The sequence below is a fragment of the Magallana gigas genome, chromosome 3 (assembly GCF_963853765.1).
Source record: "Magallana gigas chromosome 3, xbMagGiga1.1, whole genome shotgun sequence".
Taxonomy (NCBI): Eukaryota; Metazoa; Mollusca; class Bivalvia; order Ostreida; family Ostreidae; genus Magallana; species Magallana gigas.
In genome coordinates, this window is record NC_088855.1 from 135,473 (window position 1) to 204,320 (window position 68,848).

The 68,848-nt window shown below is 35.3% G+C and overlaps 7 protein-coding genes across 8 annotated transcripts; 4 read left to right on the forward strand and 3 right to left on the reverse strand.

Annotated features, from left to right (window-relative positions):
* Positions 1 to 6,720: 6,720 nt before the first annotated feature.
* LOC105321305 (selenocysteine-specific elongation factor) lies at positions 6,721 to 10,313 on the forward strand. Its single transcript, XM_011419569.4, has 7 exons — positions 6,721 to 7,011; positions 7,188 to 7,357; positions 7,690 to 7,779; positions 8,004 to 8,186; positions 8,848 to 8,931; positions 9,142 to 9,847; positions 10,103 to 10,313. The coding sequence occupies exons 1-7, from the start codon at positions 6,735 to 6,737 to the stop codon at positions 10,258 to 10,260; spliced, it is 1,668 nt and encodes a 555-aa protein (XP_011417871.3). The 5' UTR covers positions 6,721 to 6,734; the 3' UTR covers positions 10,261 to 10,313.
* Positions 10,314 to 12,058: 1,745 nt separating this feature from the next.
* On the reverse strand, positions 12,059 to 14,510 carry LOC105321302 (deubiquitinase OTUD6B). The gene is made up of 4 exons (XM_034482170.2): positions 14,376 to 14,510; positions 13,905 to 14,164; positions 13,235 to 13,592; positions 12,059 to 12,990 (listed from the first exon to the last, which is right to left on the reverse strand). The coding sequence occupies exons 2-4, from the start codon at positions 14,127 to 14,129 to the stop codon at positions 12,686 to 12,688; spliced, it is 888 nt and encodes a 295-aa protein (XP_034338061.2). The 5' UTR covers positions 14,130 to 14,164; positions 14,376 to 14,510; the 3' UTR covers positions 12,059 to 12,685.
* Positions 14,511 to 14,543: 33 nt separating this feature from the next.
* LOC105321303 (transmembrane protein 192) lies at positions 14,544 to 20,549 on the forward strand. Its single transcript, XM_034482174.2, has 6 exons — positions 14,544 to 14,680; positions 15,034 to 15,180; positions 18,322 to 18,553; positions 18,680 to 18,814; positions 18,905 to 19,010; positions 19,927 to 20,549. The coding sequence occupies exons 1-6, from the start codon at positions 14,645 to 14,647 to the stop codon at positions 20,060 to 20,062; spliced, it is 792 nt and encodes a 263-aa protein (XP_034338065.1). The 5' UTR covers positions 14,544 to 14,644; the 3' UTR covers positions 20,063 to 20,549.
* On the reverse strand, positions 18,322 to 34,436 carry LOC105321301 (inositol monophosphatase 1). The gene is made up of 8 exons (XM_011419564.4): positions 34,323 to 34,436; positions 33,046 to 33,111; positions 29,370 to 29,503; positions 28,957 to 29,107; positions 27,371 to 27,479; positions 27,116 to 27,221; positions 21,218 to 21,369; positions 18,322 to 20,997 (listed from the first exon to the last, which is right to left on the reverse strand). The coding sequence occupies exons 2-8, from the start codon at positions 33,106 to 33,108 to the stop codon at positions 20,891 to 20,893; spliced, it is 822 nt and encodes a 273-aa protein (XP_011417866.2). The 5' UTR covers positions 33,109 to 33,111; positions 34,323 to 34,436; the 3' UTR covers positions 18,322 to 20,890.
* Positions 34,437 to 34,579: 143 nt separating this feature from the next.
* On the forward strand, positions 34,580 to 52,182 carry LOC105321300 (ribosome biogenesis protein bop1-A). Its single transcript, XM_011419563.4, has 20 exons — positions 34,580 to 34,727; positions 36,556 to 36,666; positions 39,176 to 39,436; positions 39,532 to 39,683; positions 40,100 to 40,217; positions 42,221 to 42,322; positions 42,803 to 42,913; positions 43,068 to 43,178; positions 45,911 to 46,072; positions 46,198 to 46,278; positions 46,494 to 46,563; positions 46,752 to 46,902; positions 47,063 to 47,169; positions 47,810 to 47,898; positions 48,008 to 48,118; positions 48,257 to 48,331; positions 48,511 to 48,613; positions 48,994 to 49,078; positions 51,212 to 51,319; positions 51,825 to 52,182. The coding sequence occupies exons 1-20, from the start codon at positions 34,623 to 34,625 to the stop codon at positions 51,976 to 51,978; spliced, it is 2,367 nt and encodes a 788-aa protein (XP_011417865.3). The 5' UTR covers positions 34,580 to 34,622; the 3' UTR covers positions 51,979 to 52,182.
* Positions 52,183 to 52,908: 726 nt separating this feature from the next.
* On the forward strand, positions 52,909 to 58,394 carry LOC105321299 (uncharacterized). Of its 2 annotated transcripts, none has more exons than XM_011419561.4 (6): positions 52,909 to 53,009; positions 53,852 to 53,897; positions 56,259 to 56,396; positions 57,397 to 57,503; positions 57,811 to 57,946; positions 58,029 to 58,394. In XM_011419561.4, the coding sequence occupies exons 1-6, from the start codon at positions 52,973 to 52,975 to the stop codon at positions 58,354 to 58,356; spliced, it is 792 nt and encodes a 263-aa protein (XP_011417863.3). In that variant the 5' UTR covers positions 52,909 to 52,972; the 3' UTR covers positions 58,357 to 58,394. The 2 variants fall into 2 exon arrangements, with proteins under 2 accessions (XP_011417863.3, XP_011417864.3); XM_011419562.4 differs by having other exon boundaries at positions 56,268 to 56,396.
* A 1,533-nt stretch (positions 58,395 to 59,927) lies between these two features.
* Positions 59,928 to 64,344, reverse strand: LOC105321298 (uncharacterized). Its single transcript, XM_011419560.4, has 4 exons — positions 64,187 to 64,344; positions 63,391 to 63,526; positions 62,368 to 63,236; positions 59,928 to 60,225 (listed from the first exon to the last, which is right to left on the reverse strand). The coding sequence occupies exons 1-4, from the start codon at positions 64,265 to 64,267 to the stop codon at positions 60,010 to 60,012; spliced, it is 1,302 nt and encodes a 433-aa protein (XP_011417862.3). The 5' UTR covers positions 64,268 to 64,344; the 3' UTR covers positions 59,928 to 60,009.
* Between the last annotated feature and the right edge of the window lie 4,504 nt (positions 64,345 to 68,848).

The following is a 68,848-nucleotide window of genomic DNA, read 5'->3' on the forward strand; positions in this document are numbered from 1 at the left end:
CTGAATTTTTTCTCTGGGAAACTGTAATGAAGAAAGAAATTTCCATATGTTGTATGTTGTATGCGCAGTTTGATTTTTACAGGCGATGGCTTTGGCGAACCGAGTAAAATGTAGAATGTTCTCGTATCCACCTTTCGACTGTTCCAAAGAAAGTAAATCTATACATACTACATGTAACTCCATAGGTTTGGTTGTGACAATAGGAACAAGTTCCGCTGTAGGTCGAACTGGAGTTTTGCTGCAAATACACCTGCCACAGGATTCCACTTTCTGGTTGATCTCATACTCCATTCCTGGCCAGTAGTATCGTTGCTTAGCAAGCCACAATGTTTTGTCCTTACCTGGATGTCCAACATCATCATGTATGCCACGTAGTGCTACCTCTCTCAGGGACTTTGGCAATACTATCTGTTTTATCTGCTGACAATCATGTGAAGAGGTTTTGTACAAGATTCCGTCAATCAGTTCCAACTTCTTGTACACTCTAAGTAACTTCTGCAAATGCAAGGGTTCCCTCTTGACACTTTCTCCCCTGGTCTTAAACCACTTCTCATGATGTCTATAACTCGCCCAATTGTCTTGTCTTGGGACTGCTCCTGTCTCCAGTCTTTGATAACGAATGTATCATATGAATTCATCGATCTCATCCTCGGCCGATGAAGGAAATACATCCATGGTTACACTCTGGCAATATGCTACAGGTGCCATAACTGACTGACATATAGCGTTCACTCTGTCATTAAAGACTATTGGTTTGCGTGACAATCCGTCAGCATCGCTATTAAGGTGTCCACCCCTGTAAGAAGTTAGCAAGAGAAGCTACGCGTCTTTGGCTTGTAGCATCGAGTTTGGCTTTTGTATATAAAGATATGTACACAGAGGATTATTATCCGTAATGACCTCAAACTGATTCCCATAAAAATAGTCATGGAGCTTATCACACACAGCCCATTTAAGCGCCAAAAACTCGTGCCAGTGCTCTAACACTGAGCTATTGAAATCTGATATATTGACTGACAGTCACACACCTGTTCATCCGGTGACAATCATTATATTAAGTAAAATATACAGAGGTGTTTTATGTTTGGTGTACATGATGTGATTGCCTGTCTGTCATTTTTCTCTTTTTTCTTTCTCTCTCATATATAACTCTCTTGCAAAATATTATGCTATATATTAATTTTTTTGGTACCATGTGAAATTGTAAGAGTTTCAATAAAATGTTTACGTCCCTGGCAAAACAAAACAAAAAAACTGTGTAACATTCGTCTATTGGCACCATACATTAAAAACTGTATAACATTCGTCTATTGCGGATTTTCAATTAATTTAAAGCTTAATTAAGGCCTAAATAAATTGTATTGAGGCATAGAAATATTTCAGCCGGGCTCGAGATCTGCATTATTATTAACGACCCTGAGCATTGCTCCTGCTGTCGGTTTCCACAAAATTAACGAACAATGAAGATATAAAGTGATTTTTTCACGTAAAAGATGAATCGGAGTTTTTGCTTTTGGTTTAGGAGTTCTCATGCAAAGCTTCAGAAGGTTTGTATAACACTGGATTAATTTAGGTTCTTCGACACTTGTTAATCAGACCGAATTTTCTCATCTGCTATGTATATTGGAATATAAAGTTATTTTTGTCGAGAGATATGAGTTATGAAATTGTGACTATGGTACATGTATAATGAAAAGTAATGTTACTATGTGTATAATACTTACCCAAATAGGGAGAGAACATGATACTGTGTCTTGTGTAGAGATGTAATTTCAAAATCAACATACAAAGTCCTGCTTGTGGAACAGTTTGGCATAAGTCATCCAGATGAAATGTACTGACTTTATTGTAAAAACAGGGACATTTAATGTTGCCAGAATATATTTAAACTCCTGTCAACTTAATCTGCATTAAAATACAGAAGATGTGACAACTTTTGGTGAGCAAGTAATAGGTAATTATAGGTTTTTGTAACTCTGATGTTTAAAATATTGATCCTTAACTTCTTGGGGTCCACATACTGTATTTTTACAGAAAAATGCTTACCAAAGGTTGTCGCATTTAACATGTTTAACACAGACCACCTAACTGATGCAACTTGCATTTTAGAGCGCATTTGTTTGCTTTGCACTGTTTGAAGCTACTTTATTAATTATATTGTAAATTTCATGTAAATTATTTTGAATAGGGCATGATACACTCAGTTTAATCTTTGAATTTGTTTTTATTAAAAGGGACTCGTCAGTTTGCCATGGTCCCTATGTGTCAGAACAAATACAATACAACCCTCTAGGAGGCTCTCAGGATGGACGGTGAATGGAAAAGTTTCTCCTGGTCATAATCCATGGCAGAGTCCATGTTGTGCATTTTCATTGCATGGATGTCGGCCTGTATCCACTAAAGCCGAGAAGCATGAAGATTCTGGACTCTTACTAAATGATCCTAAGAAAGGGAAACTGGTGTACTATGGGCCTTTTGGTAGCAGAGTTCGCGGCCTGAAGATACTCTCCATATCCTCCAGTATGACATGCATGAGTTTATTTCCATTCCTGGTCATGCGAGCGGAGAAGCTGCCCCCCTTCTTCCAGGGATTATGCGGTCTGGTTGCTGGCTTCTTCATCTTTCTTCAACCAGTGATCATTCATTGGTTGGTGTATCGCTATGTCATTGCTTTATATTATGATCGACAAACAAAGACATTTACAGCAACGACAATGACTTTTATTGGAACAAAGAAAGACATGAAATTCACCAAGAATGACATAGAAAAAATTGAAGTTCCAACATTGTTTGAACGAGTGCGTGTAAAAGGTCGACCTCTCTACATGGAAAATGACTTTTTTTTAGATATTGATGCTTTTAGAATTATTATGAATTATGATAACAGTGATAAGTATAGATGATTAACTTCCTGTAATATCATATTAAAAGATTCAAATCAGTACCGGTAGTTCATCCTTTGTTAATCAGCAACTTTTGAAATCTAATAAAGTTATTATTAAAAAACTTTGATGCCCATCTTTCCAAATTTTCACAAAAAATATATTTTGGGAGGCAGATTTGTTGTTTCAGAGATATTTTTTGGGGGTAAGCAAACAGATAAGGTTATGTAAGCCATCAGTTGTTACAGTTTTACCAGTTTACTTTGTAGATGTGAGGGTTTGTTACAGGTCTGTCAGTTGACGTCAGAATTTTTGTTATGTGAAATTCACCTTTGATTGATCGGGCGCCTGTAAAGTGCGAAACGAAATCGAAACAAAACGAAACGAAACGAAACGAAACCAATCGAAACCAAACCAAACCAAACGAAACGAAACCAAAAATCGAAACGAAACGAAACGGAATTTAAACAAAACTAATATCAATTTTGACTACATAAAAGTGAAAATAAATTCGTTGAAATAAATTTTTGAACCATAAAATATAACTACATGTATGTTTCAGATTGCCGCTGTAAATTTTTGAGCCGATTACCCGAAATTTGCAAAAATTAATAATTATGTAAATAACTGATGTACATTCCTATACCTTTTAATGCTTCTAATTTGTTTTATTAAGTGATATTCAGACGTTTAGAGAGACAGAGAGAGATAGAGAGAGAGAGAGATGCCTTAAAACTTATCAACGACATCACATTAATATAAACGCAAGTTTGGGAGAGAGAGAGAAAGAGAGAGAGAGAGATATGATGATGATGATGATGATGATGATGATGATACTGAAGGGGACATTCTTTATATAGGGTGTACACTATTTGGCGGAATATAATTTTTCAACAAGTTAGCATGGATTTGATTTAGCGCATTTCTGAATTTACCTTTTTATCTACTTATATATTTAACATTTGGGAATGTTCTTGATTTTGCGGACGCCGTTTTCCGCCAAAAACGCAAAATAGAATACACAGCCAAAGGACTATAAAAGACAGTTTTTTAATACGTTTACAGTATAATCATCATTATATTGCAAGTTAGTTTTGTCAAATTACGACGTCCAAATTCATGCTATACGTATTAAACCAATTCTTAATATATGTTAGAAACTGTTAACCAACCAGTATATTCATACTCTAAATCACATTGTATTCGATCGTTTTATTTTTACAATATTTCAAATCGATAGAAAGAAAATTGTTGTTAGAATGTCCCCTTCAGTATCATCATCATCATCATCATATCTCTATCTCTCTCTCTTTCTTTCTCTCTCTCCCAAACTTGCATATATACTTTGCTATGTGATGTCGTTGATAAGTTTTAAGGCCTCTCTCTCTCTCTCTCTCTCTCTCTTTCTCTCTCTCTCTCTCTCTCTCTCTAGACGTCTGAATATCACTTAATGAAACATTAAAAGGTATAGGAATGTACATCAGTTATTTATGTACATCAGTTTACATAATTATATAATTTTTGCAAATTTCGGATAATCGGCTCAAAAATTTACAGCGGCAATCTGAAACATACATGTAGTTATATTTTATGGTTCAAAAATTTATTTCAATGAATTTATTTTCACTTTTATGTAGTCAAAATTGATATTAGTTTTGTTTAAATTCCGTTTCGTTCTGATTTTTGCTTTGGTTTCGTTTCGATTGGTTTGGTTTCGTTTCGTTCGATTTCGTTTCGTTTCGTTTCGATTTCGTTTCGCACTTTACAGGCGCCCTGATTGATCATTGTGTGCCAAGCACGTGTGGTAGTTACTAGTACTGGGTATGTTTACAATGATCATAGGCGTCGGAACCGGGGGGGCTAGGGGGGGCTAGGGGACACTTTTTGTCGCAGGAAAGATAATTGTTCCTAAATTTACCTTTAAAGATTGAGAAGTTGGATTCAGAAGCTTCTCCCCCCCCCCCCCCCCCCCCCCGGGGATTAGGAATTTCGTGATTTAGATAAAAAAAAAATTTGGGTAAGTAATTTGTTTTTCTTTTGGAAGTATAGGTACTTCCCCCCCCCCCCCCCCCCCCCCCACGGATTAGGATTTCCATGATTTTGGGAATTACTTTTTACTCAATATTTCTGAGGATTAGACTAGCCCCCCCACTTTCAATTTGCTTCCGACGCCAGTGATGATTATGAGTGTGGTCTAACTTTTTGAAATGTGATCGACTTTATTTATACAAGTATCAATGAGAATAAAAGGATGATTATTTTGACTGAAAAAATTGTTATGTATGTAGGAGTGTCATATTGGTTAATAAAGATAATGAAACCAATTTTTAATGTGTTTTCAACATATGGTTCTTAATGCAATAAAAAACAATTTGTGTAGCAAGGTTGATTAACCTTCTATATTAATATTCACATGGATATATATCACTGTCTAGAATTTATTCATTTCCTGGTGGATGTATAAAAGTAGAAAGAATGTATAAGAAAGCTCTCGGAAATTAATTTATTAAATGAAATTATTAATTAATCTACAGGATAGTGTGCAGGCTTTATGCTGTATTCATTAAAGTTTGCGCTTAATTTGTAAAAAAAAAAGTAATAACAGCAGTCACTACCTGTAACTTCAAAGAATGTTTTCCTTATTTTCACTATAAGCATCTGAAATATGGTGTGTACACATTGTAATGAATAATTTAATTAATTCCTTTGCTCTCACTAATTGGAGAATCTGGTGTGTCAAAACTTGATATGTTATTCTTTAATATTTACATTTTTTAGTGTCTGTGATACCTCTATGATTCATTTTGTATTTACAGTCCAATATATTAAAATGACGTATCATTGGGGTGCGCGAGCAGAGTTTACATAATTAAAAGAAATGGAAATCATATAAATGTCACAATATTCTAATATTTAATTTCCAATTGCTAAAAATAATATACGTAAAAAGAAATCATTATTTGAATATTATGAGGTGATAAATTTGGTTGGAGCGTGGTCAAATCTATCATAAAGCCACTTTGTCTTTTTTTTTTTTTTTAGATTTAAGGGGGCTGGGGGGTGGCTGCCATTTTAGACAATATTAATCTCCCTTAAAAGAAGAGCTCCATATAAAGATAATGGAAAAGATAAAATTTTATATTAAAATATATGAAATTTTTCTTTATCAAATAGTAGTTGATAGCTTCAGAAATGGCATATAAAATTTTCAAATAAATCTGATGGTTTTATATTATATTATATTTTGACCCCCCAGCCTCCTTAACCACGCCCCGACCGAAATTATTACCTCATAACACTCAAAGAATAATTCCTTATTCCTTAAACAATTTATGTTGCAAATGTAACATGGACTAAAACAAGCAAGTCATATCATATACTTCGCTCAAAACGGTACACTTAAGATGAACACAAAATTATATAACAGTTCTTGGCTATCCACTGTCCTGAATTGTCATGCAGAGATCCAGAAAAATTTTCCGAGGGGGTCTGAACACTATTTTCTGTAATTTTACTTCGTGAATATAATAAGTTAGAATTTTCCCTCTAGATTTACCAACTGATAAATGTATATTCATAGAATTCTTTTCAAACAGAGCAGCCTATATAGAAATTGTTATGCCGTATTAATTATATACAATTTCTCATTTTTGCATTTCCTAAATTTTTTTTCACATACACAAACCACTCGCCTCTAAAACTGTGTTTACTTTCCCCTGTTCGAAAATTTCTAGTTCCACCCTTGTGAAATACAATTTTCATTGACATCGTTTTACAGTAAAATGATGCAAATTTAATCATTTGATTTTTTTTTTACATTATAGAGTTCGGGCTCGTGGTTCATTTAAATAAATGATGGCTACTTTCAATTTCAATGTAGGTGTGCTTGGTCACGTTGATAGTGGAAAAACTAGTTTATCCAAAGCACTGAGCACGGTTGAGAGCACAGCAAGCTTTGACAAGAATCCCCAGAGCAGGGAGCGCGGCATTACTCTTGATTTAGGCTTTTCTTCATTCTCTGTCGACATCCCTGAGCATCTTCGAGCGGCGGCACCAACATGTCAACGACTTCAGTATACTTTGGTGGATTGTCCTGGGCATGCCTCTTTGATACGAACAATAATTGGAGGTAAATATGATACACACTTACTGTATAATTCTAGAAGAGTTCAATAGTTACCGATCTTACAATGTTTACATACATGTATCCCGTGTATTATCTGATGTATAACATTCTGTATAACAGAACTAATAGCGTGTATACCATGATAAAGCCCGTGATGTGGTACTTGTTTGTCTGTACAGGAGCACAGATAATAGACTTGATGATCCTGGTGGTGGATATCACGAAAGGTGTCCAGACACAGACTGCGGAGTGCCTAGTTATAGGGGAGATCACCTGTGATCACATGATTGTTGTCCTGAATAAAGTAGACCTCGTACCACAAGAAAAACGAGAGGCTCAAGTGGAAAAGGTATATATCCTGTAACTATAAAATGGAATGTTGACCAAATACGAGTAATATTTGTCATGCTAGCTTGATTTATACCCAAGGTCTGAAGGAAAGTTTGGAAGGCACCAGCATTTATTGTGTAAGTCTTAGATTGAGTGAATCCATAAAAGTATGAGACTGAAAAGTAAGCATGGTTCAACAAAATATTTATAAGTCTTCATGCATTCAGTTTCCACCATTTTAAGGGCTCTCTGTACAGGTATATTTTATGTTATACTCAAGTAAGTGTATTATTTACAGATTATGAAATACAAATAGTTCTCAGTTTATTCATTTTCCATTTTGATTTCTAGATGAAGAAAAGAATGCACAAAACCTTAGAATCTACAAAGTTCAAGGGATGTCCAATTTGCGCTGTAGCAGCCAAACCAGGCGGGTCTGAGGTATAACAGAACATCATATGAATCAATGATTGGTTTGTTTTCAATCTCATCAGAAAGTATACTTATATAATCAAACTTTATTTGCAACAGCTTTATTTTGTGACTGATTTACCAGAGATAAAATGGTTCGGAGAGACAAATTTTCTTTGAGTTGAGATATAAAGGTTATCTTAAATAATATACTAGAGAAATTTGAGAACCTTGCACTCTTGCCATTATTCTAGGGGGATGGATCTGAAAGTTTTGGTCTCACTGAGTTAATATCCATTCTGAGTGACAATACTTACCTCCCTAAGCGAGAGAGCTCTGGTCCATTCATCTTCTCAGTGGATCATTGCTTCTCCATCCGAGGCCAGGGCACCGTGATGACTGGCACCACCTTGAGTGGCTCTGTGGTCATCAATGATGTAAGCATCCCCTATTTATCTTACTACTGTGGTCTCACCAATATTCGTTGAATACCAATTTTTGTGGATTTTGTTGTTAAGTTGATCTACATAATTATAACTATTCATTGAAGTGCAGTTTCTAATAACGTATTGTATATTGATAGAATCATTGGTTGTGAAATAACTTATCCTTGAAACTGTAATTTTTATACAATTCAGGAAAATTGATAACCATGAATACTGATGAAACCACAGTATGTATTAAAGGGACTTGGACTTGATTTGAGCTCAAATTTTTCATTTTTAATGTCTAGAATGGTCAATATGAATGTTACTAATGCTTTGGTAAAATTTGAAAGTCAAATATCGAGTTACTTAAAGCGGGTTACAGAGGTTAGATGTCTTTGTTTTTTAAACAAAGCATCAGTCCTGTTATTGAGTATGTTGTATTGGTATTATGTTCGGTCTAATGTTGCTTTTTGTTGTTGATAAAATTATTTATGAACATATTGAATCAGTTAATCTTGTTTGCCACAAGTATTTTGTCCAAGAAATGGAAATTTCTTTACTTTACTTTAAATTTGAAAATGTTAATTATTGGATCTGTTCATGCAATTAATATAAATTAAGGTGAAGTATTCTGACCCTGGCATTAGATAAATATTTTGTTGCTTTACAGACCATTGAAATCCCATCTATGAAAGTCACTAAAAAAGTCAAGTCTATTCAGATGTTTAAAAAGCCAGTGGATTCCATTATTCAGGTAAAAAAATTTTTATCATTAACAGTTACTATTTTATCATCCCAGGTGCACATCATTTGGCCAATAATATTTCATGCTCACAATGCTTTACACACATGGTACCTAAAAAACAAGTTCGTAGGATTTTTAACAACTTTAAAACTTTTATGTTTCTAAATCTTAGCACAAGTCATATATTTAGTGGTTTAGAAGTGAAGTTTTTCATTGCAGGGAGACAGAGCAGGGATCTGTGTGACCCAGTTTGATCCCAAGCATCTGGAGAGGGGTCTGGTCTGTACCCCTGGGGCTCTCCCTACAATATATGGGGGAATTATAAGTGTAGAAAAAATAGGATACTACAAAGGACTGGTCAATTCTAAAGCCAAGTTCCACATCACCTCAGGGCATGAAACAGTAATGGGAAAGGTATCATTCTTTGGACTTTATGAACAAGATTCAGCAGGGAATAACTACGAGTTTGATTTTGATAAAGACTACGTGTATCAGGAAGAACTATTTAGAAAATCTAGCAATGGAGAAGGTGAAGACCCCCACCCAGTCAAACAGTTTGCAGTTATCGAGTATGAACGACCAGTCACATGTCCTGAGCGCTGCCTTGTGATTGGCTCTAAGCTGGACACTGACATTCATGCCAACATGTGTCGACTGGCGTTCCATGGCCGTCTGTTGGTGGGGTTCCAAGACTCACAGTACCAACAGGCTGTGCTGCCCAAAGTACGAGTTTACAAAACCAAAGTTCGGGAAGGGTTAGTAGAACGCTGTAATGATGAGTACACTGTGATCGGCAAAAACCTGTTCAAAAAAGAGACCAACATCCAAAACTTTGCAGGCATGAAGGTGGCTCTATCGTCAGGGGAACAGGGAGTCATTGAGGGAGGGTTTGGTCAGAGTGGGAAAGTGAAAATCAGAATTCCAGGTTAGTTACAGAATGTGGACTTTTGTTAAAAATTAAAGTATGTCAAAAATGCATTTATAGATATATGTGAAACTGATGATTAATCGTTATGAGTATGGTATACTGCATATCAGGCTGCTGAAGTTAGATATCATTCTCCTGTAAATAGCAGTGTGGTACTATAACAGAGTAAATTTATTTGAACATTAAAGAACTGGAGTCCTGAATATACGTATACTTTTAGTTGATTAACTTGGTTATTACTTTCTTTCTCAGACGGTGTCAAGCCAGACACCTATCAGAGGTACAGTGGAGGATCCAAGAAAAAAGCACCAAAAGCAGAGGACATGCCATCAGATCATCAGCAAATCAAAATTAGTTTGACATTTAAGCGTTATATGTATGATCCAGAGAGAAAAATGAAGCAAACATAGTTAAACATGTACATGTATTGCAATTTTGATAAAAAAATTCTTGTCTTGAAAAATTTTAAAATATATAAATATACCGGTATATATATACATTCTTTACTGACATATTTATTATTCTTGTATTTTAATTTACTGGCCGAGAAACAGCTGAAGGCAAGATTTTATGTACAATTGTACCGATATATTATTTAATACTACAGTCAAACTTCGTTATCTCGAACAAGATTTAACTGTTTAAAAAACATCAAAATAACCGAGTATTCGAGATACAAATGCATTAAGCTTAAGGTATAATACTTAAGAAATAAGTGGTTTGGACTTACAAATCATTTCGACATATCCATTGTATTCAAGATATCATACAGAGAAACAGCTGTTGGCCAGATTCTTTCTACCTGGGTATTCTTACTTTTAAATATGCTTTACTGGCAGGGAATCAGTTTTTGGCAAAATTCCTTCGCATTACAATTTTCAAATCGTGGGTACTGTTTTATATTGATATATATATATAACTGATTTGTTATTAATTCAAAAAATGAATATATAGAACTGTGAATATAGTCGGATGAATTACTTCCTGCAAAATGCAATATGTCTATGCAATGCATCCAAGTGAATATGAAGATTATTTTACATTGGATGTGCTAATGCTGAAAATTATACAAGTGGATTTTGTGGGATCGAAACAGCAGTTTTAATACATGTTATTTAAAACTTTCTATTCCTACAATGTTTTATGTTGAAAGAAAAAAATGAATTAACCAGTGCTTCTTGAGTGAATTATTTAATTGCTAAATAATGACAGCAAATAAAAACACAGGCATTACCACAGGGCGACACCACACTTGTCTTTTCAACAAAATATATACATGTTATAGCATATTTATGTAGCTATATATTACATGGATGTTTAAGAAATTCAATGTATTAAAAAACTTTTTTTAAACCAAACAGCTAGGACTCTAAATTTCTCTCAATAAGGCAATGTATGGGAAGAGAGATATATACCCCATCTATATATATTAAATACACAGATAGGATTTAAAGTGTGTGTATGTGTGTGTGCATGCGTGTATATCCTATACAGGCCTGTGATCCAGGTTGATTAAATGTAATAGTGTACTATAATATCTGTCGAGCAAATATTTTTGAATCTAATTTCTTTGGTTTAATATAAAGTGGTTTAATAAGCTTAACCTTTTGCATACTATTTTTCTATTTATGAAGATTCATGTCAAGTAAGAGAGTTAAGACTATCTTAACTGTAAATACATGATTGTATTTAAAATATCAGATTTTTGCAAAAACGCCATATTGAAGGTGAAATCATATAATCGGGCCATACTTCTTTATATTGAAATTTGTAAATGTTTACCAGGTGCTTTTTCTTAAATTTACAATATTATGGTAGATTCTCAGCAAACTATTTTATACTAGTATTTGAATCATCATGTCTGTTGGTTCGTTTGTAGGTTCATTTAATATTGTGGTTATTATAAACTTTACAAAAAAGGAAAAAATCTAAGGCTTCTTGTAGTCTGCCCGTAGCCCTGACCTGCGCTTATTTGTGAAAGTGAAGGTTATACAATGTAACCAATACAGGCAACTGACCTGCTGGGGTTTCTTGGATAGGCTCTAGTCTTTTGATGCTAAAGACATTCCTGTTTCAATAGTCTGCATAATGTTAATTTCTTATATGGTTAATATACCTGTAATTTGTATGGTTAATATACCTGTAATTTGTATGGTTAATATACCTGTAATTTGTACATAAACACCTGTTCAATTATAACAATAGAGCTCTTATCCTTAATAATTTATTTTTAGAATTGATGTCCAGGGTGAACATTTAAAGAAGACAATTTTCCCACCATTTAAGATAAAAAAGAATTTAAGGCAATTTTACAAAGTTATACAAACAAGTGTAAATGAAGTTCTCAAAAATTTAAATGAAGCCAACAACTGATATCTTAGGTCCTCTACCATTTCATAGCTCAATGTGAAAATTCTGTTCATAAACAGTTAACAGCAGTAAAGGTTGGCTACACTCTACTCAGTGATAAATTCACAGGAAACTTCACCTCCAATTCAATGAAGGTGGGGTCTACTCATGGTCAACTGACTGTTCATTGGCTAATATCAGTAGATATGAACACACTGAATGCAATTACATGTACTTTATCCAGGGCTGTAAATTTCAGTTGAAACAGCGTCAATTTCATTTACCTGGTAAGTACTGAATATCTAAATTCATAACTTGTATTTATGATCGTAAATATCTTACATGTATTTGTCATTAAACACAATTACACTGGTGTACTACAAATGAAATAAAAAGCTCCATCTTCTAAGTCATATGGTTCTTGTAAATGTTCTATGTTATGTTCTCTCTGACGAAAAGCAAGTCTATGTATGATAGAGCTGCAGATTACATGTCTGATTGTTCTTGTAAAAGTTCTACGGAGTTGTAATGTTCCCCCAGACCAAAAGCATGCCTGTGATAGACAACTGTCACTGGGTCACCATGACAACCCTCGCCCACAGTAATCACAGGTCCATTGCTTTGCATCACAATGATTGGTTGATTTAGAACATGTGACAAAGCTTTGATCTCCAAGTGACCTCCCCAAGTTGTTGTTTTCTCTAAATCGCAGCAGTACTTGTCAAAGTCCGACTGGGTAAACAGGTCTCCACTCTCTGTCGTCAGGAAGGGCAGGAAGTCATCAGCATTTTCTATAACAAAGTAACTCACATGTCAATCATTCCATGAATATGCTTGATCATGCTTATTAGTATAGTGACCATTGAACATAATTTTACTATTCATCCTTGATGAAATTGAATCATGTATATATATATATAGTTTTTTTAACCTTTCATTGGTAGAAAAAGAAATTCTCTATAGTGTAAAATGATAGATTTTAAATTTACTTAGTACAATTGACCAATTCATTACTGTGTACACTAAATTCTTTACCTCTCATGTACTCAGCAGCCTGTTTTCTCAATTGTTTACAGTCTGCTATGGTTTTCCTGTGATTGACTTGGTGGGCTACAGCATTATACAAACAGTTTCCATCAGAAGGAATCTCAAAGATTTGTAGGCCTTGCTTCTTTAACATTTCTTTTAGCTTCTGAAACTCTACATTTCTGGCCCCTGTCTCATTTTCAATTTCCTGCTTAGATATTTCCTCCTGTCTTTGTCTAGAAGCCTCCTCCTTTTTATTTCGCCGTTTCTGTGCTTTTGATACTCTCTTTTGTTCCTGGGTTTGCTGTGATAATTCTTGAGGGCCCTCCGCAGTTTCAAGATTTAAATCTTTGACCTTGTCAGAGACCTGATAAAAAAATTGATTTTTTGGTAAATATTTTTTGTACAGTGGTGATTTTAATAATCTGTAGTATATTAAATCCATTGTTAACCCACTGTCATTTCATTCAGTTTGCCTTTGAGTCACAAAATAACAAAGATAATGGTGTTGCTTGGACATGTTGGAGATTATTTAAAATAAGCACCAATCAATAAAAGTTCATGCAATAAATACTGGGCTTCATAACCAAGTCAAAAGATAAAATAGTCACTGATGAATAAAACTAGATGGTAGCATGCATGTGCAATGCTTCTCCATAGTTTTGGTGAGAATGTATACCTTTTCTGGTTCTGTCAGTGAGGCCTCCTCTACTTCTCTAAGCTCCTTGTCATGTCTTTCTTTCAGATCTTCCTCTAATTGGCTTATCTGTTCCTGGACCGCCTTCTTACCCTTTTTATCCCCCTTTGAAACGGTGTGTTTCAGTTTTGTGATTTGACTCTGTAGCTCTTTCTTTTCTTCTTTGTGACGCTGAAGAAGTTCTTCTTTAGGGTCATCGTCATCCATATTTTTTACTTTTAGTCAAACATGTCTCATTGAATCTGTTCGAATCAATCATTACCCTGATGAACTTACTATATAATGAACATGTATTCAAATGAGCAACATGATCAAAAAAATATATTTACTAGCTCCTTTTCAACCCAATTTATCATTGTGTCTGTAAGCAAAGATAACGTATAATCTGACCATATATGTTAAAATTCACAATAAAACATGCGACAATGGTGTAAAAACTCAAAAGCTACATACCGTCAGCAACATTGGGTAGCATGGTTTGATCAATGTGAAAGTAGCATTCCGAACCCGATCATATTTCCGTGAAATTTAGTGGTAGTTAAGTTTAGCTATTAGATAATAGATTTAATTGAATCATAGCATCTATTCCTTCTTGATTCAGTTTGCTTATACTTGAAAATTAAGTTCTCTTTGTAAATTTTGTAAAATTGTGATTCGGATATCCAATTTCCTCATTCAAATTTAGTCTGTTAGGTCGTAATATTTGATTTCCGATTTGAGCAATGGTCAGCTTAGGTTCGGATTCGCGACAAACTGGGGTATTTATGTCTTGTTTTGTCCAAAAATTTCTTAATGCATGTCTGCAGATATCTAACAATTTGTCGATACTTGTGTTTCAATTAACTCTCTGTTTTCAATAACGGAATCAAATTGTCTAATAGGAGCAGGCTCAGCAAGCAGCAGACATTAACACTGATATATGTAATACTAATACATTTTTGTGGGTGCACAGTCCATGACTCAATTGAGTATGAAATGTCAAAGCCAAATCGGTATTTCTCTGTAACATGTTCCGGAAAGAACTGTTCCATGGATAACAGATCTACGTGTATCTTCTGTACTTGATCTCCCCCAACATCCATTATTTTTAATCCAGCTTGTATTTTTTTAGGGTTATTTTTTCCATGACCACAGTAGTGTCCAGGACAGCGACAGAGATGAACTTCTCTCAGAAACACCCTCTCTATCCACCACTCATGATCCACCGTACAGGAAAATCCACACCATTTGGGCAGCAGCTCTGGAGATAACAGTTATTGTAAGATCTTTATTATTAGACACTTCAGATGCAGGTTTAATATTAACTAAATTATTGATGTATTTATGGAGCTAACATCAGGATGAGAGCAGTAATATATACAAAATATAGGACTGTCATCTGTCACAGACTCTTAAAAGCCAAAGACCTTCAGATTTAAAAAAAAAAAAGATATACATGTACCTCTTTTCATCTTGTGAGTTGTCAGGTTGAAGGAATGGCTAAAAAAAAGTGTACAGAGATTTCTGCATTGCAGATGATATGAAAGTAACCCATTTGGAATGTTAATATTTGTGCGAGAAACATGAAAATGATAACAGATTTTCCCATAATAAATTCTGTAATAAATCTGTTTTTGATTCTGTGGATTTTCCAAGTAAAAAAGTGGCATATCCTTTCACATCTTCGCTAGCCAAGGGTTTTTTGATCTGCACCGCTTCTCACGAACCCTTGGAATATCGTCGGGAAAAGTCAGGATTTTTTTCCTGGATTTTGATTGTGGTTTACTGAAACCGTTCGACCAATCAAAGAAATGCAAAACATATCGCAATGTTTTTGTACTGTTTATTTATGTGTGTCTCCAACACGCATAGCTCATAACCCTTATTTTTTCTAGTTTTTTTTCTGTTTTAGCCTTCATGACACATGTTGCTTGCAATGGTGCAATAACATGTGTATCAAGAGAGGCATGCACTCATACATGAAAGATTTACCGCTTCCATGCAGTCTTACAACCTTTGAATGAATTTGATCTATTATATGTAACATTTAACACTATTCCTATTTATTGAATACACTGGGCATTAAAACATTCTGTCAACTTGTCAATATCAATGTCTATGGAGCCTGCCATTACTGCACCAGTGACGTTTAAGTACGGCATCTTTCATCATTTGGCTGATTTATAAATAGTCTGAAAAAAATCCCAACTTTTGATAGCACAATATGCCAAGGGTTAGTGAGGAGCGGTGCGAATCAGAAACCCTTGGCTAGCAAAGATGATCCTTTCATGGATTACAATCGTATTCCTATGACCAGTCAGGGACGAGACTAAATTTCATCATTTCATCATGATACCGATTTTTAGCAATGACTGAAGTTGATCATTTTCATGACTGTTTGGAGTTTATTTTTAAATATAGTGACTTCTAAAAATAAATATGACTATTTTATCATTTTCCATCAGATTGGTAAGTCTGGGCACACTTAATTATTCACCTAGTGCTTCATTTACCTAGTACGTTCATTATGAACGCAGGAGAGCTGCTGCTCCTCTATGTGAAGAAGTACATGTATTTTCGAACATCTAGTTTACATCTCTGTTTTACAACTTTCATACTATGTCCCCTTGTATGTTTATTCAAGGTAAGCATTCTTTCTGTTCTTCTTTCATCATAGATTTCAGCTAATATTTTATATGATTCTAATCTATCATATCTCCATGCAAGCGTCTTAATTTAAGTGTTGGTAATTTCAGTATTTCCAGTCTTTCCTGATAACTTTTCTCTGACAGGTGTTGTAGCATTTACCTATCTCTTTTTTGTATGTTCTCAATAGTATCAATGTCTTTACATTTATAAGGGTTCCATACACTGTTAGCATAATCTAGATGAGGTCACTGTCACACCAATGCCTTGATTAATAAACAGAATGATTTATTATCTAGTGAGCAGAATGTCCGATGAATAATGCCAACTATTTGATATGCCATCTTAATTTGTGCTTGTACATGCTTGTCAAACAATAAGTGACTATTGATGTCGACCCTAATATCCTTTTCCGATTCCACTACTTCTAGAATTGTTGTAGTTCCATGGTGTATTTATAGCTGTCACTCTCTTCTCCTTACGTTTGTCTGGGTGGAATCGTAACGTCTATTCAACATTCCAGTCAAAGTGGTTGTTCAAGTCATGTTGTAAAGTTTCAACGTCATCTTCAGTCCTAATGTCACTAAACAGTTTGGTGTCATTGGTGAAACATAACACTTCTGATAGGATGCATTCAAGTAAATCATTGATAAATTTTACAAACAGAATTAGACCTAGGATGGAGCCCTGCAGAATCCCACTGGTGACTGTGCCATTTCAAGTAATTTCCATGAATGTTTTACTATATAACTAAAATAAGTCTGAAAACCTACAAGAAACTTAAAATTGCAAATCTCTTCAGGTGAAAATATATTTATTCTCTTAAAACTACTTTTTACAATCATTATTTAAGAATGATTTTTTTAACTAATGAATAATCATATCAAAAATCAACGAGTAATAGGTCTAGTCTGAGTGTCCCAGTTGTGGTTTCCATCACATTTTGGTGATTTTTTAAAATTAACATTGAACTGCAACATAGATACCAGTGAAAGTACATGTATTACTGTAGTATCACTGTTAATCTTCATACAAAACAATAAAGTTTGATTATGGATGTACCACAATGTTTGGGGTTTGAATGGGCAAGTTAATTACAAGTTTGTTTGCAATTGGGTCCGAATCAGTTTGGGTATGACTTGACGGTATATAACTTGGAAACAGAAATATGATGAACACAAGTCATATTTACATAAAATTTAATAATTAAGTTGTGTACATTATGTATTATATTTATAGTTAGTAAAACTGACAATTACCAGTTATATTTCAATAAGATATGGATTTCAGTCTTACCCATTAAGTAAGTTACACAGCTATAGAAATTGTTGTTCAGATTAGCAATATTTCTTATTGTTATACTTTCATGTTAAATACTGAAATCTGATTGGTGAAGACGCAGTTCATAATCCATTCTATTACCCTCAGTGTTAGCAACACACTTAGCAACGGGTAACATTAAAAATTGTTACATGCGCAAAAATTATGCGCGTACGGTTCGCTGTAGAATTCACGTTATTCCTATATATAAAAGCAGTAAAATTTTCTTAAAAATTAAGACATTCAGTATAACAAAATAAATAGTGCCTGTTTGGGAGGATAACAGTTGAAATTGACACCCCTTGAAAACCATTGTCAACCTCCGCTTCGCGTCGGTTGACAATGGTTTTCAAGGGGTGTATATTTCAACTGTTACCCTCCCAAACAGGCACTATTTATATATTGGCATCTAAAATTTTTTGTTTCATTATGTACTATTATTCTTTTATATCAGATTGTAGTAGAGATCTGTGTCTTTGTGATTCCGTTGGGAGGAGTTTGTACGGCTTCCGTCTGCTCCAACTTCTCTGTCCTGTGTTACATGCATGGAGGACTGTGGGTTGTGATGCTGATGTTTGACTTCTTCTATCGGATACAACACAACAAGAACAGGAAGCTGGGGTACCTAGAGTTCTACAGGAGAACACGCTACATCAGACGAGTGCCCCTGCTGGTCAGCTCAGGAGGTTCAGTAACAATATCCCATTCACAACTTCCCTCAGATTATAGGATAATCTTTTATTTTTGTCTTGCTTAAAGGTAGTGAGTCTTGTTTGCAACAATAGTTATGTATTGTTTATTTTTGCTTCCAGCCAATGTGTTGCTAGTGATTGTCCTGACTCTTCATTATGATAATGTCATCCATGAGAAGGACCTTGGACTAGTCCTTCAGATCGGAATTTCCATTGAGATGGCAGCCATACTGTTGTTTCTGATATGGTACTTAGGTAGGTGTTCTACACACTCTTTAAAATTACTCAGATACTAGTACAACTACTTCTCATAAAGTCATTAAAATTGGTTGATGTTGATTTCAGTGATGTCCATAAACTTCAACAACAGTCAGGTTGGACCAGATGTGGCAAGGGAGGACCTAATGAACAGTTTTATGCAGACAAGTGTGTCCTCAGAGATAGGTTTCAAGTATGTACCTAATTTTTGTGTCCTCATAGATAGGTTTCAAGTATGTACCTTATTTTTTTGTCCTCAGAGAAAGGTTTCAAGTATGTACCTAATTTTTGTGTCCTCATAGATAGGTTTCAAGTATGTACCTTATTTTTTTGTCCTCAGAGATAGGTTTCAAGTATGTACCTAATTAATGTGTCCTCAGAGATAGGTTTCAAGTATGTACCTAATTAATGTGTCCTCAGAGAAAGGTTTCAAGTATGTACCTAATTAATGTGTCCTCAGAGATAGGTTTTATGTTCTTAATTAATGTGTCCTCAGAAATAGGTCTCTCCAAATATGTATCATGTAAATAAGTAATGTGTCCTCATAATAGGTTGAGGATGTGTCCTCAGAAATTGGTTTCAAGCATGTAACTTTCAATTATGTACCAAATTAATGTGTACTCAGAAATAGATTTCAAGCATCTTCGTAATCAATGAGTCCTCAAAAATAGGTTTCTTTCAGTATGCATCTTATTGATGTGTCCTTAAAGAAAGGTTTCATACATTTTTTGTATGTTACATGAGTTGAAAAACCACAGTGTTCATAAACCATAACAAAGATCATGGAAAAGTCAAAAGATTAACTAAATTTTTTATTTTGACTTCACATATGTTTAGTGCTATGTCATAAGAGAAAATCAAAAATTCACGTTTGCATGTAACTGTTTTAATTGATGGTTTTCACAGTTGAAATGGCTTTTCCATTAATTTGCAGACAAGGCAGGAAGTTAAAAAAAATTGATTTTTTTTAAAAACTGCAGTAGTTTTTGGTAACATTTTTTTGATTCGTATTTCTCATTTTGTTTGCACACACAATCGCAATTATGAGCCTACATCTTTAAAAAAAATTATAGTTTGATGCCTAATATCCATTATTATTCTCTGTGCAGGGACGACAGTTACTCAGACCAAGTTCTGGAGAGACAGGCGGACATGATCCGGTACCTGAAACAGCACAACGTTCAGCTGGGGAAACGTCTGCTGGCCCTCACTGAAGAGAACAGCATGCTGAAAGCCAATCGCTGAGCCCGACACAAAAAACACTGAGCCAATCAGAAGGAATCTTCCATACCAGGGGACTGTGCAATGTGATACTTCTTGGTCAATGCAGTAGCACTAACTGAATGAGTGAACCATGCTTACATTATATACATGTATCAATGTGCTAAGACTCTTGTGTTGTATCATCATATATTACCTTCAAACCGTTTTCTTGGAACCAAGCATTTATTGTATAGTGTGTTGTTATGTAGGCATCAGTATTACATATTGTCACTTGATCATAAGTCCTTGCCGTTTGTTTATTGTATGGACATCATTTATACTTCTGTCCTTTAAATGCACCTAATAGAACTGATTTCTCAACGATTCATACTTCTGTGCACTGGTAAGCTTTACGCCTGTGTGATCACTCAGACAATTGTGTTTTTTAACTTGTATAATTTATTTATTGATAATTAGAAATTGTAACACCATAACAATTTCTTTTTAATAAAACTTACAGAAAAATCAAGTTTCAAGAAATCTGTTATTTGTTTAATACATGATTTAAGATTTTACCAGATATATAACTAATAAACTGTGCTGCTGCCGAGAGGAGAGAGAAAATAGGAGTACATGTATATATAGTAGTATATAGCAGACTGCAGTACATGTATTATATCTACCAACTTAAAGGAATCAAAATACTCTGAAACTGAAACATAGAATTTAATATAATGATGTACAGTGATACATAAATATATAAATAACAATAAAAACATATGGCCCGTAAAAATCTTATAGTAATGACCACCTGAAATGTATACATGGACATGTACAACATATGGATCTATAAATGAGGTTTCATGTATTTCAATCTCGCTCAAATTCAACGTGGTTAAGAAGGGGAGATAACTGGTCAGCAATCTCTTGATTGCAGGCACCCATGACCCGTCTGCTTAAGAAATCTACTTCTCCCCCTAAAAAAAAACAAAATCTCAGTGTTATAAAGCTCACCTTAAGGGTATATGTTAGGTAACACAGCATTAGAATAGATGCATCTCACATTGTCAGAACAAAACCTGTACAATCATTATAAACATAAATATGTCTACCTGGCATGCATGAATGAATCAGAAAGTGAACTATTTGTTAGGTATAATAACAAACTACCTGTTGGGTATGACATTAACAAACTACCTGCTGGGTCCAGAAGCAGTCCGCCAGCTTCTGTGAATATAATCCCTGCTGCAGCAAAGTCCCAGATGTGAATCCCATACTCATAGTAGGCTTCCCCACTCCCAGACGCCACCATGCAGAGATTCACTGCCGCTGACCCAATCATCCTGACCCTGAAGCCAGTCAAAACAATCTTATATCTATATAATACATATACATGAACCACAGGCATCTGACATCTAATTAATATCTCATGATTAAAGAATAAAAACCTTTGCCTAATACTAGGTAGAGGTTATATATTTTTATTAGAACAAAATATATTACATCGGGTGCCTGTGACATGTAGATTATATAAATAGAGCCTGTTTTGGAGGGTAGGAGTTGAAATTGACACCCCGAGAAAACCATTGTCAAACGACGCGAAGCTTATTATATATTATACTGAATGTCTTAATTTCAAAGAAAACTTTATTGCTTTTATATTGGAATGACGTGAATTTTGTGGCGAACTGTACGCGCATAATTTACGCGAATGTAACAATTTGTTGTGTTACCCGTTGCCAAGTGTGTTGCTAATGCCGAGGGAAATAGAATGGATTATCAACTGCCTCTTAACCAATCAGATTTCAGTATTTAACATGAAAGTATAATATTCAACATTGTTCATCAGCACAAGCTTCTATCTGCCACAGACATAATTCAATCAAACATCTACTACAGAAATCATTCAGTCAACAAAAGCTCATATCTACCAAGGAAATCATTCAGTCAACACAAGCCCATATCTACCACAGAAATCATTCAGTCAACACAAGCCCATATCTACCACAGAAATCATTCAGTTGAACAACACCAGGCCTGGTGGCCATAAAAGTTAGACGAACTCATTTTTGATCTAAGTCTCACTTTTATCAAAGGAAGATATAGTGGAAAAGTGAGACTGAGATCGAAAGTGAGCTCGTCTAACATTTATGGCCCCCAGGCAAGCTCATATCTACCACAGAAATCATTCAGTCTACACAAGCCCATATCTATCACAGAAATCATTCAGTCTACACAGGCCCATATCTACCACAGAAATCATTCAGTCAACACAAGCCCATTTCTACTACAGAAATCATTCAGCAACACAAGCCCATATCTACCACAGAAATCATTCAGTTGATCAACACAAGCTCATATCTACCACAGAAATCATTCAGTCTAAACAGGCCCATATCTACCACAGAAATCATTCAGTCAACACAAGCCCATATCTACCACAGAAATCATTCAGTCAACACAGGCCCATATCTACCACAGAAATCATTCAGTCCACACAAGCTCATATTTACCACAAAAATATTCAGTCAACACAAGCCCATATCTACCACAGAAATCATTCAGTCAACACAAGCCCATATTTACCACAGAAATCATTCAGTCAACACAGGCCCTTATCTACCACAGAAATCATTCAGTCAACACAAGCCCATATCTACCACAAAAATCATTCAGTCAACACAAGCCCATATCTACCACAGAAATCATTCAGTCAACACAAGCCCATATCTACCACAGAAATCATTCAGTCAACACAAGCTCATATCTACCACAGAAATCATTCAGTCTACACAAGCCCATATCTACCACAGAAATCATTCAGTCTACACAGGCCCATATCTACCACAGAAATCATTCAATTGATCAACACAAGCTCATATCTACCACAGAAATTATTCAGTTATTCAACACAAGCCCATATCTACCACAGATATCATTCAGTTGATCAACACAAGCTTTTATCTACCACAGAAATCATTTAGTTATTCAACACAAGCCCATATCTACCACAGAAATCATTCAATTGATCAACACAAGCTCATTTCTACCACAGAAATCATTCAGTTGATCAACACAAGCTTTTATTTACCACAGAAATCATTCACTTATTCAACAAAAGCCCATTTCTACCACAGAAATCATTCAATTGATCAACAAAAGCCCATATCTACCACAGAAATCATTCAGTCAACACAAGCCCATATTTACCACAGAAATCATTCAGTCAACACAGGCCCTTATCTACCACAGAAATCATTCAGTCAACACAAGCCCATATCTACCACAAAAATCATTCAGTCAACACAAGGCCATATCTACCACAGAAATAATTCAGTCAACACAAGCCCATATCTTTCACAGAACTCATTCAGTCAACACAAGCTCATATCTACCACAGAAATCATTCAGTCTACACAAGCCCATATCTACCACAGAAATCATTCAGTCTACACAGGCCCATATCTACCACAGAAATCATTCAATTGATCAACACAAGCTCATATCTACCACAGAAATCATTCAATCGATCAACACAAGCTCATTTCTACCACAGAAATCATTCAGTTGATCAACACAAGCTTTTATTTACCACAGAAATCATTCAGTTATTCAACACAAGCCCATATCTACCACAGAAATCATTCAGTCTACACAAGCTCATATCTACCACAAAAATATTCAGTCAACACAAGCCCATATCTACCACAGAAATCATTCAGTCAACACAAGCCCATATTTACCACAGAAATCATTCAGTCAACACAGGCCCTTATCTACCACAGAAATCATTCAGTCAACACAAGCCCATATCTACCATATCTACCACAAAAATATTCAGTCAACACAAGCCCATATCTACCACAGAATTCATTCAGTCAACACAAGCTCATATCTACCAGAAAAATATTCAGTCAACACAAGCCCATATCTACCACAGAAATCATTCAGTCAACACAAGCCCATATTTACCACAGAAATCATTCAGTCAACACAGGCCCTTATCTACCACAGAAATCATTCAGTCAACACAAGCCCAAGCCCATATCTACCACAAAAATATTCAGTCAACACAAGCCCATATCTACCACAGAATTCATTCAGTCAACACAAGCTCATATCTACCAGAAAAATATTCAGTCAACACAAGCCCATATCTACCACAGAAATCATTCAGTCAACACAAGCCCATATTTACCACAGAAATCATTCAGTCAACACAGGCCCTTATCTACCACAGAAATCATTCAGTCAACACAAGCCCATATCTACCACAAAAATCATTCAGTCAACACAAGCCCATATCTACCACAGAAATCATTCAGTCAACACAAGCCCATATCTACCACAGAAATCATTCAGTCAACACAAGCCCATATCTACCACAGAAATCATTCAGTCAACACAAGCTCATATCTACCACAGAAATCATTCAGTCTACACAAGCCCATATCTACCACAGAAATCATTCAATTGATCAACACAAGCTTTTATCTACCACAGAAATCATTCAGTTGATCAACACAAGCTTTTATCTACCACAGAAATCAATTAGTTATTCAACACAAGCCCATATCTACCACAGAAATCATTCAATTGATCAACACAAGCTCATTTCTACCACAGAAATCATTCAGTTGATCAACACAAGCTTTTATTTACCACAGAAATCATTCAGTCTACACAGGCTCATATCTACCACAGAAATCATTCAGTCTACACAGGCTCATATCTACCACAGAAATTATTCAGTTATTCAACACAAGCTTTTATCTACCACAGAAATCATTCAGTTGATCAACACAAGCTTTTATTTACCACAGAAATCATTCAGTCTACACAAGCCCATATCTACCACAGAAATCATTCAATTGATCAACACAAGCTCATTTCTACCACAGAAATCATTCAGTTGATCAACACAAGCTTTTATTTACCACAGAAATCATTCAGTTATTCAACAAAAGCCCATTTCTACCACAGAAATCATTCAATTGATCAACAAAAGCCCATATCTACCACAGAAATCATTCAGTCTACACAAGCTCATATCTACCAGAAAAATATTCAGTCAACACAAGCCCATATCTACCACAGAAATCATTCAGTCAACACAAGCCCATATTTACAACAGAAATCATTCAGTCAACACAGGCCCTTATCTACCACAGAAATCATTCAGTCAACACAAGCCCATATCTACCTCAAAAATCATTCAGTCAACACAAGCCCATATCTACCACAGAAATCATTCAGTCAACACAAGCCCATATCTACCACAGAAATCATTCAGTCAACACAAGCTCATATCTACCACAGAAATCATTCAGTCTACACAAGCCCATATCTACCACAGAAATCATTCAGTCTACACAGGCCCATATCTACCACAGATATCATTCAGTTGATCAACACAAGCTTTTATCTACCACTGAAATCATTCAGTTATTCAACACAAGCCCATTTCTACCACAGAAATCATTCAATTGATCAACACAAGCTCATATCTACCACAGAAATCATTCAGTTGATCAACACAAGCCCAAATCTACCACAGAAATCATTCAGTCAATACAAGCCCATATCTACCACAGAAATCATTCAGTCAACATAGGCCCATATCTACCACAGAACTCATTCAGTCAACACAAGCCCATATCTTCCACAGAACTCATTCAGTCAACACAAGCCCATATCTACCACAGAATTATTCAGTCAAGACAAGCTCATATCATTTTTAAAAGTGATCATCAAAAGATCAAAAGATACAGTATAGTGAAAGAAAACATGTATATAGATATATATAAAGATATTATTATATTTATTACTACCGGTATTTATTATATAGATATAATTTAGATATTTTTTACGAATTTGTTATACGGATATAACAAATTACGGATATAACGAAGTAATTCCACTGGTCCCTGGGACTTCCCTATAACCGAGTTTTACTGTATTAGAAAGGAAGAATCAGACACAAGGCCATTTCACTGATACCAAGTTGTACATTCCATTTACATATCATTAACCTACTTCAGTGAAAACTTGAACTTTAATTATTTTTAACTAGATTTTGACCCGTGCGTGCACGGGTTGACATAGAATATGATATCGGATTTTCGAAATAGATACATCGACACACCGTATATTGTTGACATTTGCATAACCAAGCTTTAAAGCCTACAAAAATGCTATTAATTTCATTACACTCTGCTGAGTTTGGATGATGTAACTGTGTCTTGGGAAAGACCTTCACCACAGTTAAAATGCCTCCCATATACCCGTAATGTAGCAGAAAATTGCAGAATCGCCCCATGCAAAACGATATTGGAGAAAAATAATAAAGTTGCATTGAAATTGACAGTCAAATTGTTCGTAACAAATAATTTTGAAGCTGTAAATACCTTTCTTCGAAAAGTTTAATTCTATATATAGTTGCAGAATTAAACATTTCTTCAACAACGTTTTTACACGCGTTGACACATGTTGACATTCGAAACTCTCATGATTTTTTATAATAAGTGAAATGTGTTAGAGTTATCTCTCGTATTTTCTTTGATGAACAGAAAAAAAATTCCATTGAAAATTGACCCGCATTTGTTTTATCGTCTCTGAGTTTATCCATGCAAATGTGATATAGTGGAAAGATAAGATAAAGAGCCTCCCGTGATTTAGCGTGAATGTAATGCGCATGTGCAATATTGTAAAATCCAAAAATTTCAGATGATTTCCGGAATTTTTTCAGGAATTTTCGTTGATTATTAATTAGCAAAGCTTGATTGAGAAAAAATAAAAACAAATTGGTAATCTTCAAGTATCAATGATGTTTAGAATATATAAAACAAAAGACAGTACTCTTCCGATTTATCGGTATTAAAGCTAAAAAATTCGAGTCTATTATTTTAATATAGTAGTATAGATGCCTTTGCCCTCTAAAAATTGAAATCCAATTATAATATTTTATTCAGCTAATAATCCAATAGCCTCAGCATCCCATGTTTTTAGTTAAAGCATCTTTTTGTAAAACTAGGACAACCTGAGAAATGTCCCGACCTCCCACATGCCAGTTGTTTAATCCTACAGACAGCTTACCCATGGGATGCCTCCACCACTCGATGAACATTGGACATTTTGGTGGCCAATATTTGGGGATCTCTTGAGTTCCCAGCTTCTGTGATAACCACTGATTTCTTCAACTCTTAACAAAACAAAACAAACGTAATAGTGCAACATCATTGAATTAACTCAGTAATATGATTTTATTGTAATGATTATATCATTAAATAAAGTTTACATACTATTGTTTCTGTTTATGGTAGAGATAGTATCAGAATGTAAATAACTAACCTTTTACCTTGGACACTGTTATTTTTTGGTCATTACAATAAGCACCGCTCCCTTTGCTGGCTGAGTAAGTCTGTCCTGTAATGGGTAGATGAACAACACCAACAACAATCTGTAAAATAACAAACACAACAATCTGTAAAATAACAAACACAACAATCTGTAAAATAACAAACACAACAATCTGTAAAATAACAAACACAATAATCTGTAAAATAACAAACACAACAATCTGTAAAACACCTACAACAATCAGTCAACAGTAAAGTACAGTCTAATCAGGCGGAGGGTGGTTCTGCAACACCCAGAATAATCTGTAAATATAACACCCACAACAAACTACACTGCTACATGTAGATGAACAACACCCACAACAATCTGTAAAATTAATATAACACCCACAACAATCTACATTGCCACATGTGGATGAACAACACCCACAACAATCTGTAAATATAACACCCACAACAAACTACACTGTTACATGTAGATGAACAACACCCACAACAATCTGTAAATATAACACCCACAACAATCTACACTGTCACATGTAGATGAACAACACCCACAATAATCTGTAAATATAACACCCACAACAATATACACTGTTACATGTAGATGAACAACACCCACAACAATCTGTAAATATAACACCCACAACAATCTACACTGTCACATGTTGATGAACAACACCCACAACAATCTGTAAATATAACACCCACAACAATCTACACTGTCACATGTAGATGAACAACACCCACAACAATCTGTAAATATAACACCCACAACAATATACACTGTTACATGTAGATGAACAACACCCACAACAATCTGTAAATATAACACCCACAACAATCTACACTGTCACATGTAGATGAACAACACCCATAACAATCTGTAAATATAACACCCACAACAATCTACACTGTCACATGTAGATGAACAACACCCACAACAATCTGTATAACAACCACATAAATAATATCACAAGACAAAGTTAATCAAAGTACTGAAGTACTGAAAGCCAGGCTCTTTTGGTGTGTTTTTATGCATATTTTGTAGTAAAGGCTGAAAATCTCTCTCTCTCTCTCTCTCTCTCTCTCTCTCTTTCTCTCTCTCTCTCTCTCATGCTTTTAATGTAGGCAAAGCGTCAGAGAGCGACCAAAGTTTGTAAGCGGCTATAAACAAAAATATGTTTGTCTAGTAGAAAAAAGTTCAACATTTGCTGCCTTAAATTTTGCAACAAGCGTTATATATTCAATCCCCATTTCTTCAACGCGCAGCAAAGTAGTTCATGGAAATTCATGCACATTGTATGTGTCCAAAATGCATAGTCTTGCGGAAGCTTTAACTTTGACACTGTTTGGCTTTTTGTTTACTTTTGAAGTTGTTCTATTTATAGTGACATTGGTGATTTGCCTGCCTACAGCCAGGGTAAAACCGGCTAAAAACCATTTAATTACAAAGGCTACAGTAAGAATCTTTTTTTTCACCAAAGATGGCGGCCAGGGGGCATAACTTTTGAAAAAAGTGGATTCAACTTTTTGAAGCCAGATAAATACAATCATTTAAGTTTGCACTTCTTTAACCTGTTTGTTTATGGAGAGGCCGATACAGACACACGTCTGAGGAATGCTGTGGACAAAGTTGGCTGTTCCATCGATTGGATCAATAATCCATGTAGGGGCGTCTGTCCATTCAACTTTCTTCCCCTCTGCTGTTGATTCCTCACCAATAAACCTGGTAAAAACAACGACTCAGTACTACAAACAGTGACAGGCTTATTGGAAACTAGGTGTAGTGGAAGATGCATCAATGTCTACCTAGTCACACACAACACCTGATGGCTTAACTCTGCATAATTGTGCACTTGTTGTTGAGATGGATATATATCGTACATTTTCTGAGCTCTACTAGAAAGGTCTGAGATGTTGATACATGTGTATACAGTTACTGATGGATTGAGCATATTGCTGAGATTGAAATGTATCAATACACTTACCGATGAGTTGGGTACTTTTCTTGCAGTAAGGATATGATTAACTTCTCAACAGCCTGGTCAGTTTCTGTGACGATATCAGCGTAGGACTCCTTAGTTTTCTGGTCTTTCTCTTTATAAAATGCATCCTTAACAACCTATTGATAAAAAATATTACTATTTACTCTTATAGACAAAGGATGATGAGAACAAGTGTGCTAGCAAGAACTTTGGAGATATAATAATCACCTTTATGTTCTGTTTCAATACCTCCGACACTGGGAGTAAAAATTACTTATCTCTGACACAAGGAGTGTTTTGAATTAATATCTCTAACTTAATTATCTCTGACACAGGGAATCTGTTGACATAGTATCTCTTTACTTATCTCTATCACAGGGAGTGTGTTGACATAGTATTTCTTTACTTATCTCTGACATAATTTCTCACACAGAGAGAGTGTCGGCAAAACTGTCTCCTTATTTTATTCTGACACAGGGAGTGTTTTGACATAATTTCTTTACTTATCTCTGACACAATAAAAGGTCTTGACATAAATGTCTGACACTTATCTGACACATAGAGGGTCTTGACATAAATGTCTCTTTACTTATCTGACACATGGAGGGTCTTGACATAAATGTCTCTATACTTATTTGACAGAGTAGTGTGTTGACATTAATATCTCTTAAAATATCTGTGACACAGGAAGTGACCAAAATAAATATCTCTTTACTAATATCTGACACAGGGGTACCTAATATAAATGTCTCTTTACTGTCTCCACACAGAATGAGTGTTTTGCACCTATGACAGAAGATGTTACAGTATATCTTTACTTACCTATGACAGAGGGTGTATATGATATATCTTTACTTACCTATGACAGAGTGTGTATCTCTTTACTTACCTATGACAGAGTGTGTATCTCTTAACTTACCTATGACAGAGGGTGTATCTCTTTACTTACCTATGACAGAGGGTGTATCTCTTTCCTTACCTATGACAGAGGGTGTATCTCTTTACTTACCTTAGACAGAGGATGTATCTCTTTACTTACCTATGACAGAGGTTGCATCTCTTTACTTACCTATGACAGAGGGTGTATCTCTTTACTTACCTATGACAGAGGGTGTATCTCTTTCCTTACCTATGACAGAGGTTGCATCTCTTTACTTACCTTAGACAGAGGGTGTATCTCTTTACTTACCTATGACAGAGGATGTATTTCTTTACTTACCTTAAACAGAGGATGTATCTCTTTACTTACCTATGACAGAGGGTGTATCTCTTTACTTACCTATGACAGAGGGTGTATCTCTTTCCTTACCTATGACAGAGGTTGCATCTCTTTACTTACCTTAGACAGAGGGTGTATCTCTTTACTTACCTATGACAGAGGATGTATTTCTTTACTTACCTATGACAGAGGGTGTATCTCTTTCCTTACCTATGACAGAGGGTGTATCTCTTTACTTACCTATGACAGAGGATGTATTTCTTTACTTACCTTAGACAGAGGATGTATCTCTTTACTTACCTATGACAGAGGGTGTATCTCTTTCCTTACCTATGACAGAGGGTGTATCTCTTTACTTACCTATGACAGAGGGTGTATCTCTTTACTTACCTTAGACAGAGGATGTATCTCTTTACTTACCTATGACAGAGGTTGCATCTCTTTACTTACCTATGACAGAGTGTGTATCTCTTTACTTACCTATGACAGAGGATGTATTTCTTTATTTACCAATGACAGAGGATGTGTCTATTTACCTATGACAGAGGGTGTATCCCTTTACTTACCTATGACAGAGGGTGTATCTCTTTACTTACCTTTGACAGAGGGTGTATCTCTTTACTTACCTATGACAGAGGATGTATTTCTTTACTTACCTATGACAGAGGTTGCATCTCTTTACTTACCTATGACAGAGGGTGTATCTCTTTACTTACCTATGACAGAGGGTGTATCTCTTTCCTTACCTATGACAGAGGTTGAATCTCTTTACTTACCTTAGACAGAGGGTGTATCTCTTTACTTACCTATGACAGAGGATGTATTTCTTTATTTACCAATGACAGAGGATTTATATTTTTATTTACCAATGACAGAGGATTTATATTTTTATTTACCTATGACAGAGGATTTATATTTTTATTTACCTATGTCAGAGTATCTCTTTACTTAGCTATGACAGAGGATGTGTCTATTTACCTATGACAGAGGGTGTATCTCTTTACTTACCTATGACAGAGGATGTGTCTATTTACCTATGACAGAGGATGTATCTCTTTACTTACCTTTGACAGAGGGTGTATATCTTTACTTACCTATGACAGAGGGTGTATCTCTTTACTTACCTATGACAGAGGATGTATTTCTTTATTTACCAATGACAGAGGATTTATATTTTTATTTACCAATGACAGAGGATTTTTATTTTTATTTACCAATGACAGAGGATTTATATTTTTATTTACCTATGTCAGAGGATTTATATTTTTATTTACCTATGTCAGAGTATCTCTTTACTTACCTATGACAGAGTGTGTATCTCTTTACTTACCTATGACGGAGGATGTATTTCTTTATTTACCAATGACAGAGGATGTGTCTATTTACCTATGACAGAAGGTGTATCTCTTTACTTACCTATGACAGGGGGTGTATCTCTTTACTTACCTTTGACAGAGGGTGTATCTCTTTATTTACCAATGACAGAGGATTTATATTTTTATTTACCTATGACAGAGGATTTATATTTTTATTTACCTATGTCAGAGTATCTCTTTACTTACCTATGACAGAGGATGTGTCTATTTACCTATGACATAGGGTGTATCTCTTTACTTACCTATGACAGAGGATGTGTCTATTTACCTATGACAGAGGATGTATCTCTTTACTTACCTTTGACAGAGGGTGTATATCTTTACTTACCTATGACAGAGGGTGTATCTCTTTACTTACCTATGACAGAGTGTGTATCTCTTTACTTACCTTAGACAGAGGATGTATTTCTTTATTTACCAATGACAGAGGATTTATATTTTTATTTACCTATGACAGAGGATTTATATTTTTATTTACCTATGTCAGAGTATCTCTTTACTTACCTATGACAGAGGATGTGTCTATTTACCTATGACAGAGGGTGTATCTCTTTACTTACCTATGACAGAGGGTGTATCTCTTTACTTACCTTTGACAGAGGGTGTATCTCTTTACTTACCTATGACAGAGGGTGTATCTCTTTACTTACTTTTGACAGAGGGTGTATCTCTTTACCTACCTATGACAGAGTGTGTATCGCTTTACTTACCTTAGACAGAGGATGTATTTCTTTATTTACCAATGACAGAGGATGTGTCTATTTACCTATGACATAGGATTTATATTTTTATTTACCTATGTCAGAGTATCTCTTTACTTACCTTAGACAGAGGATGTATTTCTTTATTTACCAATGACAGAGGATTTTTTTTTTTATTTACCAATGACAGAGGATTTATATTTTTATTTACCTATGTCAGAGGATTTATATTTTTATTTACTTATGTCAGAGTATCTCTTTACTTACCTATGACAGAGGGTGTATCTATTTACCTATGACAGAGGATGTATGTTAAACTTTTTATTTACCTATGACAGAGGATTTATATTTTTATTTACCTGTCAGAGTATCTCTGTACTTACCTCTCCTGCTTTTACAGCCACCTGCAGTGCTGTGTTCAGGTATTCCGATAATGGGGTGTCCATTTACTGTAATATATTTTATCAAGTATGTAAGTTAGTAAATAATAAATTTACCAAAAGATGCCAAATTATATCTTGGCATCTTTACCAGTACACAACATATACCAAACACATTTCATTTCCTCATACTGGTAACTTACAAAGTGATCTGATTTTCCAGATCACCTCAATATGGACTTCTGAATGCATAACACCCCTCTTTAAAACTGCTGATTTAATACACATGCAATAAATAACTTTTGTGTTTTAAGGGTGTTTTAAACCATGAACATGATCCAAAGAGCTGGTTTACATCTTGTTGCTGGGCATGGATTAGTTCATGAAATTAAACTTGATGCTTGCGCCATCTCAATTAATCTAATGATCCACACCTGACATTTTAATGAGATGTTCCCAATCCGACCCTTTGGATCAAGTTACAATTATGGTAACAAACATTTTATATTCATATCATGCATTTACTTCTAGGTAAATCCGACGCGAAGCGGAGGTTGACAATAGTTTTCGAGGGGTGTCAATTCAACTTTTGACCTCCTAAAAAGGCACTATTTATTTTATTATACTGAATGTCTTGATTTTAAAAGAAAACTTAACTGCATGAAAGTATAATGAAATTAATTGTAGCTGGTCTAATTCTTATGTTTCTATGATTATAATGGACTTGTTTAAAATTGATAGAATTCTTGCTATTCCCTAAAGTAATTAAATGATCACTAACATGAACTCAATTTAATCACTAATTATGTGGTGATAAACAAAATACAAATTTAAAATACACGTGAAAAGGGCTCAGATGCAAAGTGTCAAATTTAATCTGATGATCTGCCCCTGGAAGCTGGAAGTTAAATGTGATCCTGCTCTTACAAACTGCAAGAATCAACATAGGAGCTTTTGATGGCTTAGCTTTCTATAAAGGTTGCAATTGACTTGTGGGTGGGGGTGGGGGGGGGGGGGTCGGAAGGGAGGGTCGGAAGGGAGGGACCAAGGTTACCCCAGGCACTCTGCCTAAATCATATATGGCATTGCACATTACACTCAGGCTAGCTATGCAGTAACCCGAATATTACATGTGTTGGTATATTCAATTGGATCAGCTGATTTTAACAATTATCAGTTTGTCATTTTACCCCCTGGTCAAACAATGACATAAAGACTGGCTAAAAAAACAAAAAATGCTCTGAAAAGGCACGTACATAACAAGACATCTATGAACTTACCAACGATGATGAGGCTTACTGCAGACAAAACAAATAGGCACGTTTACCGGTCTATAGACAGAATATACAAGTTACCTCTCTTTCCGAAAGCTCTTCTGAAAAGAAGATAAAAGTTGAATAATCAAATCGAATGTATTTTCCTCTTCTTCTTTTTTTACATTAATTTAAATGATTAATTTTTTTAAATTTATGATCAATGACAAAAACCAAAACATTTCTTGAAATGAGTTGTAAACGTGACATGATGATTATTACTTTAAACATTTTTAGATTTAAAATATCCGGTAAGGTTTATCTCTTATGTTTCGTCTGTTTATTTCCGGTCGAGCCACACGTGTTCTAACTTCTAGTTCTACCAGAAACAGAATGTCATCCAAATCTAGATCAAAACGTAAACCAGATCAGGTCGGTATTGATTTCTGTTTATGTATTGTTGAAGTTTTAATTGCTTGTTATAGTTGTAAATACATTCTGAAGGAAAATAAATGTAAAGAAATTTTGAACCCTGTCAATGTTGTTCTTGCAACAAGAATATGTAAAAAAAAAATTAGATGAACATTGCTTTGCGTTCTAACACTAGAGTGTAATGGTAAATGTGTGTGCTGAGTCAGTAATAGGATTTTCAGTGAGCGATATGAACAACTGATGAACACGTAATGAGACTGGTAACTTTGTAAAATAACTTTGATCTGAACATCGCTAGATGAATTCAGAATTCTATGAAAGACAAAGTTTAAAACTTCACATATTATTTCATCCTCACTGTTACCAGGGACATGTATAAATTAACGCGATAGGCATCTTTCATTCGCAATGTTTACTTCCCAAACTATCATGCAAGCCTTAACAAGGTTTTCAAACTCCGTTCATTCTTAGTAAATTATATCATTTTTTATTAGATTTTTTATTTCTTCTTGTTAAAAGGGATTGGTTTTTCATAGATTTTAATCATATGTGGTAAACTAATTTGAATATAAAGAATATAAACATTTACTTTTACATAATTTTGGAAATGGAGCAAAAATGAGTTGGTAGATTTAAGAACTCCATCATCAATATGATTAGATCAGGGATATAAATATATATCGATATATCTGGTAACATACTGTGTAATAGATTTATGAAGTTAAAATTGACCTACAAAATCAAGTACCGTGTGATTTTAGGAAAAATTGCGATAGTTTCCTATCCTATTAGTACAGGTATATACGTCCCTGCATTTACTTTTGTTCATAATTCTGCAGTTTATTCATCATTGGATACCCAGAGGTGATCAAGTTCTTTGCTTATCACTGATGATCACCTGTTAGTGAAATGATAAAATCCTTTCGTCTGTGTTTGATTAAGTGAATATGTAAGAAGTGAGCATTGCAAAAAAATATGTATAACTTTTAATGTGGATTATGTTAAATTTTTGCATTTAGTTAGCATGATCACTGCCCAGCACATGATAGTCGCGCTCCTTTTTCTCAATGCTGTTAGATGTGTCTAGCTTTCGCCTTTTCGCAGTCTCTTTATCCGCGGACGCCTTGAAAAAATCGGATAACTTTTTCTGTTTCTCCATGTTTTGCAAAACTGTCAACTACCTCATGATCACGGAGACGTTTTACTTCACTATAATAAATCAGTTATATAAGAAAGCGTTCAAATGAATATGAATTACTCGATTACCGCCATGCTTCAATAGCTAAAAATACATTCGGGGTTTTCCAAGAAAGTGTGTCTTCAAAATAACATCGTCGATCGTAATAAAAATTTCAAGCTGTTTAGCCGATATTTTTATTGGTCCAGGCGGACTGATTAGGCATAAATTTTATTAGTCCGACTTGAAAGTTATTAGTCTGTGACTAACGGACTAAGGTTAGTGTCGAACCCTGAGCACATCTAAATAACCAAAGAAAACATTTGCTTTTAATATTTACAACTGCCTTTTAAAATATTTTTTTTAAATTAATCAAGCATAGTGTATTAAAAACTTTTAAAAAAAATTCTGTTTGAACAATCAGAGAGATATTTTGTTGCAAAATTTAACAAGGGCATATAACTATTTTTTTTAATATTTCAAGGAAGATTAAAATGAGTTATTCCCCCTTTCAATGTGGCAATTGAAAAAATCAATGTAACAGCTTTTGACCTTTGATGTTGCGGTGCCTAAGGAAATAATCATCAATTTATTTTTTGTTGTCAAATTTACACGATATAAAATTGAAAACTCCAATACTTTCTTTTTTAGTTTGACTTTGTGGACAAAGGAGCCAATGACAGTGATTCTTCAGAATCGGAGGAAAGTGTCTACTCAGGACTAGAGGAAGAACCTGATACCAGTGAAGAAGACCAGGAACAGGTCGGTGGGCACAGATAAGGTTGGGAAAGTGAAAAGACATATCAGGGCTCCACAGATAAGGTCGCGGAAAGTGAATAGACATATCAGGGCTCTACAGATAAGGTCAGGGAAAGTGGAGAGACAACTCAGACCAGGGGTTCTATAGATAAGGTCAGGGAGAGTGGAAAGACATATCAGACCAGGGGTTCTGTAGATAAGGTCAGGGAGAGTGGATAGACATGTCAGACCAGGGGTTCTACAGATAAGGTCGGGAAGAGTGAATAGACATATCAGACCAGAGGTTCCACAGATAAGGTCGGGGAAAGTGGAGAGACATATCACGGCTCCACAGATAAGGTCGGGAAAAGTGGAGAGACAACTCAGACCAGGGGTTCCACAGATAAGGTCAGGGAGAGTGGAAAGACATGTCAGACCAGGGGTTCTACAGATAAGGTCAGGGAGAGTGGAGAGACATATCAGACCAGGGGTTCCACAGATAAGGTCAGGGAGAGTAGAAGACATATCAGACCAGGGGTTCTGTAGATAAGGTCAGGGAGAGTGGATAGACATGTCAGACCAGGGTTTCTACAGATAAGGTCAGGGAGAGTGGAGAGACATATCAGACCAGGGGTTCCACAGATAAGGTCAGGAAGAGTAGAAGACATATCAGACCAGGGGTTCTGTAGATAAGGTCAGGGAGAGTGGATAGACATGTCAGACCAGGGGTTCTATAGATAAGGTCGGGGAAAGTGGAGAGACATATCACAGCTCCACAGATAAGGTCGGGGAAAGTGGAGAGACAACTCAGACCAGGGGTTCTACAGATAAGGTTCGGAGGGTGGAGATACATATCAGACCAGGGGTTCTACAGATAAGGTCAGGGAGAGTGGATAGACATGTCAGACCAGGGGTTCTATAGATAAGGTCAGGGAGAGTGGAAAAACATATTAGACCAAGCGCTCTAGACTACAGATATGGTTGGGGAGAGACTATCAGACTTTTGGTTCTATTTAGGGATGGGAGAAGAGGCAGACAGAGCTGGGTGATGAAGCACATTTTTAGGCCCCCACCATAAAATAGCTTGAACATATAGTGTTACCCTGTTCCATCTTTCTGTCCTTCCATTCTTCCATCTTTCCATCCTTCCATTCTTCCATCTTTCTGTCCTTCGGATATTCCGTCATCATCCACTTTCCAATCATTATTACAACAATCATTGCACACATTCAACTCAAATTTGATATATGGATGTATCTTATGAATATGAAAGCTGAGTTTGAATTCAATTTAAGTTTGATGATTTCTGACAGAGTTATGCCTCTTGAACATTTAAGATAAATGGGAAATTCTCAGTTTTTGCTCTCTTACCTTTGAAGGGATGCATATATAAAACTGATATTTCATATGTAGATTATTTACAAGAAAATACAGATCAAGTTTAAATTTGATTCTGGTCTGATGAATTTTGACAGAGTTGTGCTTCTTGAACTAGAAAAAAAATGATAAATTTGTAGTTTCCACATTCTAACTTTTGAATTGAAGCATACCGTATATCAGGTTTTTTCCGCGTCATGTTTTTTCCAAGAATCAGAGCCTAGAACAGTGTATAAAATTTACGCGAATCAAATTTTCACTATTTCAAAGTCACATTGAAAATGTAATTCGCAATTGTTTTAACTTGTGAGGTAAGAGTAAGTATCTAAATTGTCGTTCTTTGTAATGAAAAATTCCGACAATGAAACCGTTTACACGATTTCCTTAATGTGAAATAATTACCGATAATCATTTTCAGAGACGCAAACAGTAATGAATAAATAGATCATGTACCGTTACATATACAAGTAGCTCAGGTATAATTAGACATCGGTTTATGCAAGAAAAGTGACCGTTTTAATTAGCTTGTCAATAAATTATTAAATAAACAACGAGGCATACAAATCTATTATCTAGCTCTTTGATCTCTGATCCTGCAATTTGTACCTCTAACTAAACTAACTGAACACAGTTCACCGTACTTATCTGTTTACTTTATCAAGAAAAAGAGAACTCTATTATAAAAACAAAACTTTTTATCAAATTTACGCTGATTTATTTTTCGCGATTCGGAAATTGTCTCAACAAAGCGGAAATAGATACACACGGAAAAAACCTGATATATGGTATGTGAAGTTTTTATAATATAAGATTTTAAAATTTATTAGAAAATACAGGTCAAGTTTGACATTGGTTTCAGTCTGATGATTGTTGAGTGTTATGCTTCTTGAACTTCAAAGAAAATGAGTAATTTTCAGGGATTTATTATTTATTCTGCAATCAAACAAATGTTATACTAAATTTTGCATTACAAATTTTGGTCACCTGCGGGAGCATTCATGGCATTACGACAATCTAAATATGGCCTTATTTTTCTTTTACATTTTCACATTTGAAAAGTAATAAAGGACAAAATGATGCATGATGATTCAATTTTATATATATTCATATTTTTCCAATCTTCTCAGTAACTTACATTGGTTCTGCATTATTACAGAGTTCTGATCAGTCTGACAATGATAGCTCAGACAATGATGATGATGATGATGACGTCACATTGGATGATAAGAGTGGCCTTGAACTCAGTACAGAACAAAGAAAGGAACTGTCTACAGCAAGCGATGATGAATTAAATGAGATAAATGACCAGCGATATACAGGCAATGTCAAGTCACAGAACCGTAAACAACGGAAACAGATCACAGTCAAAACAGCAGACAGACCTGACGAATACGATTATGACTCTTCAGATGAGGAGGTTTGTGTCAATTTGTATTCAGCCATTATATGACAAATCAGATTCACTTTTGCCATGTTTGCTTATTTTTTACACACGGATCAACATGTTTGTAGGATATAAGGAATACAGTGGGTAACATTCCTCTAGAATGGTACAGAGAATACCCACACATCGGCTATGACATAGAAGGAAACAGGCTTCTTAAACCAGAGAAGGGGGATCAATTAGATGAATTCCTCAACAAAATGGACAACCCCAACTACTGGTCAGAATCCGTTTCTCTGGTGATGAATAAGAAACTGCTTACCCGGCTTCTTAATTACCCATTTATAATGGCGTTGTAATGAATGAACAATAAGACACTATCTAATGTACTGTGTTTTATGTTATCCTCATTTGAAGCAGTAGTACCGTGTACAATTGACTGCTACCCATTTGTTAGTACAAACTAAGCAAATGATTGGGTTTAATATAAAACTAGAAACTGAAGGCAGTTTTCTCAGGTTCTCTCTTTCAAAACTTGTTCAAATGAAAACCATTGCTATGCTGAAGATTTGTATCACTCACAAACAAAAAACTTTGTCATTACTATAAATATGTTGACATACTGTTAGTATTTAAACTGAGAATACTAATGTCACTAGAGAAATTGTACAACTATAACTCGATGTTTCATTATAGGAGGACAGTAACAAACAAAATGACGGGACAGAACGTTGTTCTCAGCAAAGAAGACCTGGGTCTGATACAGAATCTACAGAGCAGTAAACATCCCGACTCCATGGCGGAAAATTACCAGGTAAGATGTCTGATACAGAATCTACAGAGATGTAAACATCCCGACTCCATGGCGGAAAATTACCAGGTAAGATGTCTGTTACAGAATTTACAGAGATGTAAACATCCCGACTCCATGGCGGAAAATTACCAGGTAAGATGTCTGTTACAGAATCTACAGAGATGTAAACATCCCGACTCCATGACGGAAAATTACCAGGTAAGATGTCTGATACAGAATCTACAGAGCAGTAAACATTCCGACTCCATGGCGGAAAATTACCAGGTAAGATGTCTGTTACAGAATCTACAGAGCAGTACACATCCCGAATCCATGGCGGAAAATTACTAGGTAAGATGTCTGATACAGAATCTACAGAGATGTAAACATCCCGACTCCATGACGGAAAATTACCAGGTAAGATGTCTGATACAGAATCTACAGAGCAGTAAACATTCCGACTCCATGGCGGAAAATTACCAGGTAAGATGTCTGTTACAGAATCTACAGAGCAGTAAACATCCCGACTCCATGGCGGAAAATTACCAGGTAAGATGTCTGATACAGAATCTACAGAGATGTAAACATTCCGACTCCATGACGGAAAATTACCAGGTAAGTTGTCTGATACAGAATCTACAGAGATGTAAACATTTCGACTCCATGGCGGAAAATTACCAGGTAAGATGTCTGATACAGAATCTACAGAGCAGTAAACATCCCGACTCCATGGCGGAAAATTACCAGGTAAGATTTCTGATACAGAATCTACAGAGATGTAAACATCCCGACTCCATGGTGGAAAATTACGAGGTAAGATGTCTGATACAGAATCTACAGAGATGTAAACATCCCGACTCCATGGCGGAAAATTATCAGGTAAGATGTCTTCACAGATTGAACACTCTGATTCCACTGCAAAACATTCTGTCTGAATAAAAACTTTCCAAATCTGTGCTTCTGAAAATAATCAGGTAGGAAATCTGAATACCGTATATACTCGCCTATAAGTCGGATTTTTGGGAGTAGAAAATTTAGTGAAAAGTGGGGGTCCAATTTATAGGTGAGACATAGTAAAAAAATTTTCACAAGAGAGAAGTAGGTTATATTTCTTTTTAAATAATAAACAGATAAATGCATTGAACCTGTGTTTATAAAAAGAAAATTCAAGCAGTCAGTTTTTCACACCTAAGGTGATAATAGATATAGGAGTCATGTCACCTAAAACAACACAAGCCAACACCCAAGTTTACGGGGCTAATTACCAACCTAATCAGTCAGTAAGGAAATAAGTCACTATTATCAAATTTTCAAAAGGACTCTATTTAAGAACCTGGTAGTTTTGAAGCTATTACCAACTTGTAATAAGTGTTATAAAAAATAATGGCATTTAAAATCAAAAGTTATTAACATCATAGACCCATGACAGAAATAGTCTAGAAGCAATTTTGGGGTGAAACAAGGACAATTTTTTTTAGAACTCAAACCATATATGATAAAAGGTGGTATTTTATTGAGAATATCTGTACATCAATTGTCCTGAAAAAGTGACCCGACTTATAAGGGAGTCAAGAGCAAAATCTTCAAATTAAAGCTGGAAAAAGGCAACCGACTTATAGATGAACCGTACTTGTAGGCGAGTATATACGGTACATAAATACCCAGACCCTGCCACAAAAGCCATTGGAAATGCATTTATAGTGTGCAAATGACATATGACTGTGTACAGTGAATGTTCACAACTACAAAGAATTTTAGTATACATGTATACAATAAACATATTCATGTATTTTAAATTAAATTAATATAATTATAAAATAATTGTTAATAAAAGCAGTCACTGTGTTAAACATTTTTGAAAGAAGATGATATATGAGACTTAATGAAAATATTTATTTTTGTTAACTTTTTGTTTTGTTTTGGCATTGTCGATGTTAAATGTTAAAGAATCTTGCATGTTTTGAAAATATTCAAATGGTTTTTGGTAATTCATCAACCTAATGAATCAACCCTCACTTTTTTAGCCGTGGATTGATTTCTTCACCCATGAGAAGATGATTCATCCAGTCACAAATCACCCTCAACACAAGAGAAGCTTCATTCCATCAAAATGGGAAAAACTAAAGGTTAGAAATTACTTGCTCTCTGTCCCATTGGAACCTCATACTTACTCTGAAAATCGAAGTAAATGAAACCATCACTGCATTTAAAGAATACTATTCAGAGGGTAGATAAACCATCTGCCTGGGGAAATGTCTTGATATTTCAATAAACTTCCAACAACAAACAATAAGAGAAAAACACCAAAGAGTATCCTCCCTCCAATAAGTGATTTTAAGACCCATTTTGTTTCTTAATATAAAACATTAAAGGAGCAGATGGGGAGATGTTAGATATGTCCATACAATGAAGTTTCTGCATTTTAAGGATTAATGAATATGACTTGTTGAAAACAACCTATGGATGATTTGAGATGCTATTAATAAAATCTTATTGTGAGTTTCACATTTCTTGGAATGAAAATTTTATAGAAAATAATCGAAAAACATGTTTGAATTAGTATTTATAAAATTGTCCAAATCAATTCATGTTCTTGATTTCTCTAGGTTGGGCAAATGGTGCATGCTCTGAAGATGGGCTGGATGAAACCAACAAAGGCAAAGACAGAAGAAGAGGAAGAAGAAAACTTTTACATGTTGTGGAAGGAGGATGAAGAGGTCTTAGATTATCAGTATCTCTACATCTCTCTCCAGATATCTCTACATCTCTCTCCGGATATCTCTACATCTCTCTAGATATTTTTCTATCTCTTTCAAACATTTTTACATCTCTCTTCAGATATTTATACTGATTATCATATGTTTGTTGTAGTCTGAGATAACAAGGAGATACAGGGCCCACCTGCCTGCTCCCAAGATGCCCCTCCCTAGCCACGCTGAGTCCTACAACCCACCCCCAGAGTACCTGCTAACCAAGGAGGAGGTCTGAAGCTTTGTTCTTATGTTGTATAGACTATACAATGCTATTCCTTTCTTCATTATATATAACTACGTACATGTACATGTATTTGAATAGATTTGAACTTGTTTTTCTAACAAACAATATCTGTAGATTAAGATTACAGTGTTGTTGGTTTAGAAAAAGTATTCATGTAAGATTAACATTATTTATTGCTGCACACAAAGGGAGAGCATTGCTTATTCTTTGATAAAAGGTTAACTATCTTAAAAATAATAAGTGATTTGCTTTTAAGTTATGATTTAATTTCTTTATGGATGTGAACTAAAAACATTGAAATCAGCATTAGAAAGATATGGTATGTAGAGCTTGTGATCTCTGATGATATTTAAAAATAACAAAGCTTTAGAGTTATTAGAAGAACCTGGCATGTTGTACATCTTGAGATCTGTGATGTTTGTGTGTCTGTCTGTTGGAAGATATTGAATGTTGTACATCTTGTGATCTCTGAGGTGTGTGTGTTTGTCTGTAGTAGGACATGGTATGTTGTTCATCTTGTGATCTCTGAGGTGTGTGTGTCTGTCTGTAGGAGGACTTGGTATGTGTACATCTTGTGATCTCTGAGGTGTGTGTGTCTGTCTGTAGTAGGACATGGTATGTGTACATCTTGTGATCTCTGAGGTTTGTCTGTCTGTAGTAGGACTTGGTATGTGTACATCTTGTGATCTCTGAGGTGTGTGTGTGTTTGTCTGTAGTAGGACATGGTATGTGTACATTTTGTGATTTCTGTGTTGTGTGTGTCTGTCTGTAGGAGGACTTGGTATGTGTACATCTTGTGATCTCTGAGGTGTGTGTGTGTTTGTCTGTAGTAGGACATGGTATGTTGTTCATCTTGTGATCTCTGAGGTGTGTGTGTCTGTCTGTAGTAGGACATGGTATGTGTACATCTTGTGATCTCTGTGTTGTGTGTGTCTGTCTGTAGGAGGACTTGGTATGTGTACATCTTGTGATTTCTGAGGTGTGTGTGTGTTTGTCTGTAGTAGGACATGGTATGTTGTTCATCTTGTGATCTCTGAGGTGTGTGTGTCTGTCTGTAGTAGGACATGGTATGTGTACATCTTGTGATCTCTGTGTTGTGTGTGTCTGTCTGTAGTAGGACTTGGTATGTGTACATCTTGTGATTTCTGAGGTGTGTGTGTCTGTCTGTTGTAGGACTTGGTATGTGTACATTTTGTGATCTCTGAGGTGTGTGTGTCTGTCTGTAGTAGGACATGGTATGTGTACATCTTGTGATCTCTGTGTTGTGTGTGTCTGTCTGTAGTAGGACTTGGTATGTGTACATCTTGTGATTTCTGTGTTGTGTGTGTCTGTCTGTTGTAGGACTTGGTATGTGTACATTTTGTGATTTCTGTGTTGTGTGTGTCTGTCTGTAGGAGGACTTGGTATGTGTACATCTTGTGATCTCTGAGGTTTGTCTGTCAGTAGGAGGACTTGATATGTATACATCTTGTGATTTCTGAGGTGTGTGTGTCTTTCTGTAGTAAGACTTGTATGTGTACATCTTGTGATCTCTGAGGTGTGTGTGTGTCTGTCTGTAGGAGGACATGGTATGTTGTACATCTTGTGATCTCTGAGGTGTGTGTGTCTGTCTGTAGTAGGACTTGGTATGTGTACATCTTGTGATCTCCGAGGTGTGTGTGTGTCTGTCTGTAGTAGGACATGGTATGTGTACATCTTGTGATCTCTGAGGTTTGTGTGTCTGTCTGTAGGAGGACACTGTATGTTGTACATCTTGTGATCTCTGAGGTTTGTGTGTCTGTCTGTAGGAGGACATGGTATGTTGTACATCTTGTGATTTCTGAGGTTTGTGTGTCTGTCTGTAGTAGGACTTGGTATGTGTACATCTTGTGATTTCTGAGGTTTGTGTGTGTCTGTCTGTAGTAGGACTTGGTATGTTTACATCTTGTGATTTCTGAGGTGTGTGTGTCTGTCTGTAGTATGACTTGGTATGTGTACATCTTGTGATTTCTGTGTTGTGTGTGTCTGTCTGCAGTAGGACTTGGTATGTGTACATTTTGTGATCTCTGAGGTTTGTCTGTCTGTAGGAGGACTTGGTATGTGTACATCTTGTGATCTCTGAGGTGTGTGTGTGTTTGTCTGTAGTAGGACATGGTATGTTGTTTATCTTGTGATCTCTGAGGTGTGTGTGTCTGTCTATAGGAGGACATGGTATGTGTACATCTTGTGATCTTTGAGATGTGTGTGTCTGTCTGTACATCTTGTGATTTCTGAGGTGTGTGTGTCTGTCTGTAGGAGGACATGGTATGTTGTACATCTTGTGATTTCTGAGGTTTGTGTGTCTGTCTGTAGTAGGACTTGGTATGCATACATCTTGTGATTTCTGAGGTGTGTGTGCCTTTCTGTAGTAAGACTTGTATGTGTACATCTTGTGATTTCTGAGGTTTGTGTGTGTCTGTCTGTAGTAGGACTTGTATGTGTACATCTTGTGATCTCTGAGGTGTGTGTGTCTGTCTGTAGTAGGACTTGGTATGTGTACATCTTGTGATTTCTGAGGTGTGTGTGTCTGTCTGTAGTTGGACTTGGTATGTGTACATCTTGTGATCTCTGAGGTGTGTGTGTCTGTCTGTAGTAGGACTTGGTATGTGTACACCTTGTGATTTCTGAGGTTTGTGTCTGTCTGTAGTAGGACTTGGTATGTGTACATTTTGTGATCTCTGAGGTTTGTCTGTCTGTAGGAGGAGAAATGGCAGAACATGGAGCCTGAGGAGAGGAGGATGAACTTTTTACCCCAGAAGTATTCCAGCCTCCGCTTGGTGCCTGCATACAAGCGCTTCATCAATGAACGTTTTGAGAGGTGCTTGGACTTGTACCTCTGTCCCCGCAAACCCAAAATCAGGGTAATCTATCATGGCAGAAATCTTTTTACTGAGATAAAAAATAAAATAGGATGGCTGATAAGTGTCATTGGGTCTTCATTTTTTAGTGTAAAATTTTTAACATTTTCTTTATTTAATGTTTTCAGATGAACATTAACCCTGAAGATCTTATTCCTAAGTTACCCAAACCCAGAGACCTGCAGCCTTTCCCAACAGCTCAAGCCATAGTAAGATGTTGATTCACTTTGATTGATCACTCTCTGAGGGTGATGCTTTAAGATAAGTCTTGCATTTGGAATCAGGTCAATATCATCTCTGTTCAATAGGTTCAATAGGTTATTAAGAGTTAGTCAATCTTCCTGAAATACTGTAGGTATTTTGGAGTAGAAACACATTATCCCACACATACAGTACAAAGTGATAAGAGTGGATCTATTTACAGGTGTATAGAGGTCACAGTGACATTGTGAGGACAATTTCTGTGGACCCTACAGGACAATGGCTGGTGTCAGGTGAAATCTTAATTCACCTCTTTAATGTCAAATTTCTGTATTTTTGTTCTTCTAATTTTTAGGGATTTAACCCACTTGTTCATTTGGTACATCACCTTGATTATGTATATTCAAATAAGACCCTGCGTAATGCAGTTGTTTTGCCATGCTGTCACTATAGCAATGTTAATTGTGTGATTGTATAACAGGAAGTGATGATGGATCAGTCCGGTTCTGGGAAGTGTCAACAGGTCGTTGCATGAAATCTATTACCATGGAAACTGGTAGCTTAGGAAACATGTGTATCAGATCTGTCGCCTGGAATCCTCATCCCGATGTCAGCCTTGTTGCCATAGCAATGTAATTAACCTTTGATCATTATGTTTTTATACAAATCAAAATTTCAGAATCAATGAATTGAATTTTATTGTTATTTTAATAATGAGAATTATTTGTAAAGAACAATTTTATATATATTGAACACGGTTGTAATATCTCAATTTTCTGTGCAATTTTTAAGGGGACAGACTGTGATTTTGGTGAATCCAGGCTTAGGGGACAAAATGGTAACGAACAACACAGATAATGTCCTCCACTCATTTAGCCCTACCGAGGAGGAGTCAATGGGTAGGAACAATCCCTGGTCCTGTGATATCTCTGGATGTTTGATATCAAACAGTGATATTTCAGGTTTATGTGATATATGGAGAACACTGGTTGTATGATATTACACAGTGATATTAAAGGTTTATACTTTGATATCAGGGCCTAGATAGTGATATCTGTGGTTTATTGGTATCAAACAATGATATACTATTCTGTTTATTATCAATGATATCAATAGTGAAAAAAAAAAGATTGATATCACTATGATATTGAACAATTCAAAGCCAGAGTATTACACAGGTTACACAGATCCCAGATTTTATCAAAGTTTGATTTGCAGTGATACCATTTTGATATTAGTGATTAACTTAACTGGGGTTTTATTTATATCAGACTGTGATATCTTAAGTTTGATTTCAGTGATATCAAAGGAACTTTTCTATTAGACAGTGATATCACAGGTTTGATATTAGAACAGACTGTTTGATATCATTTTGAGATTTAAAGATGTTTCATTTCATACAGTGTATTGCAACTTTTATTCATATGTACTTTGATGCTCAAGATGAACAACTTGATGTGATATATTTGGTCATAGATAATAATAGTTTTAATAAGTGTTTTGAGTTTTCTTAAGATAATACTCATCTGAATCTTGTAGGTAAAAAAGTGTATGCTGATTGGTCATCTATAGACACCTCAGACAAGAGATTTGAGAATGGCTTCAGATTGCTTCTGCAACACCCTAAGGTCAGTTAGATTGTCTGAATTCACACTAAGAATTATTAAACACAAAACTGTATACATGTTATGGTGTTCTACAAAACTTTAGTCTCTCTATTCTTGGCTGTTTTTACAGGAAGTGTCTCAGGTGACCTGGCATGGTAGGGGGGATTACTTCGCCTCGGTGATGCCTAAAGGCGACAGTATGTCAGTACTGATACACCAGCTCTCACGGCGACGATCCCAGGTAAACCATTTGACAGGCTAAAACAATGTCCAGCCACGCAGGGTGACATTTACAAGCTTCATTTTCCATAAATTGTTTGATTAATTACTCTGATATACTTGCAATGAATTATCTTGGTGTTTATGCATTCTTTCTCAGAATCCGTTTAACAAGTCCAAAGGAATGGTTCAGTGTGTCCTCTTCCACCCGGTCAGACCTTTCCTCTTTGTGGCGGTCAGTACAACCTACTAGTTCTCCACCGATCATTTCTTTTAGATTAGTTCTTTACTAATCATTGCTATACACACATGCACTGTACACTTACATGTAAATAATCTCGAGCTCAATGCCTTTTCTGGCTCTGTAGCATCAGTTGTTGCATGCTGTGTTAATTAGTAATGAATCAATTTCAGACTCAGCGCTATGTGAGAGTGTACAACCTACTGAAGCAAGAGCTGTCCAAGAAACTGATGACTAACTGTAAATGGGTGTCCAGTATGGCTGTCCACTCAGGGGGTAAGACGGGGGGAGGAGCCACAGCAAAGTGAACACACTGAAGATGTCATATCATGAAGATGATCTAATTTCATGGAATTAACATTTTGAATCAAAAAATCAGTATTGCCAAACTGTCTATTTTTAAAGGATGTCAAGCTTATGCTTTCTTCACCATCATTATTAATTAGGAGTTAAATATTATGAACAATGACATGTGTCAAATTAAAACATTTAAAAAGTGGGGGGGGGGGGGCAGTGACTGGAACTTAAATACTGTCCTATTTAAAAGATGGATGATTAAGTTAAGTTAACATTTAAAGCCCCTTGTTTTAAACCTTTATAAGGTGTAAATCTTTCACTTAACCTGTATAACATGCTAATATTCCATTTTGATCTAGGTGACAATATCATAATTGGAAGTTATGATTGTCGTCTCTCTTGGTTTGACCTTGATGTCTCAACCAAACCATACCAAACTTTGAGGTAAGTAACATGTATATCAACCAAACTATACCAAACATGGAGGTAAGTTTTATCAACCAAACCATACCAAACTTGAAGGTAAGTTATATCAACCCAACCATACCCCAAACCTTAGGGTAAATTGTATCAACCCAACCATACCAAACTTTGAGGTAAGTTGTATCAACTCAACCATACCAAACTTTGAAGTAAGTTATTTTAACTCAACCATACCAAACTTTGAAGTAAGTTATTTTAACCAAACCATACCAAACTTTGAGGTAAGTTATTTTAACCAAACCATACCAAACTTTGAAGTAAGTTATTTTAACCAAACCATACCAAACTTTGAAGTAAGTTATTTTAACCAAACCATACCAAACTTTGAAGTAAGTTATTTTAACCAAACCATACCAAACTTTGAAGTAAGTTATTTTAACCAAACCATACCAAACTTTGAGGTAAGTTGTTTTAACCAAACCATACCCAACTTTGAGGTAAGTTGTATCAACCCAACCATATTAAATTTTGAGGTAAGTTATATTAACCAAACCATAACAAACTGAGGTAAGTTATATTATCCAAACCATACCAAACTTTGAGGTAAGTTATATTAACCCAACCATATTAAACTTTAAGGTAAATCGTATCAACCCAACCATACCAAACTTTGGGATTAATTGTATCAGCCCAACCATACCAAACTTTAGGATAAGTTATATCTACCCAACCATACCAAACTTTAGGATAAGTTATATCAACCCAACCATACCAAACTTTAGGATAAGTTATATCTACCCAACCATAACAAACTTTAGGATAAGTTATATCTACCCAACCATACCAAACTTTAGGATAAGTTATATCTACCCAACCATACCAAACTTTAGGATAAGTTATATCTACCCAACCATACCAAACTTTAGGATAAGTTATATCAACCCAACCATACCAAACTTTAGGATAAGTTATATCTACCCAACCATACCAAACTTTAGGATAAGTTATATCTACCCAACCATACCAAACTTTGGGGAAATTGTATCAACCCAACCATACCAAACTTTAGGATAAGTTATATCAACCCAACCATACCAAACTTTAGGATAAGTTATATCTACCCAACCATACCAAACTTTAGGATAAGTTATATCTACCCAACCATACCAAACTTTGGGGAAATTGTATCAACCCAACCATACCAAACTTTAGGATAAGTTATATCAACCCAACCATACCAAACTTTAGGATAAGTTATATCTACCCAACCATACCAAACTTTAGGATAAGTTATATCTACCCAACCATACCAAACTTTGGGGAAATTGTATCAACCCAACCATACCAAACTTTAGGATAAGTTATATCAACCCAACCATACCAAACTGGGGTAAATTGTATCAACCCAACCATACCAAACTTTAGGATAAGTTATATCAACCCAACCATACCAAACTGGGGTAAATTGTATCAACCCAACCATACCAAACTTTAGGATAAGTTATATCAACTCAACCATACCAAACTTTGGGGTAAATTGTATCAACCCAACCATACCAAACTTAAGGATAAGTTATATCAACCCAACCATACCAAACTTTGGGGTAAATTGTATCAACCCAACCATACCAAACTTTAGGATAAGTTATATCAACCCAACCATACCAAACTGGGGTAAATTGTATCAACCCAACCATACCAAACTTTAGGATAAGTTATATCAACTCAACCATACCAAACTTTGGGGTAAATTGTATCAACCCAACCATACCAAACTTTAGGATAAGTTATATCTACCCAACCATACCAAACTTTGGGGTAAATTGTATCAACCCAACCATACCAAACTTTAGGATAAGTTATATCTACCCAACCATACCAAACTTTAGGATAAGTTATATCAACCCAACCATACCAAACTTTGGGGTAAGTTATATCAACCCAACCATACCAAACTTTGGGGTAAGTTTAAGAAGGTACTTGTAACTAGTGAATTATTGACCATTAGGAAAGTTCTCAGATCTTGTTGTATATATAATATTAGAACATGTAGGTGTGTTTATTTTCTGAGTTATAATTGGAGAGGTGGTAAATGAAAGAGTTTGAGTCTGTTTGATAAATGCCACAGTTTGACATTTTTTTGTTGAATTTTAGGCACCACAAGCGAGCGGTGCGGGCGGTGAACTATCACAGGAAGTATCCGCTCTTTGCTTCGGCCTCCGACGATGGAACTGTCATCGTCTGTCACGGAATGGTCTACAAGTAAGTCAGTTAAAAGTGCAACCAAAAACATCAGCTTGTACCTCAGACTGCTCTTAATAACCTCAAATTACTCTGTCAGTTACACTAATTTCTCTAAACATCATGCAGTAAATATCTCAAAAAACAAATATACGTGAAGCACCAGTAACAACAAACCATTTTATCTCATTTGGTTTTTTTTTTTTTGGGGGGGGGGGATTTAACATTTCTTTCAATGGGAAAAATATATCAAGTAAAATGTCCACTGTGAGATTGCTGAATTAACATCAATAAATCATTCAATTAACCGACTGCAAAATGACCGTCTACGCTCAACCCAATTTTCCAGATAGACATTTCCAGTTGGTTTCTTTCAAATCTGTACATGTCAAGTGCTCTATTCCTCTTGTATATTGTGCATATTGGTTATTTAAATCATTGTACAATTACAAAAGTATCTTGTTGCCCCTTAAGGGCCTCTTTACATTGGTCGATAAAAATTGAATTAATGTTGGATTTTTTCCAGTGATTTGCTGAAAAATCCTCTGATTGTTCCAGTCAAGATCCTAAAGGGCCACGCAATATCACATGATCTTGGTGTTTTAGACTGTGTGTTCCACCCCAGTCAGCCCTGGGTGTTTTCGTGTGGGGCCGACACAACCATTAGGTTGTTTACTTGATTGTTTACTTGATGCAAGGGGTGAATCAGTGGCAGAGGACATTGTATCAGATATACAAAGTACACAACATCATTACAAGGACTGCATATGGAGGAGGAATAGCTTACATGTTTATTTTTAAGCTATTAATTTTGGCAACTGAGAAAACCACATTAAGTCTTAATAGTCTTTGTAAGTTGTCAATAAATTATTGTTAATTCACAATGAGTTGATTTTCTGTATCAGTTTACTAAAAGGATAATCCAATTTACATGAAATGATTTATTCATGTTGAGGCACTGAGGGAGGAATGCAGTTAGTTTTATAAACGAAGCAGTTTGTGTACAAATGATGGCCTTTTGCTCGTTGTTCCTAATCTGTGATCAGAAGTACACTTGATTACTTATAGCTCAGCAGTTTGTGTACTTATAGCTCAGCAGTTTGTGTACTTAAAGCTCAGCAGTTTGTGTACTTATAGCTCAGCAGTTTGTATGTCTGAATAAAAATCTGTGTTCAGCTGTCAAATTTATATGGATTGTAAAACATTAGACCATCAACATAGTCTTCTACTTAGTAATTCCCTTTTTTCCTTCAAAGTTACTGTATCATATAGTGTATAATCTAAATTTTTCAAAATGTGACCTCTAAAGCAATACTGACGCCCATTGAGAGGTTCACATAATAGGTAAAAAAAACTTTCTTTAAATGTTCTCAAGAGATTTTGCGTACAGCATCCTGATAAAGCACAAGTGTATATTAAAAAACGTTGAAACCGTGACTGCCAGTCCAATAAAATAGGGAAGGAGGAATCAACAATTTTCTTGAGGACTTTCTCACGGGAAACATTTCATTTGAAATCTACATATTAGGACACCGATACCCATAGCCCTGTAATCTGTGATCAGCGCAGAATGTTGTGTTTGTGAGAGAAGGGGGCGTGGCAAAGGGGCGTTACTGTACGGTAAAGTATAACAACTGAAGACCACAGCTGGATTGGATCGAGAACTGCGAAGGTATGAGGGTCCGTGAAATAGTGCTACTGCAGGTGCTTGGTAGGTTATCGGTATTTTATCTGTAAACTTTGAATTGTCTGAGATTTGCTTGGTAGGTAATATGTTGGACCTGAATTCCATTCTATTATGAACCAAGGGTGTTAAATTTGTTTTCAAAAAAGAGAAAAATATAGGATTTAAGATAAAATATAATGATATTTTTTTCCGATACAAAAAGTAGGACAGTAAACTGAAATTCATGAAGAGTTCTACGTAATTCACAAACATACTGGATATATAAATTAAGGATTCTCGACACCCCGTGACTTTTACTTTTATGACAAAACGTCAAAACATGGCGATTTTAGCGCATATTGAAATAGTTTATACCACCAAAACTTTGTTGTATATCTCTATGGCGCAGAGGTAGCTGCAGGTTTGTAGCTCCCGGTCTGAAAAAATTCGGATGGAGGACCCAGGTCGTCCATCCGAATTTTTCAGACCGGGAGCTACAGACCTGCAGCTAGCGCAGAGGATGTTGCTTCGGTCTACCAACCGCAGATCTCAAGTTCGAACTCTGCAGGGATTTTTATTTTCATGAACAGTGGTAAAATTTAAAAAGTTGATTTTTTCCCCAAAGTGAATTTTTAGGGTCATTTTTAAGTCGAGCACATGCTTAAAATCCATGCATATCTTTAAGAAATTTGGAAGAATGGGCTTGTAGGCAAAAGCTTTTTTCTCAGGTGTGTGGAGAACCCTTAATTCAAATTTTTTAAAAGTGTTCCAAGGCCCAGTGCGAGAGACGTGCCGGTATACGAGTTTTTACAAAAATGGAGACGGGTCCCGGGATTTTTTTCTTTTTCTTTTTTAGCACATTTTATTTATTTGTTGTTTTTGTTTAGTTTGCTACCTGCTTCAGAATAAGAATGGATTTGCTCAACAACTTACGTGAGTGTTCAACTTGTTTCACTTTGTATCCCAAGTGTCCTTTTTTGTAAATGATTAAAACACTTTAAAACACCTTTTCGAAATAATTCGACAGTACGTGTTATAGGTCTTCATCAGTAGTGTTTTTAAAATGAAAGCCATTAACTTTTAATATATAATTTTAATCTGAGTGATGTTTAGTGGTGAAGGAGATTCCATGCAGACTCCAATTTGCAAATGCCATGCGTGCGGAATAACACCGAAGACTGCTTTGTGATTAGGTTTTAGTCAATTAGAATTTAAAGTTCAATTCGCTATTACTTGTGCCAGGTCCAAAGTGTAACAAATATTTTAGAATATTCTTTTTAGTATTTTCAGTTTAAATAATAGTTCAGCTACATTGAAATTATCTCCTAAATGATATACATCTACTAGTATTCAAAACGAATTTCACTGCCAAGGAGTCATGTGAAAAAAGTTACTGATTATATGAACAGTTGGAAAACTTTCACACGTAGCGTTCAAGTTGAGGTTATGTTTCAAAAGACATGGTCACGAGTTTGGTCAAACTCTGTTTTTCAGTTTTTAGCTCACCTGAGCTGAAAGCCCAAGTGAGCTTTTCTGATCACATTTTGTCTGTCCGTCTCTCTGTCCGTAAACTTTTCACATTTTCGACATCTTCTCAAGAGCTATTGGGCGAATTGCAACCAAACTTGGCACAAAGCACTCTTAGGCAAAGGAAATTAAGTTGTGAAAATTAAGGATCACGCTCTTTTTAAGGGGAGTTAATTAGAAATCATTGAAAAAAAATTTAAATATTCAAAAAATTTCTTCTCAAGAACCATTATGCCAGGAAAACTGAAACTTGTGTGGATGCATCCTTAGGTAGTGTAGATTCAAATTTGTGAATATTAGGACCTCCAGGGGTAGGGTGAGGCAAAATGGGGGGGGGGTCGAATTTTTACATTTGAATATATAGAGTAAATCTTTAAAAATCCTCCTCTCGGAAATTAATTAGCCAGGACAGCTGAAACTTGTGTGGAAGCATCCTCAGGTAGTGTAGATTCAAAGTTGTGAAAATCATAACCTCAGGTGTAGGATGGGGTCACAATGAGGGATCAAATTTTTACATAGGAATATGTAGAGTGAATCTTTAAAAATCTTCTCATCAGAAACTGATTAGCCAGGAAAGCTGAAACTTGTGTGGAAGCATCTTCAGCTAGTGTAGATTCAAAATTATGAAAATCATGATCCCTGAGGGTAGATTGGGGCCATAATGGAGGGGGGTCGAATTTTTACATAGGAATATGTAGAGTAAACTTTATAAATCTTCTTCTTAGAAACTAGTCAGTCATGAAAGCTGAATCTTGTGTGGAAGCATCTTCAGGTAGTGTACATTTGAAATTGTGAAAATCATTACCCCTGGGCTTAGGGTGGGGGTCGTTTTATACATAGAATTATATAGAGTAAATCTTTAAAAATCTTCTTCTAAGAAACTTATCAGCCGGGTAATTCTTTTAAATTGTGTAGACTTTGGCCCCATGGTGTTAAAAAAGATGTAAGTTAGTATCCCATATACATAAACAATTGTTTAGGATCTTTTTGAGAAATGCAATGCTCAACATGTGTTATGACTATAAAATTATTCTGTTAGAACAGGGACTAATGATATTAATAATATCCCAGGGGGAAAATGGATTTTATTTATACAGGATCTACATGATTGTATTATACAACATTGTCCAAATAGTTTGTATTATGATTCCATTTAGCTGATTTCATCATACCTATTGTTCCTCAGGTAAGCGATGTGGCCCATGGACCTCTTGTTATTATTTACAACGCTTTAGGAATGCATTTTCAATTATCAAATGGAATTTGAGAGTCAGTAGTAAAGTTATAAGCAATATACAGGGTTCACAATTCTTTGTCATGTAAGGCTCGTGTCCTGTTTTTGTTTACATTAGATCAATTTACCGGTAAAAGGTCTTAATTTTTAAAGCTGATTTTCCATCTTTTAATTCATTTCAAGCATAAATATACAGATCATAACGTTTACCACACTCATTTTCGGTCTAAAACTGAAGTTTTCACTTCAACGTTCAAAATGTGAACAAAAGCTTTGTTTACATTGCAAAGAATTGTTAGCTCTGTAACTTGCTTTTTGGTTTGCTATTTAAAATGCTTTACTGAAGCATTGTAAACATTAAAATCGAAAAATATAATTTTCATCAAAATCGTGACCAAACCCTTTAAGGTTATTCTAAAACAGTACTCCTTTCTGTAGATGTTATAGGGTTAAAATTTAAGGTAGGAGTAAGCTAAGGATTGTCAGGGTTTGTTCAAACCTGTCTTTATCGTAATTTTACTTTTTTATCTAAGGGACGACAGGCCCACGAAGTTGGAGACGCTGGTCAGTGTTGGAAAGACGATATATAAGTGTATGTCAAGCAGGCTGTCTAAGGCCGCCCACACACTCCAAGCCAACGACACCCCAGCATCCAGCGTCAACAACTGCTGGTAAGTAATTCATGGGGTTTTTTCTCTCGAATAAATAAAACTTTTAAGGACATCTGTGCCATCCTGACATCCAGATATAAAGGTTACTTAGGCAGTCTGTTTTGACCATCACTTAATTATTTTGCACTGTACAAATTAAATCAGTCTATGTGTTATTCAGTGTTGTATATTTAGAAGCGCTACCAGGATTTATAAGTAGCTTACTGGTAGCAAACTGCTATACTCTGTCCCGAGTTTTTGCTTCCACCACTTTTTGCTTCATATTTCAATAATAGTAAATACCTTTGTGCTCAAACTACGTTCATCCTCTAATATGAAAAATGTCCAGATTATCTGTTTTGAAACGCCCCCTCTACCACTTCAGGTTTCAATACACATCCCAAAATTGAAAGTCTACGGAAATTTTGCAATGCATCACCCTTTATAAGCCCGGATGATAACGTTAAAAAATTGCGCGAGGTGTCCCGAGTTCTTCCGAATGGAGAAAAGATGTTAACATTTCCGATTATAAATCTCCGTAAGAAAATTGTTTTTGTTCCTGTGAAATTTTATGAGTGAAAAGGGATAAGTGTTCAATGAAGATATTTTTAATATATATTCCCTTTCATCGATTTCAATTGTATTTCTTTCACAGGTATGTGTATTTTTATTTAAAAATCATCAAAAATTGATGGAAGCAATTATTGGGGGACAGACTATAGCTTGTTTAGGCAAGTTTTAACGAGATAGGGTGGTCAACGAATAACCAGTCTGACGTAGACGTTTATTTTGGTCATAGAATGTTATTTTGTAAAGGAAACATTCAAATACTTAAGTTTGAAATTTAAACATCTTCTTATATCTTTATACAGAACTCTTCCTATAAAGGAGGTATATATAGTCTAAAATGGCTACACCGTTCAACCCTCTTAAAACTGTTAGAATAAATAAATTGCATCACAGCTCAGTGATTTGATCATAAATTCAGTCATTAACCACCCGTCACTTTCAACTTCTACAGGTATCGCCAGGAGTATGGCACGTGTTTGTCTGACAATATGGGTTCAGTCAGTCACGTGACCGCCGTCAACAATGACGTCTACCCCAAAAACTGTCTTATCCAGCAAGGTATATGTCTTGTCTACAATGGGTTAGTGACATTTTTACGCCTCTTAGCCATGTATCGAATGATCTGGGGGTTTTTACCTCCACTCTGAAAAGGGAAGTTTGATAGATTGTCACGTGATTATTCAAATATACTCATTAGCAGTTATGGTAGTTTATGCTATTATGATAAGAAAACAAGAATTCTAAATAATTATGAATTCTTTACTTAAAGTTAGTATCAAATTGAAGTCTTTGCCATGAAGGGTATTTTTAATCCTGTATATTTCAACTACAATATACAAAACACGTGATTTTCCTTTTTTTTAAGCAACTTCCACCAAATGCATTTCTGACGCCCTATCAGAGATTGACAAATATGGATGTGAGGCCAAGGTAGTGGACGCAATGAAGAAGCTGGGGGATTCCCCTTCATCAGCAGACGATCTGAAGGAGGCCTACTGTCGGTGAGATAGAAAGCACCACACAGACTGAGTATGTCTGTCAGTAATGAATGCAGTAAATGTTTCAATTTGATACTGTTTTCAGTGCCTCGGTGACAGCATACGAGTGTGTACTATCTGTAGTGAAGTACTGTGGAGTGACTGAGGGTCCCCGGACGATAGAAGGCCTGACACAGTTCAGTGTGGTCCGTACAGCTTGTGGGGCTTTTCTCCCCGTCACAACCACTGCCTCCCCTGTAAACATCGGACCAATAGGTGACCTGTTTCCGAAGTCGTTCTTCTCATCCTCTACTAACGGCAGCCAGGGTACCGATGTCAACGCTGCCCTGAACTCCGGCTCTTGTCAACCACCCCGTGGTGCTGTTTTGTATGTGGCAGGCTGTGTAGTCTTGTTGTGTGTCCTTTTACTGTAAATAAAACTAATGTATCATAAAGAATATTTTAAAAATAATACACTTACATTTTACAATTTGGGTTTGAAAAAAGAACAGAAGCTCAGTAATACCCAGTAAAATGCCTGAAGGATATCGGACGTAGTGGACTCGTTCGGAGAAACAAAGTCACTGAGGAAAACAGAAGACGGTAAGCTGATATTTTTTTTTATCTCAGTGTCTCTCTGGCAGAAGTGTTCATCAATAACCCATATTTAGACATGTTGAGGTGCGGTGCATGAAATTCCAGTGTATGAATTGATCTTAAATAAATTAAAACTCCTTGGATTTAGCCATGGCTTTAGAGTGACAAACGTAAGAATCTTTACTCAAGTGAAAGTTTACCCTTTAGAAAGGTCTGTACAAGCGAAGTACTGATACATTGGTGTAAGAATTAAAGTTCAAGTTCAGATTGAAGATGTTAAAGCAAGTTTATTCATTAAGGACGTTGGATCCTGCGATCAAAAGTCTCTAAGTTTTTTTCTGAAGTAATTTTTAAACATTTACACATATATCTAAACCAAAATTCAAAACAAAATGTTGGGGTCTATATGCTCCTTTCGGTGCTACGGTGTATTTTATATGACCTTTCTGCACTGAAAGTGCGAATTGCACATAAATTGCTTTTCCCTCTATAACGTTTTATTGAAATGAACCATGGTATCAAATACAAATTAACATTATTTAGAATTAATAAAATTAAAATTATTATAATGAAAAAGTTTGCAATTACTTCACCTTATGGATATTTTGACCTTTTTGCACTGAAAAAATACTATTTTTAATCAAAAATGATTCAACATGCAATTAAATAATTAAAAAGTCTCAAACTTGTTCTCAAATGCTGACAGACTTGTCAAAAGAAACTTAAATATTCAGAAAATAAAAACAAGAGTATGGGTCTATAATGTAAATTTTGAGATATGGCATGAAATAAGCTAATTTTAGGGGGAAATTGGAGTTGATTTTTTCTTTACTTTTATGAAATATCACTTATACATGCCAATACATGTCGATAGAAATATTGAAATATTGTTGAAATATGTTTTTTGAAACAACACGACGATATCCCAATGCAAAAACTATATGAAAATTTGGTCTGCACGGAAAACAAGAAAGCCAAAATGACGGTACTCTAAAACAACTGAGTTATGAAAAATGTTCATTTTCTTCTTAAAAACCTTCCGCCACAAAATATAGTCCCTTACTACACTCTCTAAATATGGAATTTTTCCTTCAATATTTTATTCAATATAGTTTATTTGGCATTTTTAAAAAAGGAATTTACAAGTAAAATTCATATATGACACAGAATTTCCAGACTAGAGGTGACACAAAATGGCTACCCAAAATCAGAGGATCGAACCTCTTTAAGAAAACTTAATGAAACCCAGACCACTGACTATTGCTGCAGTGGAATCTCAGCATGATTTACCAATTACGCTTTATCTTAGCAAAACAGCCCCAAGACCTGTCGTCTTGTTTCTGACAGCATGAAGCTACCTGAGCTAGAGAAACAACTCAACACCTGGCTGTAAGAAAACAGTGATCAATAAAGCAGTATGCAATCCTTTATTTATGTTTAAAATTTTCAAGTTTATATAAGAGTTCAAGCTTGAATGTATCCCCGGTTATTTAATACAATTCAATTGAAATTTCTCCGTTTTTATCCGTTGCTGTACAGTCAATACGCCTCATCTTGAAAGCTGAGCGTGGGATCGTGACCTCTAATCGCTCTGTCCATTGGGTTAAGGCCGTCCGTTTAATCGTGTCAAAAGTGACGTCATCGTTCTCATAATTGGAGCAGTCAACACTGACGCCTTTGGATCCTTCGACCACTAGGGGACTTGTCTAAGTATAAAGAAATCTACACTAAGGAATTAAAGATAACAATTAAATTTCAAAATTAATCCAATAAAAACTTATAACAGAGTGTGCTGTAAATAATTACACGTTTGGATACCTTTACTACTTTCACACTAAGACATGATTAAAATATCAAGTTTACTAATTAAGTTGAAAAAACCGTGTTCAATCCGTTTGTCACTTGTAAGTGTATGTATGTATATATATATATATATATATATATATATATATATATATATATATATATATATATATATATACTTCCAAAAAATAATTCCTAAATACAAATCTTACCTACCACAAAAATATTTTCCAAAATCATGGATTTCCTAAGCCGTTGGGGAGGGGGGTGGGGCTAGTATGCTTATGACTCCAGCTTCTCAATCTTTCAAGGTAAATCTTTGCTGCGAGGCTAAGCCCCCCCCCCCCACCCCAGTTCCGACGCCTATGAAGTGATTTACAATCTTGATTTTATTTCACCTTTACAACCAGAAACCGAGTTCATAACTGCCCGAAACTTACTTTTTAAAATCCATTGAAAATTAATATGGGTGACTTTTTATTGATTTTCATATCTTTTAAAAGAAGTCTGCGAGAACATATAAATCATGTGTTTTTGAGAGTTTGTGGACAGTATGGGTGGGTCCATTAAATTTATCTGGAATTAACTGTTGAACTGTAGCTCTACGAGAAATTTGGTTTGAAGTGCAACAACCCATTTATACAAACAAGAGGCCCATAAAGCACATTGCTCACATGAAGAACAGTTGTTTGTATTCTATTTGGAACTTTTTAATTATGAAATTTTGAAGAAAACTATTGGAATATTATATTTCAAGATTTGACAATACATTAAAATGACATGATCACAAATTGGAGCTAATTTCACCCTGGTTTAATGTTTACAAAGCACCATTTTGTGAGATTACTATGCATACATCATAAGAGATGGCAATGTCACGATTTCGGCAAATAACTAAATAAGTGTCGTCACAGTTATAGGCGCCTTGCATAGCAATTTAACAAACTGTAGCTGAGTATTTCTTGTGAAGATTTTAAACATTCTTCCTATGTGTTTCCCTTTATATTTCTATATTAAACTTTGAACCCATTTGAGGACCTACGTTTTGTCCGGAAGTCACGCTTTTATCAATTAAGAATCTACACCATCTTGGAATGCTTCCATAGTAATCTTACACGGACTCACGTATTAGCCCAAAGGTCACGATTTTGACAATTCAAAATCTACATCAATTGAGAATGCTTGCATAGTAATCTCACTTTTTATAACAAATTTTAAACTTTAAACCCTTCTTGGGACCCTAGTATTGGTTAGGGGTCACACTTTAATTTAAGATTAAGATTATTGCATAGTAATCTCACATATTTTAGCATTGTAAATCTTTTCCAATGAATTTCTATTTTAAACTTTAAACCACTTCTTGGTTTTCAGTATTAAATGTAGAGTCACAATGTTAATATTTTACATTATTTGAGGATGCTTGAATAGTAATCTCTCAAAGTGTTGCATTGAAGTTTTTTATAACAAAATTCAAACATTAATTTTCCCCATGATTGTCTATGTTAAACTTTGAACCCATTCTTGGTTCCCGGTTAGTTGAGGGACTTCAGTATCCGCACTTACTGTGGATGCTTGCACAGTGATCTCACAAATTGGAGCACTGAAGTTTATTGATAGGAGGGTTTTTAAATAATTTCCTAAAATATTTCTGTGTTTAACCTTGAACCCCTTCTAAGTCCCCATTCGTAGATTGAGGTTCACAATTTTAACAATTTAGGACCCAAACTATCTCCAGTTGCTTGCCTGGTTATCTCATAAATTCTAGTATTGTAGTTCTTGAACGGAAGATTTTTGAACAATTTTTCCATATTTTTGAGGGGGGGGGGGGTGTTAGCTCTCCACGTCTTTTGCAAAGTAATATACCCATAACTGAAGACTTTTTGAAATTATTTTGCTAATGAAGATTTTTTATAAGTCTAGTCCCTGTCCCTACTTTCAATTTGCTTTCGACGCCACTGACATAGTGAAAGCAAAAATGTCGCCTGGATTAAAGACCTAAGAGAAAGCACGATCCAAAACCTGATAGCGACGAATAAATAGTATACCTCGTCCGTAACATTGAAATCAATCATAAGATCCCAGCAAACTATAGGTTTTACTTCTACCCTATATGATTGATAAGCTGTCCTGCTTTCACTCTCTGCTACACAGGAGTAGTTCCCCTCAATTTCCTTTGAAGCGTGAAGGAAAGTAACATAAAATGTTGACCAAAGATTCGTCCTTCTGCTAGCGATGTACACGCCATCTGATTCTGATATTGTCATCCCGTTTCTCTTCATTCTTACTGAAGGAGGGCTTCTACCCAGTGCTTCACAAAATATTGTTACAGTTTTCCCCTCAGAAATTTCGGAATCCGGGAAAGTGTTCAGGAACTCGAACTCTTTCTCTGTTTTTATAGAGCTGATATCTTGTAAATACGCGTATGTAATAGAATTCAATGTGTCGTCAATATTCAAGGTAAGAAAACTATCCAGAAACATGAAGGTTTTACCCATTTCCAAAATTAGGTCCGAGAATACAACGATTCCTTTGGCAATTGTATTTCGTTCAAAAGTTAAGTTAAAGTAAGGATTGGGTTCCCCTTGTAGAGTACTGTAGCCTACTTTGTCTGTTTGAATCCTATCAAAAACTGCCATACTCTGATACCAAGAGTCTCTAGAATCTAATTCCGGGAAACACCGAAAATATGCAGCAAATGAGGTACTGTTGATGTTCGACATAGATGCCTGACAAGCTCTGTCATCGAAATACCTTGATGAATTGTCTGAATTTACGTTAATGGTATATCTGGTCAAGACATTTCCTCTGCTGACAGATTTAAGCTCGAGGTATTTGACGGGAGTTGACAAATCTATGGTGTATATTACACTGTTATCAAGCTTTGTAGTCGAAGTGCCAAATGTGCCTTCATTTGCTGAAACAGAAGTAAAGACAACAAAATATATTACCTTAACTCCCTTATGAAATTTGTGCCTGGTTTCGAATATACATACTAGAATGATAGCTAATTTTGTCTCGTTTCTCCCTTTTTATTGGTATAAAACTTCAGTAACTATATAAGTATTTACATCCAATGATGGTTTGGTCCACTATCCACTCAACTTGAGTTTCCGGAGAGAGAAGAAGCTCCACCTGTACCCGAAGTTTATCTCCGGTAGTGAGTTTTTTGACGGATTTCAAAGTACTTCCGGCATCATGCCATTTCTATAAGAATTATGTAGTGATATTATGCAATATAGATGTAATATGATACTTTCTTTTATAGATGTATTGATACTTTGAAATATACATGTAGATGTAATGACACTTTGTAATTTAGATGTAAGGATTCTTTGTAATATAAATGTAATGATACTTTGTAATATAGATGTTATGATACTTTGTTATATACATATAGTGATATTTTGCAATATATATTTAATGATACTTTGCAATATAGATGTAATTATACTTTGTAATATAGATGTAAGGATACTTTGTAATATAGATGTAAGGATACTTTGCAATATAGATGTAATGATACTTTGTAATAAAGAAGTAAGGATACTTTGTAATATAGATGTAGTGATATTTTGTTATGTAGATGTAACGATACTTTGTAATATAGGTGCAAGGTGATTTGTACTATAGATGTAGTGAAATTGCAAAATAGATGTATTGATACTTTATTATTTACATGTAATGATAACTGTTTATAATCTTAAACTATCTTTTTAACCATTTATAAGATGTTTAAGGTGAAAGTACAACACTGCAATACTAGTAACAATCATGTACGATTTTATATCATTAACAGAACAAAAAACTACACTTATGTACTCCGGGGAAAGCATATATTAATTTACTGTATTTTGAATGCCTTACCTCGTTTTGTATACCACTGACAGAGAAAGTCAAGCCAACACAAGAGAAACCCAGTACCAGAAGGAAGTTGCTAACTGCCATGTTCACTCCGGAATGTCCACAAACTGTCGAGGTCTGTGGTTTTATATATAATCATACATTACAAATAGTTTCCTACATATCTAGTTGCCATTTCGAAATTTAAACATTTGCTTTATAGATGATAGATGTAATGAGGAAGATAATTGACTGTAATGAGATGCTAGCCACAGGGTGCCCTTTTACGTACATGGCTCGTTTAATCTCATCATTTTCCTTCTTTGTGGGATATTAATACTTGTTACCTTAACGATGTAATTATTTATCTGTTTAAGGTCAGGATCCGTTTTATTACTCAGAACACTGGTAGTGTATTACCAAATTAAAGGGGAGTTAGATACTCTGAATTAAGGAATTTTAGATAGTTACACGCGAGTAAATGCAGAAATTATTACATAGACATTCAATGTAATTGTATTTATTATTAACATTCCATCATTTACCCTCATGAAATTCAATAAAACTAAATACGCACGGTTCGCCTCTTGGATAACTATCGTTAACCAATAAAAGAAAAAAACTAGTCTATTATATATAAAACTAGTTGAAACGACAAAGGACAAACTGTGTGTCACACTAGTGACTTGAATCGGTAGTTTTGTTCCGCATGAAAAAGTCGCATATTGAAATTCCTAAAATAAAGAGTATATATATTCAAAATATAATGTCATTGCTAATTCTTTAATAAAACAACATATTGAAGCACAAACGCATGATACCGGTATACCAAATAACAAATGTTTACATGATTTCCAAATATCATTATATATCATTTGAAAAGATGAACTTTAGAAAAAGTATGGTTTTCAAAAGTAAAAAGATCAAATTAAATAGAGAAAATTTGAATTATTCGCTTTACCAACACATAAATATTGAGTTTCCTTCCGCCTTATAGCCACGCAGACGCATGGAAATGTTAATACCAGAGAGTGGCGTACAGTACCGATCAGACCCAACCTAACAGAAAGTAAACCCCAGCTAAACCCTTGGTTTACTTTCTGGGTTTAATAGAGTGGACCCAGAGTAAACCCCAAGTAAACCCAGAGTGGACACAGAGAGTAAACCCCGATCAGAAGAATACCCTGAAAGCAGACGCTGCATGTGTATTCGGAATATGCAAGGGGCAGGAATTACAGGCAGTAGGATTATAAGACAAAATACAGGTCTGCTTCACACTTCACTACGAATAGTTGACTCCAAAAGCAATTTTCGAGTAAACCCAAAGTAAACCCCAAGTAAACCCAAAGTAAACCCCGAGTGGACCCAAATTTTCAAAAAGTAAATCCAAAGTAAACCCGGGGTTTATTTGGGGTTTCCTCTGGTGTTAGGTTGGGTCTGATCGGTACTGTATGTCATGAGCAATCGGCCTCCCAGTGAAACCCAATATGTTCAAGAACTAATATTTTCGTTTAAACATATTTATAACTACGTACATCAAATAACTTCAAATCCCAATTCTTTTTTCTGTGAGTCAATCCCACAATAATTATTTTTCGACAGCAATTGTAATCACAGGACCCATAAATTGATGCCTAAAAACAACTCGAATTGCTTACATAGGAAATTCAGGTGGAGTTTCAATGACTTAAAATACGTAAAACATTCCGTATGATCAATCTTTGATCAAATTTTGAATCTTTCCTTTTATTTCCGTTGGCATAATCAAAAAGTAAAGCAACTTTTTTGAGTCACTGTGTCACTTTAAGAGGGATGTACGGCCATCATATTACATCATATTACATTTTAGGATAAGAATGTAAACATCTCTTGAACTGACTTGTTTCTGTCCTAAACTGTCGCCAAAAGATAAATATAAGGTTCAACGTGTTGTTTTATATCCAATCCGTGCATAAAAGATCAGAATAATGCATTTTAATCACTTAAAACTGCACAGCTTCAGACTTAAATTCAAGATTGAACAATGTGGTAAAAATGGAAGTAACCATTCTACAACCTTTTGTTGAGACAAACGTCTAAGCTTGCTTAATTGAGTTGTAACTTTGTCTCAAAATAAGGCATATTATTATTGAAATGTGTAGCAGAAACTATCAATTCTCAAGGGATATATTGTCTGTGTCTATTGAGGTACATTGAAGGTACATTTTTATTAAAAAATATATGTTTACCTTTTTGTTTTAAGACCATTACATTAATGACCTTTAACAAACTTCTTAAAAGAACTATCTTTAATTTATACTTGTAGAACTGAAAAAAACAAACTTGGGACTGGTATGGAGATTTATGTCACATTGAACAATGATTGTTTTGACATTTTTTCTGTCAAAATATCACGACAATGAGTCTCCAAAGACACATAAGTTCTAAGTGAAGAGGACTGGACTTTCTTTGTACAAAAAATATATCCCATACCGACTTATAAAACTAGGTAAACATAATTTGAAGCAAAGTTACAACATTAATGTGCATGATTTAGACGTTTTCTCAACAGATGGTTGTAGAAAGGAAACCAATGAACCCCCTTCTTTTTCACTTTAAATCTTCAAAATAAGTCTACATATCTGCAGTTCTATAGCTGTTCTATGTGATTAAAAAGGCATTAGTCTGTTCCTGTATGCACAATTTGCTTACAAAACAAAATGTAGAACTTCATATTTATTGCTTTTTAGTTCACCTTTTGTCTGGCGTCTGTCTGTCTGTCCGTTTGTTTGTCCATAAACTTTTTATATTTTTGACTTCTTCTCAAGAACCACAAGGACGATTTCAACCAAACTTGACACAAGACATCCTTTAGGTAGAGGGGATTCAAATCGGTTAAAATGAAGGGTCACGCCCTTTTTTAAGGGTGATGATTAAAATCCATTGAAAATTTATTGATATTTTTCAAAAATTTCTCAAAAACCAGAAAAGCTGAAACTTGTGTGGAAGCATACTTTGGTAGTGTATATTTAAGCTTGTTCAAATCATGACCTTCGGGGGTAGAGTGGGACCGAAATGGGGGGTCAAATTTGTGTATAGGAATATAAAGAATAAATCTTTAAAAATCTTCGTCTCTGTAACCGATCAGCTGTAACTTGTGTGGAGGCATCCTTAGGTAGGGTAGATTCGTTCAAATCATGACCCCTAGGGGTAGAATGGGCCACAATGAGGGTCAAGTTTAACAGAGAAATATATAGAGAAATATCTTTTAAAATCTTTTTTTCAGAAACCAATCGACTAAAAGAGCTGTTCCCATGTGGAAGCATCCTCAGTGGGGTAGATTGAAATTTGTTCAAATCATGACCCCCAGGATAAGGTAGGGCATCAAGGGGATAGGGGTCAAATTTTTACTTAAGAATATATAAGGAAAATGTTCTAAAACTCTTCTTCTTAGAAAATGATCAACCAGAAAACCCCATAAACATGATGAAGCATCCTTAAGTAAAGTAGATTCAAGTTTGTTCAAATCATGACCACCAGGGGTAGTAAGGGCCACAATAGGGGGGGGGGGGGTTTCATAGAAATTTATAGAGAAATATCTTTTTTCTCAGAAACTGATTGGTCTAAAAAGCTGAATCTTGTGTGAAAGCATCCTCGGTTAGAATAGATTAAAGTTTTATCAAATCATGACACCCAGGGGTAAAGTGGGTTACAGTGGGGGGAGGGGGTGGGTCGAATTTTCAAAGCGGAATATATTGAGAAAAATCCATCTTTAAAATCTCCTCAGTAACAGATCGGATAGAAAAGCTGTAACTTGAGTGTAAGCATCCTCAGGTAAGGAAAATTGACGTTTGTACAAATCATTATCCCTGGGGTTAGGGTAGGACTACAATGAAGGGAGGGGGGTAAGGCAAATTTTTACACAGGAATAAATACAGAAAAAAAAATCCTTAAAAAAGAATTCTTTAAGAATCATCCTCTAAAACACAATTTTCCAAGAAAAGCTGTAACCTTAGTCAGTTCAGATAGTGTAGATTTAAATTTAGTAAAATCATCATCTTCAGGAGTAGGGTTGGGCCATATGAAGGATGTTCCAATTTTACAAAGGAAATAATTCAAATTATTCACAAAAACTCAAATGTTATCAAATATGGTTTAACTTATATGCAAGTATTGTTGACTTCTTAAAATTGTTTAGGCTCTGGCCTCTGGACAAGTTATGACCTCTAAAGGGATCAAAGTTTGATGAAGATTTAAAATCGTTTATAATCGGTATATAAGCAGTTGTTTAAGGTCATCTCGAGAATTGCAATGCTCAATATATGATATGACTGTAAAATCGTCTTGTTACAAAGTGGCTCAATGATAAACATAAGAATATGTGGGGGATTTTATTTATACAGGAACTATTTTACAACATTGTTCAGATATTTTGTATATAACTCCATAAAACTGATTTTGTTATGTCCATTGTTGCTCAGGTGAGCGGTGTGGCCCATGGGCCTCTTGTTTATCATTTGGCAACAGTTTTGGTCAGTTCTTGGCAGAAACAAGCCAGTTCAAGAAATGCTTACATTCTTATCCTCTGATGTGCAAAATGGCTGCACATCCCACTTAACGAATTGGTCAGAACAGCGGTTAAACAAAGAAATATAAAAATTTGAACTTCTAAATTTTTGCAAGGATTTTTTGCTCATATTTGAATAT

What these genes read in the sequence shown, in the direction of transcription:
- LOC105321303 (XM_034482174.2), top strand. Translation starts at nt 14,645, where the DNA reads ATGGTCAGCTTAGGTTCGGATTCGCGACAAACTGGG. An exon ending in CTCTGGAGATAACAGTTATT is followed by an intron (nt 15,181 to 18,321) that starts GTAAGATCTTTA and finishes CTTTTATATCAG; the next exon opens with ATTGTAGTAGAGATCTGTGT. An exon ending in TCCTCAGAGATAGGTTTCAA is followed by an intron (nt 19,011 to 19,926) that starts GTATGTACCTAA and finishes TTCTCTGTGCAG; the next exon opens with GGACGACAGTTACTCAGACC.
- LOC105321298 (XM_011419560.4), bottom strand. Translation starts at nt 64,267, where the DNA reads ATGGCAGTTAGCAACTTCCTTCTGGTACTGGGTTTCTCTTGTGTTGGC. An exon ending in TCAGTGGTATACAAAACGAG is followed by an intron (nt 63,527 to 64,186) that starts GTAAGGCATTCA and finishes TAATTCTTATAG; the next exon opens with AAATGGCATGATGCCGGAAG. An exon ending in GGACCAAACCATCATTGGAT is followed by an intron (nt 63,237 to 63,390) that starts GTAAATACTTAT and finishes CTTCTGTTTCAG; the next exon opens with CAAATGAAGGCACATTTGGC.
- LOC105321300 (XM_011419563.4), top strand. Translation starts at nt 34,623, where the DNA reads ATGTTTCGTCTGTTTATTTCCGGTCGAGCCACACGTGTTCTAACTTCT. An exon ending in CCCGCAAACCCAAAATCAGG is followed by an intron (nt 46,073 to 46,197) that starts GTAATCTATCAT and finishes TAATGTTTTCAG; the next exon opens with ATGAACATTAACCCTGAAGA. An exon ending in GACCTTTCCTCTTTGTGGCG is followed by an intron (nt 48,332 to 48,510) that starts GTCAGTACAACC and finishes AATCAATTTCAG; the next exon opens with ACTCAGCGCTATGTGAGAGT.
- LOC105321299 (XM_011419561.4), top strand. Translation starts at nt 52,973, where the DNA reads ATGAGGGTCCGTGAAATAGTGCTACTGCAGGTGCTTG. An exon ending in GGATTTGCTCAACAACTTAC is followed by an intron (nt 53,898 to 56,258) that starts GTGAGTGTTCAA and finishes TTTTTATCTAAG; the next exon opens with GGACGACAGGCCCACGAAGT. An exon ending in TCCAGCGTCAACAACTGCTG is followed by an intron (nt 56,397 to 57,396) that starts GTAAGTAATTCA and finishes CAACTTCTACAG; the next exon opens with GTATCGCCAGGAGTATGGCA.
- LOC105321302 (XM_034482170.2), bottom strand. Translation starts at nt 14,129, where the DNA reads ATGGATGACGATGACCCTAAAGAAGAACTTCTTCAGCGTCACAAAGAA. An exon ending in CACTGACAGAACCAGAAAAG is followed by an intron (nt 13,593 to 13,904) that starts GTATACATTCTC and finishes TTTTTTTATCAG; the next exon opens with GTCTCTGACAAGGTCAAAGA. An exon ending in GGCTGCTGAGTACATGAGAG is followed by an intron (nt 12,991 to 13,234) that starts GTAAAGAATTTA and finishes ACTTTGTTATAG; the next exon opens with AAAATGCTGATGACTTCCTG.
- LOC105321305 (XM_011419569.4), top strand. Translation starts at nt 6,735, where the DNA reads ATGATGGCTACTTTCAATTTCAATGTAGGTGTGCTTGGTCACGTTGAT. An exon ending in CCAAACCAGGCGGGTCTGAG is followed by an intron (nt 7,780 to 8,003) that starts GTATAACAGAAC and finishes CCATTATTCTAG; the next exon opens with GGGGATGGATCTGAAAGTTT. An exon ending in GCTCTGTGGTCATCAATGAT is followed by an intron (nt 8,187 to 8,847) that starts GTAAGCATCCCC and finishes GTTGCTTTACAG; the next exon opens with ACCATTGAAATCCCATCTAT.
- LOC105321301 (XM_011419564.4), bottom strand. Translation starts at nt 33,108, where the DNA reads ATGGACACCCCATTATCGGAATACCTGAACACAGCACTGCAGGTGGCT. An exon ending in GTGGTGGAGGCATCCCATGG is followed by an intron (nt 21,370 to 27,115) that starts GTAAGCTGTCTG and finishes GACTGGCTTCAG; the next exon opens with GGTCAGGATGATTGGGTCAG. An exon ending in ACTGCTTCTGGACCCAGCAG is followed by an intron (nt 20,998 to 21,217) that starts GTAGTTTGTTAA and finishes GTTTTTTTTTAG; the next exon opens with GGGGAGAAGTAGATTTCTTA.